Source organism: Oenanthe melanoleuca, chromosome 1A, assembly GCF_029582105.1.
Source record: "Oenanthe melanoleuca isolate GR-GAL-2019-014 chromosome 1A, OMel1.0, whole genome shotgun sequence".
NCBI classification, from domain to species: domain Eukaryota; kingdom Metazoa; phylum Chordata; class Aves; order Passeriformes; family Muscicapidae; genus Oenanthe; species Oenanthe melanoleuca.
In genome coordinates this window covers 45,371,083-45,443,171 of record NC_079334.1, presented here as the reverse complement: position 1 = coordinate 45,443,171, position 72,089 = coordinate 45,371,083, and the positions used below count along the sequence as shown (strand labels likewise).

Genomic DNA, 72,089 nt, shown 5'->3' with positions numbered 1-72,089 from the left:
TAGACTATGAAAGAAGAAATTGTAACAAGTTCTGAAAGATCATGCAGCATTTCCTCTGAGAACATTTTTGAATAGGAGCAAATATGCCCTTCTATGAAGCTTTTTGAAAAAATATGCTTTTCTTGTCCCCAAAAATCCTACAATAATAAATATATTTAAATATATATGCAATATACATTATAAAAAAGCAAAAATACATAACACATATATAATAAATAAATCTGAATTATACTGAATAAGGATTGCAAATTAGAAATAAAGCATCACATATCATATATACAGTATTTTAGTAAGAAGTACAATTAACCTATCCTTTTCAGCCTGCTGAAGGTTTCTTTCTTTTCTCATTACTTAATGCTTTATTTGAGACAAGTTGGAGGGATAATGAATCAGTGATATCTTGAGATTATATACAGTCTCCTTACTTTAAAGATGGGACAGGAAATTCCTATTCAGTATACCTGTAAAATCTGTAATTTTGGACACCACTAGCTCAAATAGCATCTTTGGCTAAAAGAACTGTAAATTTAACATATAGTTTTCAATTAAAATGTATCATATTATAAACTTCTTTGGCTAAGAGGTGAGAAAGGATGTTCTAACCAACAGCTGGGATTCAGGAGTACTAATCTTTGCTCTGACACTGTTGCTTTGCAACCTACTTTGCAGAAAAAGATATCGTTTGAGGAAATTAAATCAGAATTTTTAGAATTGCAAGGATAATTTGTATATGTTCTCATAATACATGTATTATTACACTATCAATGATGGGTTAATGTAGAAAAAGGAAAGAATTCGTCTTTCACATAGAAAATTCTTGAACTGTGGCATTCAATACAAGGATTGACTACCTTTCCTTTGAAAGGTCTTTCTTATCAACAGCAACATGCACATTTATAACTGGTGGAAGTAAGGTGATCACCTTCTATACTTATCTCTGTGGTATTCAGATATGCATCTTGCCAAATTGTTGCTGAAAACTGTATCATTCTTATGGGAATACGTTTTGAAAGAATCTTCTCCATGGACTGAACATTAGGTGATTCACCAGAGCTGGGTTATCAGTGCTCATTTTTGAAAACAAAACAGTGACTGGAGCAATGGTCATTACCAACATCAGGTAATCAAATCCCTTGTAAACAGTACCGAGCTTACTCTGGCAAATATATTTAACTTAACTAAATATCTAAGAACTAGCATTTCAGCCTGTAATTAAGAAAGTCCTGGGAACCAGTACTTCTCAAAAAGAGCTGAGGATCCGAGTTCAAAGTCATCTGCGTATAATTTCCCAATGTGACATGGTGCACAAAATGTCTAATATGAGCTTAATGAATAGGTATCAGAGGAATAATGAATGAAGATAGGTGTCGAAAGTTATTATGTTACTGGTGTATTTAGCACTGATGAAATCATTACTGTAATGTTTTGTCCAGAGTTGGGGTCCATGGTTCAGGAATATTGTTGAAGAAGTTCAGAGAGGAGTCACAAGCCTGACTTGGGGACTGTTAATCATGATTCAGGGTAAAAGATTCAAAGCGCTCAATCTGCTTAGTTTATCAGCTGAGAATGCTAAAGATTGATTTGGACCTAACCTCTAAGCTGTTACCATGGGGAATTATACAGATTTGATTATGGACTCCTAAATCTATCAAAACCATGAAATTAGCAATACAAGGAGATAAAATAGTAGAAAATCTGGACAAAACTATTCTATCAATTAAGCTGCATATTTTTGCAAACTGAAGTGAGCAACTTCCTGTGGTCTATGGCAGATACCTTCTCAATAGCAATCTTTAAATATTTTTCTAAAAGACAATTTGTGGCTCAAACAAGAATTAACACAGGCAGCTCTATCAGCTTGCTTTATACAATAGCACTTCTGTTTTTATCATCTGCAAAATATTGAAAAGATCAGGTTGAAATACTGATCTTTGGGACCTTGCAGCCATCAAAATAGAGGCCTTCAAATGTATCTGTATAAAACCTGTGAATCCAAGGAAGGAAGAGTCCTCACTGATAGCATATTGTCAGAACAAGATTTTTAGGAGATACTACTCTATTAATTTTTTAATTTTTTAATTTTTTTTTAAATCCTAAACAAAAAAAAAAATTCCAAGAAACTCCAGAATTATAGGTATGGCACTGGAAGTTGTTTTACAAACATTAGACTAGTTTGTTAAGTGTATGATACTGTATAAATTATTAATACCTCTGTAAGTAAAACTTACAAAGTCACACCATTCAGAAATTCCGAGAATTAGTCACTTTTATTATTTGTGTTACATAGAGAACAAATTGAGGGAAAAAGAGTGATAAAGATCAAAAATGAATCCTGGAAAGGAACAAAATATTTTTGAGACCTCTTCCCAGGCTTTAACCAATTTTTCTTTTTTGAACCAGGCAACCTGTAAAGATGATGGTAGGTGACATTCCTGTTCATGTGTCAGTATCAACCCAGTGCTGCTGTGCCCAGTGCAAGAAGACAACTGATGCTGAAAGTACCATCTCTTTCCAACAATACATGGAAAGTAAAGTCCTGAACATTTACTCTGTAATTTATCCTCATTGTACTCATGAGGGAGAGGTGATATTGATTTGGTATCTTTTCAAAATGGCAGTTTAGGGTATTAGTTTACTTAAACTCCTTGAATTTCTCTATTGATGACACTTTTCATAAACCTCCTTAGAAAAAAAAACAAAAACTGTACTATTACAATAGAAAAGTTTGTAGTATTATATGAACCAAACTGCAGAGCAGTACAATATACCTTCCACTTTATGCAATTTTTGTAAAGATCCCTGCAGGAAATCAATTAATGGTGCATTACTGATTTGAAAAGGGTAAAAGAAAAATAAATCATTAAATTATATTTTTATGCAACAAAAATTCTGTTCTGTGCCCACAATTCTAAAATACATTTTTATGCCTTTTTAAAGAAAATTTAGGAATTGCCGTCATATTATCAAATGTCCATTCTTACAGTTATGTTATGGTTGGAAGACAAATTAAAAGATAAATTATGAAAATGACACAACAAATTAAGCAACAATCAGCTTCCTGCACTTAAAGCAGTTTTTCTTTACAAGAAACAACCCAAGACCCATCTGTTACAAGCTTTGAACAAAATCAACATAAAATGAACCAACAGTATTTTGGCCTTTGATCTCTTGGATGCTTTATGACAAAGGTCATAAAGCATGTAATTATTATTTGATATCAAGACAGCTCAAACTAACCTCCTATTCCTAAGGCAATGGTCTTCATTGCAAGTCAAAATCTGCTTGCATGGAATAAATAACCTTACTGATGGAAACAAATCCCTTTCCTCTCAGTTTAATCTGGGCTTTTAAAAAGTTCCTAGTAGTTCAGAAATGGAAAATATCATACTGAAATTCACCAGATCATAGGCATTTCCTGTTTGTTTCTGAAAGCTGTAGTTATGATTTGTAAATTACATCATCACTTAGGTTCCGGCTACTTTTAATTGTAGACTTCTTAATTCCTTTTGCTCCTCTTCATCAACGGAGGTCAGCTCAGGATGGCCCTATGTTTCGGCTGCTGAGGCTTAGGAAAATTTGTAAGGCCTTTAAATCTGACATTTCATTCCTGGCATTGATATGAAACAGCCTACATTTGATGAGCTTCAGAAAACACAGAAGAAGAAAAGTACACACTTGGACTTTTTTTTCTCCAATAGGCAGCATTGAATAAGACTCAGCTTTGGTTTTTTACCTTCTTGAACAGAAAATTTCCAGGAATATCAGTGCTTCCTTTTTTTTCTTTTAAACATTTTAAAAGTTTTTACTGTAAATTGCCCAGCAGGAATGATGGGCACATCATGATTAAAACACCTTATTTTTATGTATACAGCAGACAATCACTTGCAGCAGGCACCGTACATATATATTGTGAAAAACAGGCACACAATAGAAGTTCCTTCACAAAAGAAATGTACTTTTCCAAAAGAGCGATGTACCTGAAATACCATGTAACAAAAATATAGCAGTTAGACTAAGAACATCAGAACCAGGTCACACAGAACCATGACCAATAATTCAGCATTTTGAGTACAAGAATAAGAAAAGAAGACAATACATAAGCTTCATAATGAAAAACATAACAGAATAAACAGAGAAGATTCTTTAACTGGAAACTCTTGGAGCTGAAAGGCAGCTTAAAGAGAGATGGGCCCTCTCTCTGTGCATGCCCTCACAGGATTAGGTAGCTCAGAGAATGGTCTGTGTTTGAAAAAGTTATGTGTAACTGCTGCCCAGGCAGATGACAGCTCCTGTTTTCAGGCAGCTCTTGCACTGGTTTCCCCACCACTGAAATGAAAACCTAACAATAAACACAAATTTGAGAATCAGGAGGTGTTTTTCTAGTATCATGACACTTTTACTCTGATCAGTGTCTCCATGTTAGATTTAACCTCTGTTACTATCCAATGTGGCCACACACTTCTTTGCTGAATTCCACTTTTTGCTCTGTTTATCACTATGCCTTAATGGTGCAGCATGATTATTTCTGTGCTTTTTAAATTTTGGACTTAAAATAATAAAGATGAGTATTCAGATTTCTGAGTACTTACCCAGAATTTTATAGACAGATATTATATTAGATACTCCCATGATTAACACAATCAGCTCCATGCCCTTGTGTCCAGCTGGATGCTACAAACTAGACCTGGAGCTCAAGGCTGCATGTAAGCTGTGCAGAGTGAGCTGCCACACAGACCAGAGCCTTGAGCTAACAGGGCAGCAAGGTGTACCCCGCAAGCTGAGGTGCTGTGTATTTGGGGCCACGCTGAAACAACCCTTCTGTTTTCTGCAAATTCTGCATTTGTCACTGCCTTGGCATTTGAAAGAGGTTCTTAGGATCTGAGGAAGGTACCTATTGCCCTTTTGTCCTGCATACAAGCACAAAAGATAGGGACAGACCCAGCTAGTTCACAAAAATCCAGGCTACAAGGCACTGACTGTGAATTATACATCTAATAACTTGTCTAGTGCGTGAGCAATAAAGTCCTACACATGTGAGCAAGCAAAGTTCACCATTTTCATAACTGAGACAGCAAAAAGTTAGGAGATTTTCTGAAATACTGAAAGCTTAGTTCCACTGATTTAGACAGATAATTCCGGCACTGGGGTCATCATCACTGCTTCATGACTCAGTGTTCCTTCTTCATAACAAAGAAAGGGAAAGACAATCTATAGCATGGCAGAGGATCAGGTATCAATCTCATGCAGAGCTATGAAATGACGAAAACATTTACATAATTTGATATGTACACTTCATTATGTAATGAAATTATATAGCCAAGCTATGCAAATTATGTTATATTAAAAAGTTTATTATAACCAGAAGGAATGAAAAAAAAAAAAAAAGACAAGATTTGTGAAAAAATTTAGCATCACTATTACCTAGACAAGACAGCTCTCTTTTAAACAAAGTCCACCTTTGGCACACTAGCATAAATTAGGGTGAAAGCCCCTGAAAATATTAGACATAGTATTAAAATCTGCTGCAAAACACAGTAAAATATGACCTAGAGTCATGGGAGAATGTAGCAATAGAAGTTCTTTCATATATATTATATATTCTGAGCAGGCTAACATTAATTGGTGCAACTTCTTGAGCTCCCACAAATCTTCAGAGAGGTGTTTCAAAGTTCCTTATTCTGCTATGCGAGCTATGATAGAAAAGAAAAATAATAGTAAGAAATGTATGCACAGGCTGTATTTGAGTCTGTGTAATCACAGATCTCAATGTGGAGTGTGTGTGACGCATGAAAAGCACATGGCTTTGTGCCAGATTTATGTTCTCTTGGAATTGGGGTTGACCCGAACATCAAGTTAAAATAACTTGTAATTTATCTAAGTTGCATTTGGTCTAGCTACAAGTCAAAAGGAAAATAAGGGAAGCATTGCTTTCTGAACAAAATATGTTGTACTCATCTTTATCTATCTCCCCAAAAAATAAATTTTTTTGTAATCTAGGTTGCAAATATCTGAGAATGTCAGATGACCTCAGGCTTCTCTAAAGAGCCAAATCCTGGGGTAGGCAGAGTCTCATGATTAGAATAAGTAATCACTTGAAAGACCAATGTAAAGTCCATAGAAATCAAAGGAAATCTATTGACTTCAGGGAATTTTAGATCAAACTCTGGAAGAACTTGGGGGTATAACGCTTCTTGCTCATCACTTCATTCATCTACTCAGCAACTACAACTACCTACACATTTTGTGACAAGTGAGAGTCTGTCAAGTAACTCCCACGGCATTTTCCCCTTTCATCCTGTAAACTCCTTCATTAGTGATAAGCCTCTGTGCCCTGGCATCCATGTACCAGCTAAAGGGAGGAACCTGTTTGTAAACCAGATGCTTTGACATAGCTGGAACTTGGAAGGGAGGCAGCAGTACTTGGCAAACAAACTTGTAATAAGTGCACTTTGCTTGAAATGTTTATAATTTGTTCTTGAAAAATATGCTGAGATGATGGGCACTAGACATCCGGCTCAACTTTGAAGTTCAAGTTTGAAGGTGGGGATCTTGAATACCTCCCAAAGAACATTTGAAAAAAAAAACCAGGCTGGTGATCTATAAAGTAAAGAATGTGCTTAGGGAGAGGGGGCAGAGAATGCTAATAAGTCCCATTGTCATGCCCCCTGCAGAGAAATTACCAAGGTCCAGAGAAAGGCAGTTTAATTTATGAAGCACCAGGTTCATATGAAACCCTCTTAATTTGATGCTGGATCTTTAATAAGAAGCACATAGGTATACCAAACATCCCTTCCAATCCACGTGAATACTTTAAAGTTAGCAACACTCAAAAATTAGACAAATATATAAGCAGAAAAGCAGTCTCATTTTCTGCCTCTTGCTCTCCTAAAATTGTACATAAAAAGGAGTTACTTTGCTCAGCTGAGATGTATGTGATGCCTACTTATGATCCACAAAATGCAATTACCAAGAAAAGATCAGCATCTGGAGATCCTCCAGGACAGTCTGCTCAAGGAGGAAAAAAAACCTCAGGTGCTCAAAATGTGAAGACCTGAAAGTTTCTTCCCTTTGACAGTCCCATTGTTCTGTGGACAGAGAAGATCTGCAACTATGGAGGGTAAGCTGAACAATTATCTGAAATCAGACTCAGCAGACTTACTGGCATTTAGAATTTGGCTAAATAAAAAGGGGGAAATGCATGGCACTTTTATAACGTTTAGCTTTATGAATAAAGGAATTCAGCTCAATGCAGACCTAAAGCTGGCAGGGGATTCTACCACATGAAGGGGAGGGAAGTTCAAAGCCCTCAGGAGTATTACATCCAGTTCACCTCCTATCAGCTCCATTTCTTTTCCCTCTGTACCTACCTTTACTGCTTTGCACTCTTTTAGTGGCAGAAGTCCTGCCTTTCCTGTAAGTCTGTAACAATCAGTGTGAACCAGAAAGGACAGACAGACACAGAGCTTGTATAGCAAGTGGCTATCCAGACAGGAGATACCTCCTCAACAAGAAAGGTGTTTGGTTGTGCAGGGATCTGTCTTTGAAGGTGCTGTGAAGCCCTGAGGGCAGGTGGAAGGCAGGAACCCGGCATGAGCAAGGTGATTTGACTGAGGCTGACTTGATGGGCAAAGCAATGAAGGGGTCCAGAAGGCTTCTCTTGGAAGGTAACTGGCAGGATCCAGGGTAGGGCAAGGTTGGAAGGCTGGACTGAGGCATGTTAGCTGAACCTTGAAATGAAGCTTCATCAAGGAGAAACAGACTCTTGCACTCCAGGCATGATCAGTGTGGCTGAGGGTTGGGGACCTAAAATCCCAGAGAAAAAGTAAAGAGCTGAACTGCAGTGACTGAGGAATCACTGCCTTAGAGTCTAAGTCAAAAGACAGATAAGATGCAAAGAGACAAGGAAAAGGATACCTAGGGATTAACAGTTGCATAAAAAGCAAAATAATAATATCACAAAAAATTCTGTGTTAAATTAAGCATGTGACTAGTTTCAGTGATACCTAGTGGGACTACATGAGTAAAAATAAATGCACGAGATAGAAACCTAAAATAGAAAATGGAACATAAAACTGGGAAAATGAATACAAAATAGAAAGGGTTGAGGAAAACAAAAGTGGAGAGAGAAAAGAGAAGAGCAAACATTATTTTAAAGGAAACAGATGCAGAAAAAGAAGACACTTTATTGATTGTTGTCTGCTGATGGTTTAAATATACAAAAACATACTTGATACTGATAATGTTTTTAAAGGCTCAACCTAAAATATATTAAAGAAAGTATCTTTGGCTTCCCTGGATTAGTAAGCCAACAAGATTTGCATTTAAAATAAGTGTCCAGATCATGCACCCTCTCAGGCAGGGTTAAACCAAACCAGAAAAAACGGCAGGGTCAGGGCCAAGGCAGCTGCCTGCATGCCTGTTATGTCTGTCATTGTTTGCTTTGTCATTCTGGACTTGTAAGCCTTTCAGGCCTGGAGCTCTCCCCATGGGGCCTGGCCAACCTCCACTGCCTTTGGTGGGCACCGAGGAAGGCTTTGTTTGTCCAGTTAGGCACAGGGGAGTCAGGGCCTGGCTGAGGCTTCAAAGTTATAGATGTAATAGCAGCAAAATATCATATACATTCACTAAGATATGGCTGTGCTTGAATGCTTTTTCTGATATTGGGACTCCGTGCAGCCATGAAGTTGCATCCATTAAGAGCAAGTCAGTATTGAGTTCTTTGACACCATTATGATTGGTGTGATTTCACCCAGGATGGGTGAAAAGGCAGTTTAAGATCTGCTTTTTACAGCACGCATGCTTATTTTCTCTCAGTTGTGGTGACAGGAGCTCTGCTGGCACTGGCACCGCCACCACAGAGCAGCACTCAGAAGAGGAGGGTGTCCGGTGACTTTTGGTGATGAATTGCTGTCCTGTTCCCACGTGCCAAGAGAAACTCTGCCCACACCCACACCCACACCCATGCCCTGGTGCTGGAACGTGCTCCATTCACACTTGACCGAAGGCACAGAGATTGCGTCTTGCCCGCGGCACCCTTCAGACAGCTCTTCCCGTAGTTCAGTGACCCGCTGACGGGTTAGGGTCAGGGTGGAGCGGAGCTGCGGCCCGCGACCGCCGGGCCCTCAGGGCTGAGCCGGGCCCTCATGGATGAGCCGGGCACTCAAGGCTCCGCCGGACCCGCAGGGTTCAGCCGGGCTCTGAGCACTGAGCCGGGCCCGCAGGGTTGAGCCGGGCCCGCAGGGTTGACCCGGGCCCTGAGCGCTGAGACGGGCCCGCAGGGTTGAGCCGGGCCCGCAGGGTTGAGCCGGGCTCTGAGCGCTGATCTGGGCCCGCAGGGTTCAGCCGGGCCCGCAGGGTTGAGCCGGGCTCTGAGCGCTGATCTGGGCCCGCAGGGTTCAGCCGGGCCCGCAGGGTTGAGCCGGGCCCTGAGCGCTGAGCTGGGCCCGCAGGGTTGAGCCGGGCTCTGAGCGCTGAGCTGGGCCCGCAGGGTTCAGCCGGGCCCGCAGGGTTGAGCCGGGCTCTGAGCGCTGAGCTGGGCCCGCAGGGTTGAGCCGGGCTCTGAGCGCTGAGCCGGGCCCGCAGGGTTCAGCCGGGCCCGCAGGGTTGAGCCGGGCTCTGAGCGCTGAGCTGGGCCCGCAGGGTTGAGCCGGGCTCTGAGCGCTGAGCTGGGCCCGCAGGGTTGAGCCGGGCTCTGAGCGCTGAGCTGGGCCCGCAGGGTTGAGCCGGGCCCGCGGGCAGCGCGGCGCTCTGGTGCCCCCGCGTGGCCGGCGGCGGAGCAGGGCGGGCGAGAGGGCGAGAGCCGCCCCGGGCCTTGGCCGGGCTCGTTACTCGCGCCGTTAGCGCAGCGGGGCGATGTATCCAGACAGGGCCTGCGGGGCGGGCAGGGAAACGTTCCGGGGTTGAACAGCACTTACCAGAAGGATTGCTATTTGTTTTTATCTTTGGTTTGTGTCAGAGTTGCTGCTGTTGTCTGTTCTGTGCGGACTGGCGCTGAGCCCCGCGGGCGAGGCTCGGCGCGGTGCCGGCGGTCGGTGCGGTGCTGGCGGTCGGTGCTGTGCCGGCGGTCGGTGGCGGTGCTGGCAGTCGGTCGGTGCTGTGCCGGCGGTCGGTGCCGGTGCCGGTGGCGGTGCTGGCGGTCGGTGCTGTGCCGGCGGTCGGTGCCGGTGCCGGCGGTCGGTCGGTGCTGTGCCGGCGGTCGGTGCTGTGCCGGCGGTCGGTGCCGGTGCCGGTGCTGGCGGTCGGTGCTGCGCCGGCGGTCGGTGCCGGTGCCGGTGCTGGCGGTCGGTGCTGTGCCGGCGGTCGGTGCCGGTGCCGGTGGCGGTGCTGGCGGTCGGTGTTGTGCTGGCGGTCGGTGCCGGTGCCGCAGCTGCGGTCCCGGACAGGCACAGTTTGGGCTGCGGGATGTTCGGGGCAGCCCGTGCTGCCTGGAGTGCTGCAGGTTGAGCTCAGGACACGTCTTTTAGAGTCATGGGGAGCAACGTTTCTTTTAACGTTGTGCCAGAGAGAGATCAAGACTTGCTTCGAAACTGTTACCAATCTAGAGAATAAATCTCAATGTAAATTTTTACTTCTGGAATTGGAAGAGTTGATGTGAATCAGGTCTGTGCCTCCTAATTGGGTGTTTCATCTAGAAGCCTTGGACATAATGTGATGTAATTTGGACAGTTTATCTCCATTCGGTTTATTTGAGTAAATAATGTCTGAATAAAGTGTGTCAGAGAAACTAGGAATGAGCACAATGTTTGTTGGAAGTGTGACCCGTTATTTTATGATGCATCTGCAAAAAGAGCAGCAAAATCTTCTCATAGTGCAGCCCAACTTTCCCCCTTCCTTCGTGGCACTTACTATCTGAGTAGCAGTATCAACCTCTTCTTCACAGTTAGGGCATGCAGAAAATCCTGTGGACAGCTGGTTAAAAGGGCCAGAGGGTCCAGAATAGTCTTCATTGCCATCTCTATTCTTGGCCTTTTAGGGCTGAAACTTGAAGTCTGAGTTCCTACTGCTGGAAGTGTGTATTTCAAGTGTGCAAATATGTATCATGTTAAGTGTAATTCAAGGCTGCCTTTACTGGTATTTTTTAGACTTTTTTATTATTTTTATTTATTTTTCTATTTCTAAAGCATACTTTGTGTCTATGCACAAAATTTATGCTCTGAATTTAAGAAAGCACACTGCAATGCTAGAACCAACAGTGCAAAGTACTGCTTGAGAATTTGGACAATGCTCTCAGGCACTAGATGTGATTCTTGAGGTGCCCTGCACGGGGCCAGGAGTTGGACTCAATCCTGATGTATCCCTTCCAACTCAGCATGTTCCATGATTCTATGAAAGTAAAACTTGCTGTGAGTTCAGTGAAAAATTTCCTCTGCACCCAGGAAATTCCAATCTCATTGAAGGCAAAAGTGTAAGAATTTCCTGCTATCTTTTATTTATAAAAAATTGATCAGAGAGAGTGACAAACATTGCAGAGTTTTAGAGCTGTTCTTGGAAATAAATTTTTCAGAAACCCACAGGTATTTTATGTGGTCCTGTGTATTACTTCAACTAATGAATCAGCTTTGGGACTGCAGAAAAAGGCTTTATATGCTTGATCCTAAGGTTAAGTCAATGTATAGTAGTATAAAGACCATATACTATCTAATCCATATATACATCTAGTTTATGAACAAAGCCGCTTTTTCACAGCAATGGAAAAATGCATAAAAAGTTTCATATTGGAAAAAAATTCAAATATTGCAAGTCAAGAGTTAAAGAACCAATACCATGTATTGCCTCCAAGTGGAAGACTAGGACCTGTCATGTTCTGGAATTTAGTGATGACCCATCCTGCATATCTCAACATCTACACACTACTAAGAGCTAGCATTAGCTGAGTCACTTGCTACTTTCAGTTATAACTCCCTCACAGAGAAGGTATATTAGAAAAATCAATAGAGAAATCAATACATTTTACCCAAGTTATCAGATGTGCTCCGGATGCTTAAGTTGCTAAATAGTATTTGATTCAAACAAAACGGATCTCACATCCTTTCTATTAAACTGAGGCTTGGCATATATTTCTCCCTTTGCCATTCCCAGTTGAGAAGCATTTGCACTCTGGCACCAATTTATGTGGAATTTCAATGTGGTTTTGATATAAAATTGATTAACATTTCCTCGTCTGAAAAACTGTCTTAACATCTCAACAATTATGGGAAATTAAATTGCACAAAAATACTTTCAGTTTATTTCCCAAGTAAAGTAATAATGCAGCATAATGAGGAGTTGCGCAAGGGATCTCTAGGAGTACTTGGGAAAAGCAACAGTCAGTGAAGTAGAAAAATGAGGGAACAAAGAATGGATTTCACAGCAAACTGTTTCCATTGGATTTCATCTCTAGATATTACATCGATATTTTACATGCATACAAATTATGTTCCATGGGAATACTATGGGGTGAATTAACAGTGCATTGCACATGGATTCAGGCATGAAAATGACAAAAATAGGAGATAAGTATGAAGAAATTGTGTCCCTAAACCACCATGTACTTAACTGGTTGACAAACAAGAGCATCAGTAAAGAATTTTAGGACATATGTTTTTTGGGAAGACATACAGGTTTTGCTAAAGGTGCTTGTAATGCTCTTATTTTTGGTAATGCCCTTACCCTTGCAAACTAATTCTTATGGCAGTTCTAAGAAAAAAGCTAAATCCAGGGACTGTGTGGTTTTGGGACAAAGTGCCTCTCATGTAGGTTAGTATCATACCCTGGCACTGTATCAGTGAACTTACAGTGAAATGGGAATTGCAGTTATTTCCAAAGCTTCATAACCATGTCACCAAAAAAGCCCACTGCTGCAATTTGCAATGAAGACAGCACTTATTGCCAGTTCTAAGCAAGTGACCAACATTTCAAGGAATTGAAGTACTGACACAATGAAGATCTGGGGAAAGGATGAGGTTATTACACTGCATGTGCAGTTCCCCCATGCAATATGAATTCCATCTGTTTACACAGATTTTCAGGAGAGCTGGAGGACTATTTGCAAGGGCATGTTGTGAAAGGAGAAGGAGTAATAGCTTTAAACTGAAAGAGGGTAGGTTTAGATTTGATATTAGGAAGAAATTCTTTACTATGATGGTGGTACTGGAACTGGAACAGGTTGTGAATTCCCCATCCCTGGAAGCATTCAATGCCAGGTTGGATAGAGCTTTGAGCAACTTGGTCTAGTGTAAGGTATACCCTTCCCTGGCAGGAATGTAGGAGCTAAATGATGTTTAACATTCCTTCCAAATCAGATAGTTCTATGATTCTGTAAGGTACTTGCAGAGTCAGCTCTGAGTTAGACTGTTGTTGACACAGACTGCCAGCATCGCCCAGTATTTTGTTTCAGGCACAGTCAATGCACAAAAGGGTTTCATCTTCCGTCTCAGTCTCTTGTGTCAGTCTTGTGTCGCTTGCCTCTTTGAAGAAGACTGATATAAGGCACCACTTGGGATAGCAGGATGCTACTAATTCACTAGACCCAATCAGAACCTCAAAAAGATTGACCTAGCATCCCCTCTTCAGACCTATTGCCAACCAACCTTCTGCCTCTGAAAATATCTCATTTTGAGCTGAGTGTCACTGCTGAGAGGACTGAAAAGCATGATTGTACATGCTTTAATTAAAGGTCACAGGTCTGACAGGCTGTGACGTTATCTAATATATAGCTTTTCCTTTAGAGTTGCAGATCACCCTTTTGTGAGGCTGTGCTTTTTCTGAGCTCTGAGCACTGTTCCCAGTTCACTGACTCATGCCATTGACGTGACGGATCCAAAGTAGTGCTGAAACTTTGTGAGAATGCAGTAGCTCAGCTGCTGCTTGTGCCAGGTCACTGCCACTCTTCTTTTTTTTCATTTCCTCCTGACTGAACCAGGTTTTTGAGAGGCAGCTGGAGTCTGTGATAAGTCAGAATGAGAAATCTCTCTGATTCAGGAACAAACAGACTTTATGCCAGAGCCTATCCCTCTTCATCCCGTTGTTTGTCTTCTTCTTGTTCAACAAGTGACCCTGTCCCTTTCACATACTCAATGTGGTGACTTCATCTGCATAAAATCTTGTTTTTTGTAAGTCCTATTGATTCCCATAATTTCCCTTACACTGGTGTGAAAACTACATATTAAAAAACAACAAACAGTAGAAGCCTGTGGAGCCTTCCAGATTCAAGTCCAAAGTAAAGAGAATTCTCAGAGATAGCAATTCAAAGGATACAGAAGAAAGGGGAAGGGCTCTTCCCCTTCTCAGGGCCTCTTTGGGCAGGTAGCTGCCAGAGAAAGGAGGCAGGACTGGAGTCCTGCCATGGCACAGGAAGATGTCACAAAAAGCCAGAAAGATTCTAAGTCAGATGACGAAATAAAATAGAGGGAAACTTTAGTGAGGAACATGTACCCAGATACTGCAGTTGTCTCCTCTGTCTCTTCACTTCAGCATCCCTGGAAAGTCACATTAACCTTGACCCTCACTGGTTCCCATTCTACAAATTTGGAAGAATTTCTTTTGTTATCAGTCTTCAATATACATGCTGTTCTTACTTCTCTTTCCGTCGTAATGTGTCCTTTTGACTCCTCCAGTCAATCAGTGTCATTTGATGCTATTAAAATATTTTGACCTGATCTGAAATACCTCTAAGAGGCTAGGATAATAAACAGCTGTTGGATGATCTTCACTTAACCAGGGCTAACACATTTTGAATTCTTCTTTTATTCAAAAATATGGTATTGGCACTTTTAGGAACATGGACATGGTTTGTTTCACTTGGCAAATGAAGTATTTGTCAAAAAGTCAGGTATTTTGAATGTGTTGGATAAATTTCTGCCACTTAGTTAAGAAAATAGGCAGTTCAACATAGCAGATACAGGAAACCCTGCATTTAGTCTGTTTCTCTTGTAAGTCACAGAACATAAAAATTCATAAAAGTATATTTGAGGCTGTTGTCTTCATTCATATAGGCACAGAGGGCCATATTTTTTGTCCATACTGGCTTGCACTCTTCAGTAAATTCTGGACGCCAGGATTTATGCAATAGGTGTGCATAGGTACTTTGCCTGGAAGAGTCAATCATTAATGTGGAAAAGTCTTAGGTATTTTGTTAAGATACTGCAGAGAAGTTTTCCATTCTGCAGACAAAAGGATAGTTTTGTTTTCAGAGTAGCTGCTGTAATAGTTTTCTGGGAAAAAAGTTACTTTTAAAAAATTATACTTTCCAGTAGATATAAAATTTTGTTTCTTCTTTCAATATTTGTATCTTCTAGGGTACTATTTAAATCACAGCATAAATTCACAGTAACACCCACTGGCTGTATTAGGCCATATTTCTTCCTTGGTCTTTCAAGTCACAGTATTCTGTTGAAGTGCAGTTAGAAAAATTAGCCGTTCCCATTGCTTTTCACGTGCATACATCAAACTGCCATTCTAGGAAACAATTCTCTGCTGTGCTGGATGCTGGAAACTTGCCTTTGCTTTTGTTTGCTAATAGATTACTTTATGAATTCCAAAGGTTTAGCGAGCACCTTGGGTTTTTTTCCAGCAGTTTAATTCATCTATTCTCATTCTATGTGATAGATGTCCTCTGGTCACTGAAACATAGGACTGTGCTTTTACAGTCATTGTCCATACTAATTATTTGAAATGTTTGATACCCCAAATGTACAAACTGTCATTGGTCTCTGTGAAGTTTGTCAGATTGTACATTGATAGTGGATTTTAAAAAAGCATTTGAGCATGTTCTGAGTTTGTAAAGCAATGTATTTATTCCTGTTACACATTGAGCCTGTTTTCTACTGCCTTTCACAGTCATTCACATTGGCACAAAAGTTAAGAATTGTTGAACAGAAAAGTTAAGAATTTGCCATAAGTTAAGTATCATGCTATTAAGGAAAAAATAAACCAAAATATGAATTTGACAAATGAAATTCCAGTTTGTATTCTCAGAGTTATGGTCAAAGTGGGGGTTTTCTTTCCTTTCTTTTTTTAATTTCCATTTTTTAGATTCTTTTCTTAACAAGCTGCAGTGCTACTAACACTCAAACATTCAGAAATCAGTTGTCTAGAGGACCAAAATATTGTCCTGAATTTGATTATATTCTGAAACAAAATTGGAGAAAGGAGGAGTGAGAGTCTGTGAGTGTGTTTATGAAACCCATTTGAGAGGCAGAGGAAGATCTCTGACATACCTGGCATACCATGTATTTGGAGTGAATAGAGAAGGATGTGCTGCAGCAGGGACTGCATTTTCAAACATCCTTCCTTGCAGGAAACTGCCATGTGCTACTGGGCTGTAGGAATATACAACTCACAGTCAGTAAAAGTTTAGCTTTTATTGACTGTGAGTTCCAAAGCTTTTCAGAGGGAACAGCTTCTGCAGGAAGATCAGCATGCCTGGGAAATATCCCATGACCTGCTGGATAGTGCATCTTCCTTAAACTGAAGTTTAAATCTTTTGGATGTAAAAGGAATACAATTAATTGCTTTGAAATTGGTGGAAAACAAATTTTGAATTTTAGTTTAAATATATACACACCAAAAAATTGCACTGTTTTTTCATCTTACCTTAAGGTACAACAGGTTTACCAAAGTCTTAATGCTTGTGGTGCACAGTACTCATCAAGCTGGCTGCTGAATTGTTTCCTTATAAGATCATTTAACTTCAAAACTTCATATTATACAGGTCACGTGCTCTGGTGATATTCAGAAGGGAATTGTCACTTTCAGACAACTAATATCAGTCATTCTTCTATCTATATTTGGATTGCAGGCTCAGGAAAGTGTGATGGCAGTTATTAACTGCTCTCAAGAAATCCACTTGCAAGATGGATTTATTTCTTGATTAATGATGGAGATTATTCAAGTATTAATTCCAGTTTTTTATATCGCAAACTTGATATCATCCTTGTTCTCTCCACCCTTAAAATTACTATGATTACTCTAATTGTTAGAAAGCTATTATTTGATTCAGATTTGCAAAGTAATTACCAGCTAGTAGCACATCTGCCATTTCTCACTAAATTTTGGTATGTATTGTTGTATCTCAATTAACAAAAGATCTACTAACTGAAGCATTGCTGTATGAATTCTAGTAAGGCTTTCAAGCATGACATAAATTTTGTCCTGATTGATTCTGACTCTTACTGTGTGCTCTTTAATTTGTTGCTTTGCGTTTCAGAATTGTCTGTGAACCTTGTGCCTGATGTTTTAAACAAGGATTTCTTCATCTGCAGCAATCAGATGTACATCTAGAGGTTTTAACTGATGGAGTATCCTTTATGACATTATTTCTACTTCTGCTTCATGAGTTGTATTCTCATTACCTTTCTTTGATTGTGTCACAGGCTACATGGATTAAACAGAATTAGTTTTTAATCTCATCTTTGAGTTAGTACTACTCAGATAATGGGATAATTATCTGTACATACCTAGATTTTCTGCCATAAATATGAGGAGCAGTGAAGGCAGCCAACATACCAGCTATTAATACTGGATCATCATTGATGTGCTTTTTGCACCTGCTGTACTTCCTATATAGATTTTTCAAGTTGTTGCAAAGCTATGCCATTTAAAGATGAGATTCTGAGCACTCATAAATATGCACAAGTGCTTGTGTGCACACCCAAACACACACACACACACACATGCACACATACTTCAAATGTCTGAAAATGTTTCTGTATAACAGAATCTGATAAACAATCTCAACAGCCTACTACTGAGCTGATTAAAATGTGTCTTGTACTGAAAATATACTTAGTTCAGTTCATGTGCAACATTGCTTGGTTAACACTGTAAACTCTTCTGGATTTCCAAATTTGACATGTTTTCTCTAAAAACACTCTTGTAACTTTTTTTAGAAACTATTATTGAGTCAAATTTACTATAGGCTGAGCTAAGAAATCTGTCAGGCATGCAGAAAAATTAGTGCAGTATGGTCTTATGACAGAAATAAAGTCTGCAAGCCTCAGTCTTACTTATTATATGGTCTGTTGCTTCCAATGAAATTAGTTCTTTTTTCATGGTTGTTGATAGAATCAGTAGATATAGCTTCTATTTAAATTTCTTTCAGGAGTTAAAGTCTTATTCCAGTATGTTGACATAAGCATCATTTTTTCTGTGATGACCTGGGAATACTGGGATTCAGTGTTCTTCTCTGACAGTGTTGTCTGAGCCTTACATAAGAAGGTTACACAGTAGAGGAACAGGAGAACTTAAAGTGAGAAATTCAGATTGGAACTGAAAGGCAATAAAGGAACACAGATCAGAAAGACAGAGTAAATGCTGAAGGAGCACGAGCAGAATGAAAGGCTGACATACCTAATGCCAATGACCAGATCCTCAGTTGTACTGGGAACAGATAAGACACAGAAAAGGAGTAATTCAGGGACATCATACCTAATGTCTATTAAACATAGTGTAAATACAGACTAAAATAATTTTAAATGTCTCAGGAGAGTCTGAGATCCAGCTTTTATCAGTCACATCATCTATGTCAACGTGTCACAGGAGCAAGGTGGTCTATGGCTTCTCTGGCAGTTTTCAACCATTTCAGTAGTTTCTTCCAGGACATTTCTCACATGCTGGGATGCACCTGGTCAGCAGTTGGTATTGGCAAAAAGGTTTAAAATTTGGTCTATGGTACAAAATTTCTGTAGTTTGACTCATCTGCATGATCCATTTGGCATGACACTACCCTTTACACAGAAAGAATTAAATTTGTAAGTGGTTATTGCTATTTCATAATATAATATAGATCAGGTACATTTTTTACTTTACTTTTTTTTTCATATTTCTAACATATTACATCAGATTATTACAATCTAGGAAGATCCTAATTAAAATTACACTTCAAAGAAATTAAAAGAATTAGCTACAGGAGGGCACTCTTAAATCAATCATCCACATCTGTGTCTTTTATTGATCCCGAATAGTTTCTATATGATTGGGACATTTTCGTTTTCATAATCTCATTTCCAATTACACCATCTCTCAAAGAAGCTTTGAGTGTTTCCCTTTTTTTCTTTTTTTCCCTCATGGTGTCACTACAGGCCAAACCTGACAAATTCTTTTTGCATCCATGTACCTGAGCCTCGGCACACTGGATGAGGCATTTCTGTTCTGCTGCCTCCAAATAACCTGTTCAGGGGGTACAATAAATGGATAACTGTTGGATGAGCATGAGTCAGTGTGCATAGGTGAGTGTAGGCTTCCCTTTCAGCAAAGCTTTCATTTGTGCCATTTGTGCCCCTGACAATGGCTATTTTCAGTATGAAAGAGGGCAAGTCTCAGAGTCAGAAGTCTTGCTGGGCAGCAAACGCATCAGAAATTAAACTGTGTACTAAATTTCTGTGCTTATCAGGCAGAGCTATCTTAAAACTTTAATTTTAGAATAAATATTTGTATAATCTGGTGAAGGCCAACTGCATAGTTAGCTCTGGCTTAAAATTGTTACCTGTGTATTGTTGCCTGAATAAAAAGTTCTCATGTACTGCTCCTCATTAAGGCATAGATTATTTAAAGTGTTAGCAAATGTTCAAAATTATATTTAGTGGAAAAAGAAGATGAAAGCAATTGACAGTTTTTATTTGTGAAAGCATATGTGACCTCCATCCCAGGTATTTATGTCATACACTGACATTGCATCTGTGGACTCCTAAAGTAGATCTGCCATAAAAAGATGACCTCTGTCTTATTTATGGGTATAACAGAGGATTATAATCAAAATGGTAAAATTCTGGTTTCCTGACATTTTTATCAACCCAGTAATACAATTCAGCTGGAAAATGCTAAAGTTGTCAACATACAATTTTTAGATATTGTTTTCTTGTTGGATTTTCTGTAATTCAGCATCTGTAACTGATGGTTTTGATTCTTAGGGAGTCTCTTACACTCTAAGTACTGCCCCATAAATTCCTGTACAAGCATGTAATTAATCTGTTTAATTTTCAAGAACATTTCTGTCTTCTCATTAAATTATAATTTCCTGTATCAGAAATTTAATGTCCTCTCTAATTGGAGGATTATATTTCAAGATTAGAAAATTATTTATATGTGTATTTGTGAGTTTAGAATTCAGGTAAAAATACATAACTTGATTTTTTTTTTCTTATGTCTTTGAAATTTTTACTTCCAGTTGTTTTCAAATTAGTACTTTGACATTTTCATCACAAAATGCTAACCCTACTCCTTCATCTAAAAGATAAAAAACATTATTAAGATTGCAATATTGAGCTTTCAGGCACTAGGGCAGGGGAAAAATTGCATATTTTCTCAGTATTGTGTTCATAACTTGGCCCTTATCTCAGCTGAAGGCATTAAAATATTGCCACTAGTTGTATGAAAAAATCTGGTATTTTGCGATATTTCATATCAAAGGTGGGCCTTTTTTCTATATTAATTAAAATCATGCAATGAGGAAATGATGGGTATTGATTGTTAAATATCTTCACATTCTGTTGGGGTTTTCAGGAAGAAATAGTGTTTTCTATATGGCAGTTGCAGCTTGCCTTGGAGATCCGAATTTTCCTCTTTCAACTGCTGCAGGACAAGTTATCGAAATTGAACTTATCAAGATGGTGACATGTTTCCATGCTGCCTTGTGTCTTGGAAGATTCTGAACATTCAGAGCTGAAAGCCAGGGCCAGGGCAATGGAAGCTCAGCTGCTGGCCTTTGAGAACAAAAATTGCTACACAGTGATGTCACAAACCTGATGTCCAAAGTGAACTGTAAAGTTGACCTCAGACTTTTAGGTCTGTGCTTCAAGATGGTCCTCATCTCTCAGATTATTTTGAAAGTAAATTATATTATGGCTTTGAAGGATAATAATATAATATTGATTGGGTAATTTTGTTTTCAGAGCAGTGTTCGAACACAGTTAGAAAGCAGTGGATACCCACTGAATAATGGGGACAAAATAAATAGTTGCATATTACTTTAAAAGAATCCTCCTCCAATGTGGCATGCAGTTGCTGAACAAACAAACAAAACGTTAAAGCACATTGAATAAAACAAAAAATGTAAGAAAGCATATCGACAGCTACATAATCATAGTGGAAATATCTAAGATGGGAGTTCTCATTCTATGGTATGTGTATCACTAGTGGCATGAAAACTATTTCAAAGTGGTCTTCAAATAAAATCTGAGCATCTGAGCAGAAGAATGTCTCCTCCATATTAGTTACTGTTATTGCATTCCCACAGGAAACTGGAACAAACTGGAAGAACACATTGGGACTGGTGCCTGCCACATTTCCACCATCACCACTAGTCTGGTAAAATACAATCCTTTTTCCTGAGCAAACTAAAATGGTTACTTCAGGCATTAAGGATAACCTGGTAAGTGATAGGTCACAATAGCTCAAGCAGAGTGTCATGATATGCACTTCAATACCTTTCTCCAACTCTTATATAGCAGGGAAGATGAAGTTAAATGATGTTGTGTCATTCTGGGAACATCCTCAGGTGTACTTCACAAGCTTTTGCCAAGTAAGCACAGTGAGAACAAACAGGAGTAACTTGTTCCCCTGTATAATTTTAAAGTAATTTGCTGACAGCTAAAGAACTATGAATATTAGATTTTATCAAATACATAAATTATAGCAGGCAGAGACTTTTCCCACCTACTACTCATCAAACCTGCCCTGACTCTTATCCCTAGCTTTCATTCTCATCTGTTTATAATTGCCAGGCATTCACCATTTGTGTTCCTTCGGCTTCTCACAGCTCCTTGATCAATGTGTCTGAGCTTCTTGTCCCAACTCCAGTTCTCTCTGTTTCCTTAGACAGTCTCCTCATCCCATCTTCATCCCACTTTTCCCACCTTTGTCCAGTGCTCAGGTTTTGTCCACACACAAGGGTATTTCATGACTGAGGCACTGCAGTGCCTTCCTCTGCATTTTCTGTGATCAAGTGTTTGAAAGGAAGTTCTAGTTTTATAATTTAGCATAACTGGTTTTTTGTTTTTTTTGTTTTTTTTTTTTTTTTTTTTTTTTTTTTCACAAAAATGCTTGTTACACTTCCCCATGTGAAACTTCAAAAGTTTCTGCTACCATGAGGTTGCTGGATAATACATATATTTTAAAAAATTGTTTAAGTGAGCACTTTATAACATCATATACTCTGTAGCTATGTACATGACTATGTAAACTAAAAACATAGATATAAGCCTAAGCAATAGGTGAAAATATCAAAAAAATGAAAATTTCTTGAATGGATTATACCCAGCTAATGGGTAAACTGGTGATTAGCCATGTTGTCTTTAAGTAATTATTTAAATAGGTTAATTAATATGTATCCATGCATTTAAAAAGCAGATTTGAACTTAAAAACATATTTTAGATAATATTGCAAACCTACTTCATTTGGAATATTTTTAATCTGAACAATTATGCAGACAAGAACAAGTATACAACTTAACAGTCAAAGATATATAAATGTACAGAGATTTTTTTTATCAATACAATGTATCAGAGCTAATAGTGGCAAGTGAGTACAAATTAATGTGTAGTATTAAATGAGTAGAAGAGTAATTCAGTATTGCCAGCAGTATAGTTTCAAAGACATTCTCAAATAAAAAAGGAAAAATATATTAATCCTTCCAATTCAATATAATATAAAAGTAAATATATGGTTGTACATATTTGAATATATGGTTATAAATACACATACATGTGTATTAATTTGAATCCAATAGAGCAGTAGTATACAGTAATATGATTAATACATAACAATTAAAAAATAATTTCATTGGGCAGTCAGTGTGAATGGATTGGTTTTATACTGAGGTAATCTATGCATGGGCATTGATTAGTAGAATTATTAGAAATTCATTATGATTCCAAAGCTAATACACTTAGGTAATAATCATGGATAATCAGTGGCTTATATAAGTAAGCAAGCTCTTCTGCTGTCATACACGTATACAAAAGTTCAAAATTGTGCAACATATATATTGTATCTTAACAGAGTCCCAAGCTGCCTGTGAAGTTATTCAAGCACTTCTAATCTCTCTAGTACTTACACATGTGTCTGAATGCTTCACCTTGGTCCTGTTTTTGAGAAAAGGCTAAGAGGGAGTTAGGGAAACCTGGTTGAATATTTAGGAAAATATTCTGCTGCATAACTGAAGTGGCAGGAGATCCATAAAACCAGTCCCCAGAAGTGCCTTGGGGTTTATCAGTCTGTACTTGAGGTGAAAACTTCCCCATTATTAAATCACTGCTTACATTTTGGTATTCATGCACAAACTGCAGTCTGTCAGCACACAGAAGTTTCCACAGTGGATCCAGAAAATAATGTGTGTGGTAAAGCCAACCTGGTGCTGGGCAGGAAGGATGGTGTCCCCATGGCATGAAATAATTCACAGCAAGGCAGTGCTCTGCCTCCTTTTGGCGCCCTCGCTTTCGTGACCTCCGATGCTGCCTGAAGTCCCCGTGAACAAAGTCATTCAAGTTTGATGGGTGAATACTCCAGTAGTTTCCTTTGCCATCCTCGCACCTTCCCACCTTGATGAAACAGTCATTTAGTGAGAGGTTGTGCCTTACACTGTTCCTCCAACCTCGACCTTTGTTCCTGTAAAAAGGAAAATTATCTTCAATGTATTTGTAGATAGCAGCTAAGTTCAGTTTATTTGTGGGAGAAGAAAGTATTGCCTTTGCAATCAAAGCTATGTATGACAGAGGTGGCTTATCCAGAAATTTTCTTTCATCCACAGTCACAGGAAGATGCTTTTTGTCATGGATGTGAGAGCTGGGAATTCGGGGTGCAATCCTTTGAGCCAGTTTTGCTTCTTCTTCTTCTTCTCCTGCTGTACAGATGTCTAGACTTCCTTCACTGTTTTCAGAAGAGTCTTCACTCATTATAGCAGCCTGAAACCCAGCATTTATTTTAAGCGTTCTGATATTTTACTGCAAGTAGCCAGTTGAATATTTGGTCCACTGAATATAACCAGCAGGAAAAACGAAAGTTGGACTTCAAAAGTGCTGCTCTCACATACCCAGATTTCTATTTTATACTCTGTTAAGTCAACATCCTTAACAACGAAAACCGAACTGCCTATGTTTGCAAAAGTCAAGGTGCAAGTCCTAGCTGAATGAAAAAAAAACCAAACAAAATAATTATACTATGTTAAGTATGAAGATAAACAGACCATGACGTTAGCCTCTCACTTCATTACAATCTGAGAAAACACCCTTCAGTGTTCCCCATTGAAACATAATGATTAGTGAGAAATTTATGGTGCCTAGATAGAGTTGCGAAAGTATCGGACTCTCCAGTGATATGCAGAACAAACTGAAACCAACATGTTGGTTCCTGTGTTCTACACTTAGTCAAACATGTTGTATTTAGTACAATAAACATTTGTTTTACCTGCTAATAGCAAGTACTGTGTGAAAGGAAACTACCTATCAAATTTTATAGCTGCAGTGTAGCTATTCTTGGTGAAATTGAATTAAAGCAAAAAAAAATAAAAAACAAAAAACAAAACAAAACAAAAAACAAACACAAATTGCTCCCCTTTTTTTCTTATTAATTCTCTCTCAGCATGGCAGCAACTAGCTTTCATGCTGAGTTTGCAAGTGACCAGTTCTGCCAACCCAAGAAACTGGTTGAGAGAGCAATTACCATCGGAGTCAGAGTGTTCTGTGCTCTGTCACCCCCAAAGCACAAACTGTCACTTGAACTTTGACATGGCCCTCAGTCCTCTGAGGTCTGACACTGCCAAGGAAAAGAGAGTCACCTCATTTTGGAAAATGTTGCCCTGAGAAGCTGTGGATAGTCCCTCATCTTAAGTATTCAAGGCCAGGTTGGACTGGGTTCTGAGCACCCTGGTCTAGTGGAAGATGTCCCTGCCCATGACAGTGGGGCTGGAACCCAAACCTTTCCATGACTCAATGATTCTGTAATTACCAAGATTAGTCTAGGAAGGTTATTAAATATGTTGAAATACGTTCTAAAACAAAACAAAACAAAACAAAACAAAACAAAACAAAACAAAACAAAACAACATGGTGGAAGCTTTGAAAAAGGATGTATCTTCTTTTGGCTTTATCAGCCATACTAGTTAAATAGTTTATCATGTAAATTTGTCTATAAATTATGTATTCTTGAAAAAATAAATGGGGATAAAAGAGCATTTGGAAATTCTGTTCCAGTAATGTAATCTGTTCTGAATTTTCATTGTACAAGGATTGTTTTTTTCCTCTGCCCTTAATTTATGTTAAAGAGAGTTTTTCAGCGACTTAGTTTTGATTGTATGAATCCAGGCTATAACCTTGCAGTAATTCTAATGCTTCTTTTTCTATACATTTACATAGATTTACAAAGCCTGCAGTTTTTTTGCTTGGTACTGTAAAAACAAGCACATGTTTTAGGGAGTGGTCTGATTTCTACTTTTGGTCACAAAGTAGACCACTTGCAGTTATAGCACAAAATTTTGTTAAAAAGTCTGACAGTGCATACAATCTGTAACAAAGAGCAGAAAACAATTGAGGGCAGCCTTTGTCCTCATTCAGCCTTTATTACTAAATTTAACTACAGTCATTTAAAATTTAGAAGAAAAATATTGCTTAGGTGTAATGCTGTCTTTTCTTCCTTAGGTCTATATACTTTCAGAATTAATTGCTGTTTCAAAATACCTCTCAAAATATGCCACCAGTGTTTCTTTTTAAAGTATATAACCTTTAAAATATTTCTTCTACCTCTGGTTCAGCACTTTTGACCATTCAGCAGTCAGCTAGAACAGTGTTCTCTGCAAGGAGAAAATGTATTTATGCCTTATCCTAATAGATTTATATCATAGCAGTGCAGAAAGTAATACATCTCATACTATTTGCTAAGGAAGTGCTGTTTTCTAGGGCACTGGGGAATAGACTGTTAGGAAGCCAAGTGGAACCAGATTTTATACTGCTCATCTCTAGTTCATTCTTAAGACATAATTGTTTTCCACTTGTTGCAAAGATATAGCCTCTGTTCTACCAGTTAAGGCAAAGAAAGATCAACTGGTCAGTGCTAATAATAAATATGACAAAAACATTTGACTGTAGTTTTTGTTGCTCTGTTGTGTGTTTAGTTAGGTCCAAAGCCTGCTAATTCTGTAATGTTTTTCCCTCTAATGTTTACTATGCTGTTCAATAGAGAGGCTAACCCATATAGAGCTGTCTTATTTTTTATATATTTTTAATTCTATCTGTTGTTTCCACTGTTACTTAAACAGTGCTTAAGAACACCTGGAAACTATTTGTTTTGATTCAACATTTGGTTCAAAGGAATGAGACTTCAGTAAAGAAGTCATTAAAGAAGTTGTCCCATTAAAATGTTCTAAAATGACCTGCTGCTATTATATTTTGGAAGGAAATAGCTACTCTGTCAGCTGATTTAGGTATTTTAGGACACCATTTTAAAAGATTCAGAGAAAAATGATATAATTTTCATTATATTATATTATTATTATTTTCACGGTGTTAATGCAATCCTTTATCAGCACATGTGTGCTTGATTTGGTGTAACTGTATTTTTTTGATCAAAATATGTGGACTTCTATGAAAAGTTTAACTTAGTGCAAACTGTCCTGATGAACTAAGTTAAATGGACAACTGACATAAACCTCTTCCCCTCTGCACTGAAAAAGATGAAGCTTGTAGAAAGGACATTCATTTCAACAAGAGTGTTGTCCCCCTCTGTTCCCAGTTGTGCTTGTTGGTCTCCCTCCTTATAACCATTGTAATTTATTTCTTGTACAAAGGCAGAATCTTTGCCCTCTTTTCATGTTATTTCTTATACAACATTTTCTGTTTCCTGTTTTAACTGCCCTTACTAAGTACACGCTCTCTCTCTAACTAGATGATGATATGTGACTGAAGACTTTGAAGATCAGTGGTAGCACTTAGACTAAACTAATAACACTTTTTTTCACCTTTTCTTCTCATCTCCCCTGTTTATTTACATCCAGAACAGAAGTAAAGGATTTTAACTGAGTGGATGGCAAGATAGATAGAGAGGTACAGAATAATATCCATTAATTAATGTCTCTGACAGTAATTGATTTAAACAAAAATATGTCTTTGTTTTCAGAACATTTTGCAACCTACCCTTCTTTCCTAAATAGTCCTTGTCACAGCATGATGGAATGCTGTGATTTGTTTGTTATCTTGGGCATAATATCTAGTCTAATAGCTGCTGAAGCCTATGGAAATGTTCTGCCCAGCTGAACTAGTGCTGGACTGGGCCAAGACAAATCACTGTCTGATTTCAGCAAGCATTATAAAAAGAAAAATTGCAACAATATTAATCAATAAATCAAAGCTCTTTTAAACCAGTTTTTAACCTATTTTCATGCAGTCTAGAGGCAAAACAAGTTTCCACGAGTTTTCTTTTTCTGTTTTTCTCCTTCCATTTTCCTAGAAGTGAATCTATCCTCAAAGCTTGCCTTGGTCCAAGACACACCCAAGCACCCTTGATAAAAAATGCATCATTGTAAAGCACTAGCTTTAAGTCAGTAACTTCCCTGGAGTGTAGGAGTTATGTAGCTTATGGTAAAAAGCTATTTTTAAAATCTCTCCTGATATTCTATTGTCTCAAAGTATGATTAGGGTATCAGGAATGTTTTTTGCAATAGCAGGTGGGATAGCAATTGAAAGGTTTTTATGGAGAGTTGGTAAGACCTGGAGATGTTCTAATGATGCGGGGGGGGGGGGATGCTTCATCAGAAAAGATGATTTGTGGTAAGATGCCACTTACCTTATTTAGACATACCCAGAAAAGCTTTAAAGTTACCAGTGGAACTATAACAGGAGGAAGGATTTAAAGTGTCCTGCTTGAAAAATTAGGTTTCTAACCTGTACTGAAAGCTGTGATGATGCTACTAATGCTGTCAATCTTTGGCATGGTTAACTTCAAGATAGTCTTGCTATACATCTTGACTGTGCTATTAGATACAGTGTAGGCTTACCCTTTGATCCAGGGGAGGGAAATAGGAAACATTAAATGATGTGAAGGAAAAAGGTGACATTTTGAGTTCAAGGTCCTTGCTCTATAAAGATTGACTCTTTCCAAGCATGGAGTGCCATAACAGTGAAAGTCAAATGCTATCTGAATAAGCTGATTAAGAAGTCACTGTTTCATTTCAAATCATGGGCAGCTGTCCTGCACAAGGTTGAACGCCCTTTAAGAAGTTTAGTGTCTTTCTTCCTCCTGTTTGTAGCTGTGTAAAACAGGTTTTTTTTGTTTCAGAGTTGGCTGCTAAAGTTAATTCTTTCAGTTGCTTTTCTCTCCATTTGGCTGGATAATGCTAAATGCAATTTAATACAAGATGATTTCATAATCTAATCAACGGTGAGCTCAGCCATATTTACAGTGGTACATTACAAGTTCATTTCCAGTGTACTCACCTCAATGTTTTATTGTATTCCTGGTTCATTGAAGGGCTGATGTCACGTCCTAAGCTAGAAGAAGCTGGTATAGTCTTAGCATCTGGCTCACTGAGTCTGCATGATTAAAAGTCAGGGTAGAATGTGACATTGCATTTTATATCTGGAAATATTCCAAAAATAGCCTTGAAAATATATATAGGAATATTTTATCAATATAGAAACTATTTATATGATAAAGTTCACATCCCAATCAGAGATTAATAATTCCTTATTAGTGTAGTATGATGAATTTTTTGTGCAACAGAAGTTGATCATCTTAAAATACATAGAGCATTTAATTTAACTATGCAAAGACGACATTTAAAAACTGTCTTCTTTGCATAGTTAGCAAATAGATCCACATAAAAATAGGGAATACCATATTTGAAATGTATCACCGAAATTGTAACATGTAATACTGTCAGATGGAGAAAGGCCAACATAACTCGCACACCATAACATCTATTAATAGACCTGACTCCCTTTTGCAATGTCAACTGTAACATTAATCCTTGTTTTAAATCATAGTATCTCAAATAGCAGCTGGTACTAGTTGTACAGTTCTCTTTCAGTTTACATCAGAGAGCCCAATGGAGTCTTTTGAAGGACCCAGTCAGGTTAACAGGGCTAACTTATTACAAGTCCCCACTGGAAATGATTTCACTTCAGAGGATGAAGATGTTAACACTGACATTAAACTTCGTTACTCCCCACGTCCCCGAAGACGGAATTCTTCAGCTTCAGAGGAAGAGGAGGCAGATACTCCCACCAACATCTCAAGAAAAGTTTCATTTGCTGATGCCTTTGGGTTTGATCTTGTGTCTGTTAAGGAGTTCAACATCTGGGAATTTCCTAATACAGGAGAAGAAAATTATACAGAAGATGAAGTTTTCCCTCAGGATGAATATTTTTTCTCCCCACAGTTTACATTGCCTGCTTCTCAAGAAGAACTTTTACAAAAAGTGCGAGAGCAAAAAGTAATGTTGGAGTCAGCCCTGCTCCTGCCTGGGGTTACCTGTATGAGCGGCATCGTGCGAGTCCTCAATGTATCCTTTGAAAAACAGGTCTATGTTCGAATGACACTGGATAACTGGCTCAGTTATTATGACATCCTGGCAGAGTTCATGCCCAATTCTTGTGGTGGTGAAACGGATCAGTTTTGCTTTAAGATTTCTTTGGCGCCTCCTTTCCAGAAAGATGGAATTAAGGTGGAATTCTGTATACGCTACGAGACATCGGTTGGTACCTTCTGGGCAAACAATGATGACAAAAATTACACACTAATCTGTCACAAGAAAGAAACTGTGCCCAAGGTGGATAATAAACCCCAGAAAGAGGTTACAGATAGGTGTCTTAAAGGCTGCTTAAAGACAACACAAAGCAGGTGAGGTTACACCTTAATTTTTGGTAATTTAGAATATAGCTGGATAATTCTGACTTTCTATGTGTGCTTACTCAAGTCAAGACTGCCTATGTTATTTTCTTCCATTTTACTTTTTGCTCTAAACAAAAAATTAGACCAAGATTTGTTTTCAGTAAAGTGTTTATATATATCAACCAGTGGTTTTCTGCAGACAGATAAGTTTGGATCATAACTTTCTGCATGCCATTAATTTGAAAAGTAGTGTGAGGGTCAATAAACCCTCTGTGCACTGTGTACCGATTCTTATCTCTGTAGGATATACACTGAGCTGACGTCAATGGGATCTTTGTTCCAGACTAAGGTAGCTGTACAGTTAAAATAATTTGCATCCACTTCCTTTGTAAGTTAACAAAAAAATTGAAAAGCAAAACAAAAGCTAGGTTTTCACACAATTTATTTCATGGTTCTTTTTCTACACACAATTATTAAATCAGAAATAGCACTGCTGGTTCATGAAGCATAAGTGGATAACTTAGGGAAGAATCCAGCAATTAAAATAGCTGGTGCAAACTTTTCTGCAAGTGGTTGGGCTATTCTGCAAGTTGTATAATAGGGCTATAATTCTTTTTCCCTGCCACTGGTTCATAATTCTGTTTCACAAATGGTGAAACTAAGTATGTTTTATTAGGCAGAATTGGCAATATATTAAAGAAAAAATATATAGAATTTATCTTCTGTATACTGTTCTGTTACATATAGGCAAGTAATATGTTAATTATAAAGTAGCAGTTGTTAACTTATACTTTAATCACGTATAAGAGAGACATTTATTATAAGTAACTTCTGGTTTCCTACTGTTTTTAATCTTTTTATTAGCAAAAAAATGTTGCATGCAAAAATCTAATTCTCAATTATTTTCCTCCCAAAATTTACTAAAAATCAGTTGGACTTCTGCAGAATTAAATCCGTATTTTACCTGTAATGTCCTTTGCAATACTTGGATGCCAGAGCTAAGTTAATGTTGGGTTTTTGAATTTATATTGGGGCTTTAGTTTCTATACTCTTTCCAAATAAGATGGTGCCGTTTGATTTCACTGGTGCTGTTCCACTGGACTGAAGTGGAAGGGAAGGGGGAACAGAACTGGAGCAGTGGTGGGAGCTCAAGGAAGTGGGAGGCAGCCAGGGCTTCCTCTGTGCAGAGCCTTCCTTCCAAAACCACACTGGCTGTGCTGGGAACCTCTGCCAGCCTTAATCACACATTAGCCCTGTGAGGAGAGGTGCACAATATGGCTTAGTGCTTGTATCAACACCCCAAGGCTAGCCCAAGACCTGGTTCATAGCCAGTCCACAAAGCTCTCCTGACGAGTGTCCCTTGGGCCAGCTCTGGAGCCCTCATGATGATACTTCCATGAGGGAACATCCCAGTATGTCAGAGTAGAGGAAACAATGCTTTTACATGTCCTGTGGTAAGCTCCTGGCATTTGTGTCTGGTTTTATACATCATTTCTGTGTTTTCAGGAGTGCCACATGAGCCATTCTGGATAGGTATGATACCTGAGATGCCCTGCAGAAGGGCTGTGATATCAAACACCACAGGCATGTGCAGGCAGTGTGACTCCAGCCTGAGCAGCCCACAAGGAACAGATGATGGACATGGAGAGCTGAGTCTCAGTTTAGTGAGCTTCCAGATGGTTTCAGGAATAACCTGAAAATATCATTGGCATCTAAAGTCGAAGGACTCCTGTGTTTTATTCCTAAAGTTTCTCATGACATGCACAGTGGTAGCAAAAGTAGAAACCTCTTCTACATGGATATACTAAATGATTTACGTGTCAGTCAGACAGAGAGCTGTTTTACAAAATGGGAAAGCAGATAATCAGTATAAAATTACCTTGTCTCTAATCAGACTATAAAGTTGTCTCCCTCCATGTCAGACTGAAGAGGAATGTGCACATGTTTATACATACATGTATATGTATGTATACATTAATGTGTGTATTTGTTTTTATAGACACATATGCACATGTATGTTTAAAATATTTAAACCAAAGTGGTCAAATTCTTGTCTGCATTAGGATCTACTACACATTTCTGTCACAGTTAACAAGCGTGCGCTTTCAAGACTCTCTTTAGTGGCAGAAAAACATACAGAGACCTTATAGAAAATGCAAAAATGACCTGAAAGTATCTTTGGAATATTGTTTGAGTGGTCACCAAGGCCTCTGAAAGACAGTTCTGGCAGTATGTAATCCAGGACTAATTTTCTGCTACAGAGACTTCTTTGACTTCACAGGAGTCACAGCTTTTGCCAGTGTAAATGAGGTCAGCGTCGGGGCCTTTTGTTTCAAAAGAGCTAAGATGCCAACTTCCATTGCTCCCTTGTTTTTCAAAGTGTCTTTGTACATGTTGCCCCTTTGAGTGAGGAGGAACACCCTGCAGACATCTGCAAAAGTACCTCATTATTCTCCTTCAGAGCCTCATTAAAACTCCTTTGCTTTGATATCTCGAAAAAAGCGCGAGGAAAACAAACCCCCCGAAACTGGCAGAGGGAGGCTGCTGATGTGCTGGTGCTCCTCCATCTCATGTTGAGCAGTGCTGCCCATTTACCAGCTCTCCTGCACCAGCCCATCCCTCTCTTCTCTTACTTTAGTTCAGATGATAAACTCTGCAGCATTTATATGTGCTGTGCCAGATGTTTATAGAACATTTAGCAAAGTGTGGGGGGGTCCTCAAACATAGCTAGCTTGTCCTTGTAGCATTGCAAATAGATAGTAAAAGCAACTTTATCTGTGATTCTCACAATAAAGTGACAGGTAGGGAATACCCATACCCATGAGCTGGACATCTTAAATTAAACATTTCTTTATAGCAATCTGAATAGAAGAATAATTTTAAAGGACACTCATTTAGGCCTCTGTTTCAAATTTAGGAACTTGCAATAATATATTTTTTTTCACTCTTAGCTCTGAGATATTTATACTTTCACTTAAAATGTGTAATTTACCTTTGCAGTTAAAAAATAAGACATGAAAGGATCATGTGTTTTAAGCAGAGAGTCTGATCCACTCTAGGGCATACTTGTGTGGCTCATTAAATGTCATTAGCAAGGATTAGTTGTGTTAAGTGAAAGGAATAATATTCACTTTCAGAGGAAGTTACTGGGCAAACACAATAGTATGACTATTTCGAGTTTCACTCAAGAACATGATCCAGGACTAAGATGAGTGAATGAGGTAAATATGCTGATTTCTGACACCATTATTAAGAAATAAATTTTAAAAGTGAGCTTAACCCTCAAAAGGTGCAAAAAAAAAATATAGTAAAAAGCAAAACTACACCAAATAATTAAGGCAGAAAACTGTCTATATCGGATATTCGGAATCACATCACTTAAAATCTGCCTCTTCATTTTATGTTTCTTTTGCTTTTGCTTCCCTGTCTAGGTATGTCCAAATAGTCTCCCCTTAAAATTTCATAAAGTATTTGTTGCTAGCTGTATTTTAACAGCCTAAAATTATTTCCTCATAAACTTTAACAATTTTTGTGGCTTTCAAAATCTTCAAAGGATGGATAGGGACAAAATACAATTGGGAAGAATAATGTTCATATTAATTAATTTATGCTTGGGTCTATATGAAAGTGTTTGCTTAACTTGTATATAGTCATAAATATACTTCAGAAGAAAAATTTGCCCCTAAAATTTTGAGATTCCCTGGAAATGGAAAAGCTTCTACCAATAAACAGGCCTAATTTCCATCCTATTTATATAAATATTTACACATAAAAATTTTTATTTATGTATATCTAATAGTCAGAAAATGTAAATTAATTGCATCAGCTCCGCTCTTTTCTCTTTTTTTGACTCTCATGCTTTTGGGATATGGATAATGATTCTGAATGTGAATTCTTCCCAGCCCTCAGACTGAGAGCACAGGATTGTGTTGTGGACACCAGGCTCCTGCACTGGTCTCATCAGACAGGAACTGGTTGGGTGTTGCATGAGGCAGATTCTTGCAGATTATGCTGAAAGGTGAATGAATTATGGAGCCAAGTCCCCTGTCACTGGGGATGCTACATCCCATTTCTCTGCTTGGCCTTGTTTTGCCATCTGTCCAGAGCAAAAGTGACAGCACCAGGAAAAATGGCTGATAAGCATGAGAGTTGTTTTACAGAAGGGTATCTATCATGTGTTTGGACTCCTGTCCTCTGACAAGGAAGAGGAAGGCAAGTACAGGTGTCTGAGCCCATACCTACATCACCCTCAACTGATGCACAAGTGTACCACTGTGATCCAGATGATATTGATCCTGTGCTTTTATTGAGCAATGGTGCATCAATTCCCCTCCCTCCTTGATGCCACTCTAAAACACAGCACAGAACAGGGCAATGGCTCTTACAAGAGCTGCCCCATGTACAATACACAATGAGAAAGAAGAGATTAAAACCCATGTCTGTGGGTTGCCAATGCCAGACTTGACAGCACATAAACTGAATGGTCTCTAAACAACTGTCAGTGAGAAAATTTCTTCTCTGCATGAGTAGCTCTCCTTCTTCAGCTGCTGATCATCTCCTTTCTGATGGGAGGCAGAGGAAGTAAAAGTTGCTGAAGATGCAGCTTGACAGGAGTGCACTGTGCTCAGTCAGTCTTCCCAGGCAGATGGCAGAGCAGTGCCTAGGTTGTGCTGAGAAATGCAGTTTTGCTTCAGCTCCTCTTGGCCTTTCCCACAAGCTCATGATGTGATTAAAAAAAGAAATGAAAGGCTTATGACAAAGAACTTTGGAAATAGTCTCTCATGCACTTTGCTATGAGGAACAACTGGATCATTCCCATCTGGTTAATTTAAAATATGGCATTTCAATTCTATTCCCTTTTAATCCTTGTTCTTTTGATTGTGTGTCACCACAATCAGGAAGGGAAAAGAAGAGCAAAAAAGGTGTTAAAACACACATCTTCTCTGTGTGTACCTCTATTTAATCACAAGGTTGTTTCTGGCATTTTAAGTCATGGGTTACATCTTGATCAGCATATAGATATGGGATTTGACTAAAGTTTATTGCTATTAATAGGAAGTGACTGCAGCCACTCTTTTTACCAGGAGAGCAGCTGCTAGAGAAACTATCCATTCACAGAGAGCCAGCTAAGAGGAACACTCCTCTCTCTGTGTTTAATGTGACAATATCCCCAGACCTCCTCTTGCCTCCTGGTCAGTGCTAGTCTTTCTCAGTTTTAGAATCAAATAGGACTGGCATCAAAATAAGACTTTTCCACATACTTGAGTACCATGATTATCAGGGACATTGGATAATTATTTAAGGCGCTCTAAAATATATTATTCAGACAAGCAGGATAAAAGCAAGCCACAGAACTGAGTTTGTCTCAGCATTAGGAATGCTTCTTAACAGCAACTCTAGGGTTATGTTTTGAGGAAATTGCTGCAGCCTTACTCTCCAAAGTAATTTAAAATAAACTTAGATAAATCACTTGAAAACTTTTCTATAGACAACAATCCTACTTGGCCAGAAACTACACTCAGTGTTTTTTTTTCTGTCTGTTTAATCATAGCATTTCAAAATCTGAGCAGGAGTACTATTTGAAATATGAAACCTATTAAAGACCCTAAAGATAGATATTTAGGTTTAAGGCTTAAGTCTTTGAATACTATCACATAAGTGTTAAAGAAAGAGATGGAAGATGTGGATGAGAATGGAATGCACAGACAAATCGACACATTCTTCCTGTCCTTGTGGTCTCCTAACTGGAGAGTACCTGAAAGCTGAAAACCTGTCATATTTTTGCTTTTGGAACTATTCCACCCATCGGTCATCCATTTATTGCACTAGAAATATTAAAAGAAGCTTCTAAAATTTAAGAGAACAACACATGGAAATAACATGTTGCTGTACTAGCAATCCTAGCATAGTATTTACACTGGAATTTGTTAGTGTCAGTGGTTTCTCATTTATTTCCATGATCTGCTTTAGAAACTGCTCTCACCAATGCTACAGAACAGAAATTTGTGTTCTATTGTGAGGGAAATATTGGTTGCTACAAAGCCTTTTCAGTTGTTTGCATGAAATCATATAAAACCAGTGCTCTGTAATCTGAGTGTATTTTCTCAGCCATGATAAGTACTTGTATTATACATGCATTGCTTGGCTTTACACTTGTAAGACTTTTTTCAGTTACTACAATTTCATCAGCTTATTTAAATATGCCAATCTGTAGCACTGCTATGACTGACTCTTAGAACTTTTTAATTCAACAACTGGCTTGATCCTACAATAGGCACAATAAATAATTTAATGGACATCAGGAGTGTTCACTGAACTTTGTAGACTTCTTCACGTGTAAAACTATCCTTGAGTGTTAATATTTACAGGACCAGATGCTCTTTCAGATTGCTGGTTAAGGGCCTTTGGAAAAATAGAAGTACATTGCTAAATGAACTCCTGTATGTTCAATGATTCTTTTGTTTAGGAAGACATCTATTTTGCAAATTGAACCAGGCTGTAAATAACCATTTCAATACTCTCTCCTGTCCACCATTCAGGTACTACAGTTCATAAATGTTCAGCTGGAAAACAGCATTGTTCCATTACATTAACCTTGACTTTGCTAAATGTTAGTCTTGAAAAGATGTTTAAAGTTAGTGCAACATTAGCTGAGAGCACTGGAGTCATATTTAATCATTGCAATGACTACCAGTGTCATTCGAGCTGTTTATTCTGATTATGAACTTTAAGCTGAGATCCAGTCCCACCACCACAACTCTGAAACTGAAGCAATGGATTCAGCTGCAGTGTAGGTCCAGAAAACCAATTGCCAGTGGTATTTTTAATATTAAATGTGGATTATCTTCTCATCTACAAAAGGTGGAAAAAAGGTCCAAACAAATACTTTGAAAGTTAAATGAAGTCCCTGCCTTAGGGCAAAGGAGAGGGTAAGACCTTTTAAACACCGTGGGAGAATGTTAGAAGTGGCTATTTGATCCCTAGACCTTCAGTGACACGAACTAGAAGTATTAGTTGACATGCCAAAGCATAATAGGGGGCTTGGTTTTCTCAGTGTCTTTCCACTCTCCTGATTCGTGAAGCCAGCTGATACTCTAGCACTAAACCTGAGGATTTATTACTGCTGGTTACCAGCTGTAGTCCTAAAGGGCACTGGGCTACACAGCTGAATGTGAACTGGGCAAGGCTGGCAGGTTTTTCTTACCTTGCACTGAGGTGCACCAAGTGGATTGGCATTTACATTCTGTTTTGATGCAAAATTGTTGTCCCCGCAATAAATTTATTGATGGTGGGTGACAAACACAAGATATGCTAGGCTGAAACTTGTTATGGTTCATATTATGATAGAGAGCTGGGGAGTTTGCCAGTCTCTGCAGCTACCCTACTAGTAAATCTGAACCAGTGTCTCCTAGGTTTTTTTCAAGTCTTCTTGATAGAAATATTGATTCACGTAGCTGCCTTCTTGCTATGTGGTAGTAAGCATGTGAAAAATGGAAAAAAGGATATAAAAGTCTCTTGTCATGATAACACCTGGAATTTCCATCCTATTGAGACACTTATTGAATTTACAATAGCTTTCCAAGATTTAGATCTTAATTGCCTTCCCTTAAGAACAATTGTCTAAGGTTTCTTCATGTGGTCACCCTTTCTGTTCTCCTCTCCAGGAGTGGTATCCTAGTCTCACCTGACTGCCATCTATCTCTCTACACTCTATCTGAGACACTTACTACCTTCTTGTACACATGCCTCAGCACACTGCAGGCAGCATCTCACAAAACACTCTCTTTTGACCTGCCTGGAAGAGACTGCTCCTTCTGTATTTTTCCCATGTGAGATTCAGAAAAAGGCAAGAGGCAACATAGGGCAATGTTTTTCTCCTCTCAGATTTATGCAAAATAGACAAAACTTGAAAGTTTCTCTCCTGCAATATTTTAAAGCAGTGGGAAAAACAAGCAGGAGAAGAACAAAGCGACACTATCCCCAGCTCATTTCTACAAAACATTCTGATATTTGATCATGCCTTTTTCAGACAAAATAGTGACCTATGAAGCATATCCTCTTACATTAGGCCAAGCTTAACTCTCAGAAAACTTGACTGCTCACTCAGCTTTTCCTCTTTTTCAACAGCTTGGCCCTGGAGATAGATATCCAAATAGAAAAGTCCTGCATTACTTATTTCACAAAGTCTCAAGAGACTTTCTAACATTGCCCTGGATAATCTTTTTGAAAGAAGTTCTCTGTTTATGAAACTTAGCCTATTCTGTCAAAGGACTCAATGAACTTTCTGACCAATCTGCATATAAAACAGCTGTGCAACACTTTCTGGCAGGTACTGCTTCAACATTGCTACATGGATGCCACAGTAAGGTACAACAATAATGATGGAGCTAGGAAAGTATCTGAAAAAAATTGCAGTGTTCCTGTTTATAATTTCTATAGCTTCATTTGAGGTTTAACTGACTTATTATGCAATGGGCTCTTCTGCAGTCTTCATACCTATAGTCATGAGATTTGGGGATAGATAGTGCTATATTAAAGGTTTGAGCCTGGCACCAAACAGGTGTTGGGCTCCTGGTTTAGACTGGATGGCACTTAAATCTTCAAATGGACAGATATACATCTATATTAAAAAAAGAAAAAAAAAGTATGAATGTTTTGCTATTAAAACTCAAGGTCTTTTTTAATGAGCTAGAAAATAAAGACTAATTTCTTGGGACTTTGTTTGCTTTGAGGCAATGATTATTCTCATCCCAAGTCAGGCCAATGCATTTTGTTCTGTGCCACCCATGTCCCTGCTTCAATCATAAACTAAGACTGAAAAATGAAAATATTAGTAATTGGAAAATATAATCCCCTGGATAACACCAATCCAATAATCTTAATAAAAATAGATTTATTACAAACATTGTCAGAATCCTACTGGGAATTATCTTTGCAGAAAAAAATGCTTAAATTCCCTTACAGCTACTCTCTTGATCAATTGTCCCCCTTGATACTATTAATCATAATACCATATATTGCCTATTCTGAGCATGTTTTTCAACTTCACTTTCCAAACTTCTTTTCTAATTACTCCATGTGCAGAAGTTACTGACAGTCCTTTATCAGCCTTTTTCAGGCCCACCTTTTCTCTTCTTCTGGTACCAGCCCCTTTTCTTAGAAGACAAAATCTAAGGGGTATTTCCCCAAGGTGGAGAAATACCACAGGTTAATATTGTCATCCTCAAATATCAAACATTTAAGTAGAGGTTTTTTGTGTCTCTGTTTTCTTTCAAAATGCTTGTGAAGTTTGCTTGACTGACTCTCCTGGAAGTGAAGTCTTCTATTCCCAGGGTAGTTTCCCAGCCACAGTGCCAGCCCTCTTTGCCATGCCAGCCTCCTTTACCATGCCAGCCTCTTTGCCATGCCAGCCTCCCTTGCCATGCCAGCCTCCTTTACTATGCCAGCCTCTTTGCCATGTCAGCCTCCTTTACCATGCCAGCCTCCTTTACTATGCCAGCCTCTTTGCCATGTCAGCCTCCTTTACCATGCCAGCCTCTTTGCCATGCCAGCCTTCTTTGCCATGCCAGCCTTCTTTGCCAAGCCAGCCTCCCTTGCCATGCCAGCCTCTTTGCCATGCCAGACTCCTTTGCCAAGCCAGCCTCCTTTGCCATGCCAGCCTCCTTTGCCAAGCCAGCCTTCTTTGCCAAGCCAGCCTCCCTTGCCATGCCAGCCTCTTTGCCATGCCAGACTCCTTTGCCAAGCCAGCCTCCCTTGCCATGCCAGCCTCCTTTGCCATGCCAGCCTTCTTTGCCAAGCCAGCCTCTTTGCCAAGCCAGCCTCCTTTGCCATGCCAGCCTCCTTTGCCAAGCCAGCCTCCTTTACCATGCCAGCCTCCCTTGCCAAGCCAGCCTCTTTGCCATGCCAGCCTCCTTTGCCAAGCCAGGCAACAAATGCCCTCACCTATTGCTCTAACAATGAGTGCACCACGCCATCTCCTGCCTCTGTCCTCTTTCCTAACTATCAACAAGGCAGCTAATTAGTGTCAGTCCCATTTGTTGGGTGACACCTATTTACTAAGAACTAGGTTACTTCTCTAACACTGCTGCTAGTTGAAGGTCATACAGGAAAATCAGTTTTGCCTAGATTCATAATCGGGGCTCTTATTTTACATACAGCTTCCTTTTAATAGGATCAGTTGTAATGGCAATATTTAAAAATATTATTCAGTTATTTCTGCTTAGTGTTCACACAGCTCTTCATTTAGAGATGATGATTTTTGTCTATAGTTTTTGCTTTTGAATCTTTTCCTTTGTGGTCTCAATCAGTTTTTAATCTAATATAATTTTAATTTATGATTTCCTGCATTGTTTATATTAAATTATTTCTCTGTTGTGCTTCTATTTTTTAAATACCTTCTGAAATAAAGTAATAGTATAAACAGAAGGCCATGATACTGCCAGACATGACATATAATAACAGTGTTATGGCTCAGACATGTATAACATGACATCTCCACAAGGAGGGATCATTTGAAGCCAAAACACTTTTAGGTGGGAATTGGCCATATTTCCAGTAAAGCCACCTGAGAAGTCAAAATTCAGGAGTGTGCACTGGGAGCCCAGAAGTGAGGAATGGTGCTGGCTGAGCTCCAGCTGTGCTCTGTTTTGCTGTCAGCACGGACAGCAGCTGCTGTCTGCTCTTTGCACCGCGCTCACACTGCTCTGTGCAGGCTTGGTCTGCCTCTGACCACTGTGGCTGTTGGATTCTGCTGGACCTAGGGTCTGGCTCCCAGGAGCCTTGGGTTTTGGAAAGAGGCAGTAATTTCAGCTTGAGGGTGCAGCTACTGCCCAGGCCCACAGCTCTGCCACCTCCCCAGCTCTGCTGCCCAGCACCTCCCTGAACTTCAGTGCAGCTCCATCAAATTCCAACACAGCTCCGACACCCCTACCTCTTACTAAGATCGTCCTTTTTTAACAGTATGTAAAAGCCTGAAAATGATCTAGAGCATTTCCCTGAAAGGTGTTTTAGATGAGTACTTAGTTTCCTTGCAACTTGCTTTCAGAGCCACTTTAGAGCTTTTTCCAGCTTCTCCTGACTAATGGGTTTGGTAGTTTAGAGCTCACACAGGCTGCTCACACAGACTGCCCTTTGCTGGTTGTTGCTTTTGCTCTGCTGCTCACTTTATCCTCTCCTTTAACCCCTGGGAAGACCCTTCTTTGTTCTGGTTTTATGTGCCCAGTACCTCTGCCTTCTTGGGAAGCTGTAATTCTGTGTCCAGTTGTTTAGTGCTCTCCCTAAGGTCTAATATTAGAATTTTATTTATATATTTATTCATATATTTATTTATCTTTATATATTGTCTTTAAAAAGAAAACCAGAGGACTGTTCAATATGCTGAGGCAGTAATGTCTACTTGTATTTTCTTTAAATATACCACAGTTTATTGCAACATATCCTCTTGAAGGTGCACATATTTTTTTTTTAATGCACTCTAATCTTCATACATTCCAAATCTGGTTTGAATTATTGAAATTCTTTAGCAATCATAGCAATAACCTTTTTCTGTATTTAGATGATTTCTAAGAAAAAATATATTCCCTTAATTTCTGGCAAATTCTTATCAATACCTTTATACACAAGTTGCTATAAAGATTAGCTATTCTTATCTAATTGTTTCTTGGAGTTTAAGACTGTCTCAGCAGGAGTTGCTGAGGGATGAAACTTCTAATGATGATTTAAAGCAGTGAAGTGTGTAGGCTGAAACTGAAATAATTATTGCTGTAACCCTCTAAGCACTCCACGTTCCTCAAGAGAAAATACTTTGTTCAGAACAGACCCTGAACAACAAAATGCGAAGAAAGTAAAATAATAAAAAAAACCTCCAACCCTTGAAGCAGGATGATAATTTAGAAATAGAATCAGTATAATGTGAAGATGTTCTCAACAACTGCTCACAAATGCATCAGACATCACAATTAAAAGGAAATAATAATTATGGCCCCATTCTAAAGTATGGAATATTCTATTCCATTCAATAAGTCATGAACACTTTAAAACCATCAGTGTAATCTACAAACCTATATTTACAACATTAAACTGGATGTTCTGCCTTTTCAATAACTGTCATCTCATCTCTATTATTTTCACCTCAGTCTCTAATTGTTTCTTTTATAGGAGCTAACCTACCAGTGTCCTTGGCAGTACAGTTTATGGCTCATGCATTTACAGTAATTGTTTGGGCAATTTGCCACACAGTATAACAATCTTCACATCACAATCAGTTTTTATAATAAACAGCATTAGTTGTGAAAAATACAAGTGATGCGTGATTCTTGTGGTAGATAAAGGGCACTGAAGATGCCCTTTAGAAAAAGAAAGGAAAACGCTCAAGCCTTGAACTACTTGAGAAAAATACTGATGTCACAATAGAGCTAATTAATTTGATGGTACAAACATGAGGGGGAAAGGGCCTTGCATTCATTAGTGTCAATTCCAAATGAGAGCATACCGTTCATAAAAATAATATTCTGCCTTCTTTTAGATGAAATATGCAGGTAAACAAATAAGAAGCACCAGGTCTAGCAATAACAATGATTTTGCTCCTTAGCTTTATCAAGGCTCTTTCTTTTCTATGGACACAGGGAGTTCAAAGCCTGGGCAGACACAACTTAGAGGCAGAACTCTGGAGGAGCCCAGATCCTGCTGCCCAGCAGCTGGCTTGCCCCAGTGAGGCAGCACTGCCAGGCACCCCTGGGCACTGGAGCCCTGTGCAGGGTCCTGTGTGCCCTGGGAAGCTGGACATGTGCTTTATGGCTTCTCTCCATCACTCACAGGTGGTGGCACACAAACGTGCCTCACTGCATGTCTCTGCTGCAGAGATTCTGTGGCCTCTCAGTTTTCAAGAGTCCTGAAACAGGAGGTCAGGTGGTGAGGCAATTGGACACACCTCCAGCAGGCAGTTTTCCATGTTAGAAAATCTCCAGAGGAGAAATAATATATTTGCCCTCTTAAGCCAGTGCATAGGCAGGTAATTCTCAGCCTCCTTGTCCTCCCCACACCATGGACCCTGCCTGGGTGCTGCTGGGCACAGCAAGGCAAGGTCCCAGGAGACACAGAGGGGGCTTCAAGCCAGGGCTCAGCTGTGAATTCCCTGGCAGCACCAGGGCTTGAGACTAAGAACTGCATGGGACAATAAATTGTGTTTGTGGTTGTATTCTTAAACTATAACTTCAAATTCTGAGAGCACGGACATCAATTTAAGTCACTAGGGAGACTTGTCCCTGTAGTGAGCAATATGGAGGCAAGGAATAGGTTTGTCTTTACTCATTAAATATTTAGTTCATATGTTCTGTCAGTGAGATAGAATAAAATTAACTATGAAGACACCATTACAGAAGAAGTCAAAGTCCACACCTTGAAGGTGCACATCAGGATCCTTGGTGGCTCCTGAACCAGAATGAAGCTCATGTTTTGACTTCCTATTTTTTAAAAATTTTTATTTATTTATTTACTTACTTATTTACTTATTTATTTATTTTAGTACCAAGGTTGTAGTTTGTTTTTGTTTTTGTTTTTGTTTTTTTTCCCTTTCTCACTTTCCTCTCATTGTGGATCAGTTTCAGAAATATTTTCTCCCCTGCCCAACTGGTATTTTAGGACCAATCAGATTAAAATAGATTAATATTCAAATTGCTTGATCAAAATAGAGCAATATTTTAAAGCAAACCAACTGTTAGGGGGGGTTATGTTAGTAAAAAATATCTTGAATTCTTATTCTTCTGGGCCTTACAGACAATTGAATAGACCTTTAAAGCTCTGCTTAGAACTTTACACATAAAAAAATCTTTCTTAATCCTTTCCAAAATTCCTTCTTCCTATGAAATTCATTATTGTTGCATGTTTGTGGATTTTGACTTATACTGCATACAGTAATACTGAATTTTAGAATTACATGTGGAAAACCCTTTCTCTAGTTTCTCACTCAGGTCTTCAAGACATTTTGCAGGCTTTCTGCTTTTGATGTGTACATAAAAATTTTAAAATCCTTTGTTGTTGCTTGTTTAAATGCAGATATTTTCTTCTCTACTTCCTTCTAAAATTACTGCTGCTAATGATACAAAAATAGCCAAAGTAAGCTGCCTGCCCTTCCCTCCCCACATTCCCCTTCCCAGCTCTGTGGGGTTGCAGTTCTGTGCAGGATTGCCTGTTTGGCTCCAGTGACAGCTCAAACAGGAGTATTAACTGCACTAATTTACTTTTTCCTCCTCTGCTCCTCAGCAGTTACACTGCTGACATATGTAACTACTTCATTTCAGGGCTCTCACATGTTGTTTACATCCCAGTAGCATCATTCTTCAGCAGGGATGGCTATTTTTGGCACTAGATCCAAAAGCACTAGTTATATTGAAGGCTTCTGCTGTATGAGGTTACTCTTAGGCTTAGGAATCTGTCCTGAAATTTAAATATAACTATGGTTTGGTTAGCAACTTCAGTCTTGCCAGCCCTTTTCATGAGGACATTTTAGTTTCACCTCAATTTCAACTTCAACACATTCAAATCTACCTTCAGGGTAGAATTTTGATTTGTTTTGATTTTGAATCTACAGTAAAATTCAGAAGCATGAAAGAATCCACAAAACCTAAGATTATTTTTAAATAAAATAGTGTTAGAAACTTTTTTCCCTTTCACATATTTTAACTAAATATCTGAGAAATACATTCTTTGAATACTTTAACAACCTCTTACCTCTCTGAATTTCAGACTAAATAATATTATCCCATGTTTTTCTTTTAAATATCGGATGGGTAAAATTGATCAGGTTGCATTAATTTCTGAGTTTTTCAGGTGCATTTTTATCTCTCCATACTCTGTAATACAACAATTTTAGCCCTCTTCCACATTTTTAAAAATAAGTATAATATGATTTAGATAGTAAGTGGATCTAGCACAGAATAAAGTGAGTGGTACTGTGAGTTATACAAACATACAGACACAACTTTAGCCAAATTTTGGTGTGTGAATTAAAATAACGACAAGCTGTGATAAACCCCACCCATTATGAAGAAGTTTGTTACTCCTGGCTATATCCCAAACCTATTTCAGGCCTTAAAACACCCCCATAGTGAAAACTCCAGCAAGCACAGCTCTCAGGGCATATAGCTGCACAGGAGTATTTGAAACAGGGCTGGATTGCAGCTATGGAGTCATGAAGTCTCATTCCCCTGGGAAATGCATGCATAACCTTGTTCACAGAAATATATTCATCTTTCCATACTGAGACCTTCTCAGTTTCTTGTGTCTAATACTTGCAGTGATAAACTCTAGGATATACTTTTCTAATGCTTACAGATCTTCTTTTAGGTTTTCACAACAAATGTCCTTGTGAATTTTTAATATTAATGCATTAACAGTCTTGCTGCTTTTTGATTATTTACCCCTTTGCTATATCAGTGACAGGGATCCTCCCAGACTTTATTTTGCTATGCTGAAAATAGAACTGCTCCATCTGTCTCCTTAGTTAATATAGACTTTTCCTCCTGCCAGTCTTCCTCTAGTCCTCTTCTGAACATGCTTCAGTTTGAATCAATCTTTCTTGGACATTGTAGACAAATGTTCTAGCTCTTATTCATGCCTGCTGCCACAACATGAACATTTCCTGGAAGTCTTTCATAACTGGAACTACTTTCCCTGAGACATTACTGCTGAACTTTGTTTGCCTTTATGCCACAGTACCCATCTCATCTCACACCAGTGGCTTGGAAGTGATTTCTGGCAAAAATCCCCTCCAATCTTTCTTGTTCACCTGTTTCTTCCAAGTTCTGAGGTCTAGTTTTGTGGCAGAAACTCTTTCTAGTCCCTAAATGTATAACCTGACACTTTATAATTTTGAATTCCATCCCTTATCTATTATTCTGATCCTCCAGGCCACCGATTTCTTTCAATCCTCCTCTGTGTTGGTGATGTCTCCCAACTTCCTCTCTGCCACGGATTTAATTTAACTTTGACTTCTTGTGCTCTGGTCTGTAATAACATGACTGAGTAAGTCTGATTACATGACTTGTCCTCTCTGATTCCCCAGCTGTGCCTGCTAGCTCCCCAGCCCAGCTCCTGGGACCCTGCTTGGCTCTGAGCCCCTCTCCCACCGCCCAGCTCTCACGCTCAACTCCCTCTTCTCCCGTTTAATTAACAAATTTCCCATGTGGCTGCACAACAAATGCTTTAATGAAGTCCAGATAACTGATTTTTAGACAAGGGAAATATAGTAATCTTATCAAAGACAGATATTATCAGGTGAGTCTGGTATTTTTATACAATTTTCCATTTATCTGTATTTCTTCTCTCATTTTTGTTTTAAGTCTATTGTGAAAACTGTTTGAAGACACCTGGGCCTGTAGTTGCCTTGACACAATTTCTCTTTTCTTTTCCTAAATATAGCTCCTACTTTTTCTACTCTTCTGACATTGTTACAGTATAGCACTACTTGAATAGATCTGAATAGCAAAGGTTTTAAACCAATATGTATTTTCCTCTGCTGGTTCTCTCATATTTGGTTGGAGATCTGCTTCTCTTAATAGCATGTTTATTTAAACAACTAGTTCTGCTCCCAGACTGTATGAAATAATATAATTTTCAAAATTGGTGTTCCTATCAGTTATGCCCTGCAACATTTCTCTTCATATAAGAATCTGCCCTACCACTAGCACTATGGTAGAAGAGTTTATGAGAAGTCTGTTGTTTGTGGGGTTATATATAATCTGAAATTCTTATTTAACATAAAAGGGCTAGTTCAAAAGCCTTGACATGTCTGAGTTTATTCCAACACTTCATGAAGTCAAACAAATACTGTTTATTGGCTAATTTTTTTCTTGTCACTTAGACATTTGCTGTCTACTCTTCACATCTTTAGAGTTCAAGTTTAACATTTCCTCTCTGGGATGCCTATTCCACATAACTTTGGGACTTCTCAACTCCTTCACATAATGCCAATCACATTTTCAGTCCTCTCAGTCCTACTGACTTCATATTTGTTCTTTCTAATGCAAAATTACAATGATAACTTGCTTTCAGTCCTGACTTATTTTTATAACTCAATACAAGTGAATGATAATTTCATCAAGAATTAATCATATGAGCATAGGTTTTGGGGTTTTTAAGCTGGTAGAAGTTATTAAGATCCTAGTGTACTCTATGAAGATGTGCCCCATTGAGCTGAATGAGAAAAAGCAAAAGAGCTTCTGCAGGTTTATGGCTACTTATGCTGGAATGGAATTGCACAATCTGACAATGGATTTTTTCTAGTTTGCACTGTAGTCAGAATACCTGGATCACTTAAAAATAAAAGTAAACCCTTTTTAACGGATACAAATGTTGTGTCTCTCATCATATAGGCAAATTTAGACCATGCTTTACAAAGTGCAATTATTAATTTCTGAAACAAAAGTTTAATTAATATTCTAATTTTAAAATCTGCTCATGTAATTTTGATACTGTACTAGAACTTTTTGAGAGAAATACCGAGAAAAACTTAAGAACTAGACAAACACCTTCTGACTGCCCCTGTTTGATGAAGGAGCTAATTTTTACTGGCTTTTGGGAAGTATTTCAGCCCTTAGGATATGCAGATAACTCTGAAATTGTTCTGTAGTTATATGCACCCATAGCTTCAAAATATAATTTCTTAAATTGAAGCAGTTGTATAAATTACTTTTGTTTTATGCTCCTTGATCCTTATGATCCTCAAACACTGCAGTATCAATATCCTCAATTTAAGCCAATTTTAAATTTCCCCTGAGAATAATTATATGAGGACAGATATTTCTGATCTAAAATTAAATTAAGTAAAATAACTTTTACATTGACGTTCCCTGTGCTCAGGTATTTGCAGGGCAGGAGTACACAAATAATGGGCTATAAACCAGAAATCTTTATAAAACTAAGTGCAATAGGCAAGAAATTATGCTACAAGCCCTGAAGTGTTGCTGTGAGGCTGTTTTATCATTGCAATTTTTTACCTGTGTTGCTGTTGCGAAAAGAAACCTGTGGATCAGGACTCCAGAACAAAACTTAATGAAAAATTCAGCTCTAATCACAGCAAAACGGAGGGATTCAGATCACACATACATTGAGTGTTAGAGTCCCAGCCACTAAAACTCCATAGCTACATTCCAGTTTGAATTTAGAGTTACAAGGTGAGAGTCATGCAGCTCTAGGTAATGGCCAGAGATGTGGGTTCTCTTTGTGGTCAGTCTCTTCCAGAGATAAAGAAGCACCTTCGAGGGATATGTCACTCCATCTTCCTCATGATTCCCCTGTTAGAGGGAATGAATCTCCTTTTGGAAGTGATAATCTGTCATCACTGATAATAGGGATGATATACAGGACTGCCTGAACACAGATGCTTAGAACAATAAGGCTAGATAAGGTAACACTATCCTGGCACACACCCATAATTATCCACCTTGAAGCATCTTTATACCTGTACATTTAAAGGTTTATAAAATAGGTACTCATGCTTAAAATCCTTATTCAAACACTGTGTCTATATTTTTACACTGAAAATTTCTTAATAGGAACAAAAAATATTCACTGCATAGGTAACACAGGAAATGGGGCAGAATTTCTTTTCCCCTTTCTCCAAGGTATGAAAATTAAGCTAAAGAGTAAGGATCCTGCTTGTACACCCAACTCCATTAGGAGAAGGAAAATCTGCCATCCAGTTTTCCCCAAATGTTCTGTATTCTGGTAATCTGGGTTTTTTTTTTGCATGAAGGATGTGCAGTGGGGTTTTTTATCACATGAGGGTGTGATAGAAGCTGAAAATGGCACTGCTACTTGGATGCCACAGTAGTTGCTGTGAACTCTAGCTAGCAGTAGAATATTAGACTAGATATAGGCATTGACAGCTCCCCTTCTTCTGGGAATGCTTCTTGAATGGAAAAATTAACAAACTTTTGCTCCTTTAAGAAGTAGACAGGAGTCCCTTCTAGCAGCAAATGGTGCCATCCTGCTCTCCAAGAGTTGTGGCATCCATATGGCTGAATACTCTAGGTAGGCAATTACATTCAAAGAAATGTAGACATTTTAGGATACTCTTTTTTCCCCTGCTGGGAAGCAGTGGAAGATTTCCTGCTGGGCCCATGCTGTTTTGGGATCATTGTTTTTTGGGGTTGTGATTCAGTAAACGTGTTATACATGTCTTGGCTCCTAATCTGGGGCTTTTGCAGGCACCCTAATAGCAGCTGGATGTTTTGATGTATCTGTATCATGGTTAAACCCCCAACATACACAGTGTCTAGATTTATGGAAGCATGTGAGTGAAAAAGATGCAAAAGGGCAGAAGAAAACTGGGAACTAGATGTAACACTAAGCCAAGCCTTTGAACTGTAAAAAAATCCCAACCAACCAACAAACAAAAACCAACCACCCTCCCTAAATCCCTATGTATAAATAATAAGCACTAATTATTTACCTTAAAACCTCCACAGATCAACTGAAAAAAGGTGGATCTGCCACCTTTTTTCAGAATGAAATGCAGATTATAGCAACTACAAGCAGGGGAAAGTACAACTCAGTGTGAGTGGAATAGTCAAAAACACATGGAAGTTATGCACATACCAGAATTCATGAGTGACATGACATTCGTACAGATTTGAAAAAATATTTAGCATTATTGCAATTAATGGTGAAAAGGAATTGCTGAGAGACCATAAATCTTGTGTTTCAAGCACAGCTTCTGACAAAAAATGGCTAAGAGGAAATATAAAAGGGCAGTGCAAATTCCTCCAGGTATTTTCCTACAACAGCTCTACATCTTCCCCTAAAGTGTCTGATAGTGGCCAGTGTCAGAGATCAGATGCTAGACTGGCAAGAGCTTCTGTCTGCTTAGGCTGGCAAACCCTATAAAGACTGGTTTTTAAAAAGTTGCTGACAGTAGATGTCTACATTCTTTTAATAGAGTATAAATTTAGCATCCTCCTTCTGAATTAAGCATTTAGGTGGCAGAGTTAATGTTATATCAATTCAAATGAAAGACAGTAGGAGAAAATAGAAGTGGAAAGGATTAATATTTGAAAATTAGAAAGTAATTTTCAGTAACAGAGGTGGACGGCTGGTTGAAAATCACATAAATTAAGACCTACAAAAAAAAAAAATTATTCCTCATAGAGGAGTTATTAGGAGTGATATAATAATTTATATTTTACATAAGTGACATTCTCTTAACATTTTTTTTTCCTTTTTCACTAAAGGTTAGATCCCTATAAGCACACAATTCGAACTGCTAGGACTTGGCACTTCAATTGATATCAATTGATATTGATGAGGATTGCAGGCACTCAGCATCTCTCTGTAGGTGGTTTTTTTTTTTTTTGTTGAACCTGGCCTTTGTTTTCACAGCCAGCAAAGCAGCAGAAAAAATTGCACTGGCTGAGGGAAGCAGAATTTGTTCCTGCTGGCCAGGCATAGTTTAGCAACAGGATTTATGCTGTACACATGCAGGGAGAATATTTTGATTTATTTCAGGTAACAAAGATGCATTTTCCCAGCCATCTCTGTAAACATACAAATATTTGAAAAACACAAGCAAGAGAGAGCCCTGGCCTCTTGACACATATATCCTTCCAGACCCTTTCCTGACCCCAAAATTATGCTCTCCTGTCACTGACCCATCTAATCACCTTTGTGCTGCTTTCTCAAAAAGGCCTGGGAAAACCCATCAGATTTGCAATGTTATCTGAAGGTCAACATATTCTCATTTTCTTGGCCAATTCTTTCTTATGACCAAGCCTTAATATCAGGTCATTCAAAAAGCTCTACATTTTATGTAGCTGTGATTTTTAGAATTTCAAGCAGCATTCCAAATGTTGTGTAATTAACTAGTAGTCTTTATATTTGAGTCTAAGGGGAATTAGAACAGTAATTTTTGCAGAATAACACAAGAAGTTTCTTTTTGTTTAACAGAAAAGAAGAAATATTGGCAACGTCTGATGATGGCACATGGAATAACTCAAGGACTTCAGGTACAACACCCGGTTTAATTAGTTCTTCCTTACTTTACTGCACGTGTTAATTAAAAATAGTGTAACAACCAACCTCATGGAAATTATTCAACTGTTTTTTTAACTCTTCAGACACAAACATCCCAGAGATTGTTTATTCACAAGCAGAAGACAAAGACACCAAGCTAGCTAATGAAAATATAAAAGAGAAAAATGCAGAATACAACCAGGGTGATCACAAAGATGATGAAAAAGAATTAGAGTTGCTGGTAAGTGTTATACAATTATATCTACAGTATTAAATGATTTGAATCCATTTACGCTTCAAAGCTGGTGAAATGCCCCCTTTTAGCAGAGCTGACTGATGTACTAATTTACAAATGTAAAGCCTTGGTCTGTACTTACACTGAATCTCTAACTGATTCAACAATAGAAGGTGCTTTGATTTCGGTATAGTGCGTCAACTTTTTCTGGTCTTAAATTAATGACTTCTCCCTTTTACTTCTTCACCAGAGGCTCTAAAAGACAGTTCTAAGGAAGGGTAAAATTAAAAAAAAACCCCTCCCCTTCTCGTCTCTAGGATGCGAATATTTTTAAATACATTCTTTCTATTTGCAAAATTTTTATTTTTGTAGTACTGTTATGAAATTTTTGAAATGATAGCTATATAAGATAGTAAGTATATATATATTTATGTTAGCAGTATTTTACATTATATTTTTTACAATGAATTTCACACTCAGTGAACATTCAATCTATTTGGATTTGCTTGCATGTGTGTGTGTGGTTTGCCTTGCATTTTTCAGTATGAAATAAAAAATGGCAATAAATGAGACACATACAGCAATCTATTATTCCCAGTGTCTGTTTTCAGCTCATATCATTTGGGTGCACAGATTCATAATCATAGATTATAATAGCTATCACCTGTGAAAATGTGAATGCTGAATCAGACAAGAGAGGAAGATGGGAAACCATTCCTTTTTTCTTGTTGATAGACAGAAAAAAATCCTCTCATTTGAATATAAATGAATATAAATTTTCTTTTCTTTTACTTTAAAAAGTTGAAAATTGTTGCCTTTTTTTGGGACCTTTCCCTGCCTGAAAGTCAACGTTTTCGTTCTTTTTCTTTATGGTGAAATGTGCAAAGGAGGACCTCTAAAATCTCTTGTTGTTCTCAGTCCACCCTTTTACAAAAAAGAGGATCAAATATAACCATTTGTTTATCAATTGCCAGACTTGTCCGTACAATAAATGAAGGGGGAGCTATAATTTAGATGTTAATTTGCACTCTGCGCTCTTTAATGAATTAAACAATGAAGGCTTATAATACATGGAAATACAACCAAATCTTTGAAACACACAGGCATTGGCTCACAAGACAGCTGTGCAGTTGACAAGTAACATGAGCCTTATGTGAGAAGAAGGGGAAATCGTAAGATTTGCATATAATTATTGAGATCATGCAAATGTCAGTTATGAGGAAGGGAAAAAAACACAGGCATCTCACTGTTAAATCCTGACAGTTGGCATCACCGAAGAACTCAAATACACTTGAGCACTGGTTGGCAGAGGGTCATTAAAACAGAATTTGCAGAGACATTAGCTCCCTCACTTTTCTTTGAGTGACGTTTTACTATTAATAGTTTGCAGAGGCTTTGCAGAAAACATATTAATAAGAGAAACTGTAATGGGGGTATCTACAGCAAGTGCAAATGTATAAAGGGGTGCCCAAGAAGCTAGCCTCTAATTGATCAGCTAGTGCTATCAGTGTGACTGCTAAAGTGAGAAGAGAGTGCAATGACAAGCAGGCACAGCTGAATAATACAATATGATATTTGGAAGCTGGGAGGGAGAATGATTAGTTTCTGGCCTTTTACTTTGCTAATCTCATTTCCAACTCATGTCTTACCAGATTGTCTAAAAACAGTTCTGGTTTGAAGCCTGTAAAATGGTCGCTGAGAGAAATATAGCACAGATAATCCGTACAGTGTCAGTGTGAAATATCTCTTTGTTTTACTGGACAATACTGTACATTACTGGACACTGATGTACTGTATCAATGCCCTCATTTAAGCACCAATCCCCCTCCCCTCGCTCCACAGCTTCCTCTCTCCAAATCTAGAATCAAATGTATAGAGAACAAATTAGCCTGCCTTTAAGGGAATATTCTCTTCAGATTTAATTTGTATAAAATCCTCTAGCAGCTTACTGAACTCATGAATAAAGAGAGAGGGTTCTGAGCACTATTTTATTTCCTGCTCCTTTCAGCACCACCATAAAGCTCATTACCCATGTTAAAAAATACATGCAATGCAAATTTTGCAAATGGTTTCGAACATGTTTCCATAAAAGCTTTGTTACTGAAAACAAAACTTTCCATAATGCAATCCTGCCTCCTTCATTTGGCATATTTTTGCAAAGCACTTTTTGATCATTCTTTTCTATTCTATTGTTTCAGTTAAATCAGCACTTCACAGGAGCTAGAGGTACCTCTTCCAGAGATGAAAGGAATTTATATACAACAGAACCAATTAATTTTCCAAGTGAAACTGAAGGATTGGTGAAAAAGCTAACGTGTATAGAAAGAAGCAGTGACTTGCACCCTGTGTCTATCAGTTCCTCATCTGAAAACACTTCACATGCAATAGGAGAAGAATTAAAAGATAAAGCTAAGTATTCCGTAAAAGATTATAATAATCAGCTACCAGGGAAGGAAGTCACTGCTGGCTCAGTAAACAGCTATGAGTGGTCTTTGGAACATACTGGCACCAGTGAAAGCCTTTTATCAGCAAAACACTTTCCTCTGACAAAGCAGGATGAGGCTTTCAATACTATGGCCACGGGCTCAAGCCGACAAGGAGAGAGGCACACAGATATTTCAAAAGGTGAAATAGATAGTGCCTCGGGAAGTAAGATGATGGAGAGGCTATTCACCAGTGAGCATGCTGCTGGTACCTCAAAAGGGGCCTGTGAAACAAGACCAGAAACCATTTTACCAGAGCATGATGAATCCATGCAATTAAAGGCATGCACAGCAAGGACGCTGGATGGCAATGCTAATCCAGCTCTGGAGCACCAGGCACCACAAATGTCTCTCCAAACTTTGGATTCATTGTTGTCAGATGCTGACAAAAATGAAGGAAAAATCAAGATGATTGAAAGCAAAGTTCAGGTACATTTAAGAGGAGATTTATGTGCCGGCACTTTTGCACATGCTGGTGTCTCAACAGATTCAACACAGAGAAAAGGAGTTGGTGAAATGTCAGAAAAGAACACTGATTTAGGGAAGCAGATGAAAGTCATTGAAGTAGCAGACTTGGCATCAATTGGTGAGGAGGAAGCTTCCAAGCTTTTCAAGTCCCACAGGAAACACAGTGCCAAAGCCCTGAACCCAGCTGAGAGCAGCAAGCAGGCACCCAGGGCCACCGGGGTGGGTGAAAGGCAGCCTGAGGACACCCAGGAACACAGCGGATTCAGAAGGGTGAAAGGCAGACAGAAGACAGACAACACAGCCTTTGCAGAGCAGAGGTGGCAAGAAACAGGGAGTGAGGTTCAGTGGAGAGTGAGCGGGAGCATGGAACCTCAGACTGGGACCTCCACAAAGGAGTTGTTTACCTGCCAGGAGGCAGAGAGTTGTGAAAAGACTTCTGTCTCTGAGCAGGGTATTACAGAGAAAGCAGAGGAAGGTACAGCTTATATAATTAAAACAACATCAGAAAGTGCTCCAGAAAAAATGCCTGGCAGTGAAAAAGCAGTAATTGCTAAGCTACCTCGAGAGACTGCACTAAGTGACAGGCCCACAGAGGAAAAGGAAACAGCGTTTGATACACATGAAGGGAGAAATGATGGTTCACATTATGCTCTTTGTCAACTCAACACAGTGGGTGTATTATGTGACACTGGATTTGAAAAGGAATCAGTTTTAGGTATTTATAATGCATGCGTACATGAAACACTGCAAGGGGAAACGAAGTCTGTGTGCAGTAGCAGAGAAAAATGTGCCAAAGCACAAGCAGACAATATTCTACCTGCAGGAGAAGCAGTAAAGACTTCTGCTACGGGAAATTTGCAGGAGGGTCTATGTTCAGAAGTACCTAAAAGTCCCCTGGGCACTCAGAAGCATCTATACCATGAGCAAGCAGAAAAGCTCTACAGGGAAGAAAGCCACGGTGATACACTTTCCTGTTTATGTTCTAAAGCTGAAACAAAAATGCCACCTTCTGGTACAAATACTGTGCCTAGCTACCATTATAAAAGCTCTTCAGTGGCATCTTCAGAAGGGCCCACTGTGGAACGAGGCACGGAGCACCTGTACAGATACCTGGAATCCAAAGTCATTGACAAGGCTGCTGCTGAGTCAGGGTACAGTTTAAATCTAAAACATGACATTTCTGGAGAAGAAAGAGGAAGGAATGTAGGTCAACTTTTCCATCAAGCAGAGCTCCAAAAAGAGAAGTCGTGGAGGCCAGAGGTTTTAATTAGTAAGTCTACCAAAGAAAATGGAGGAACAGACTCTCAAGCTGAACATTTAATAACTGAGGAGAAAACAAGAAACTGGCTTGAGGACTCGCAGAAAGAAAGCCAACATGCTTCTGATTCTGCAGATATTTCTAACCAGAAGAGTGAAGCACTTAAGTTACCCAGTGAGTCTCTAGGTTTGAAACATACTGCTTTCAAAATATTTTATTTCTTCTTGTTTCTTCTATTTGCTGCAACACTCTATCATTATGATTTGATGGTCTGCCTTGCACTCTACCTGTTCTCCTTGTATTGGCTATACCATGAAGGAAGAAGAAACAAGGAGTCTATCAAGAAGGAATAACATTGACTGTCAACTGTGCTCAGGATCCATGGTCAATAATCTTCAATTCCACCAAAGCATTTTCACTGTTAAAGTGTTTATTCTTTGTTAGAACCAAAGCAAGATTTTCACAGCAGAATCTTTTATTAAGAGATTGCATATGAAGTTGAGCCTTCATATAAGTAATTAAACTATGCAGGACCATTATATTTGGATCATTAAATACCTATATGAGTTCTGAACCACGTCAAGTTAAAATGAAGTACAGCTGTTGCTTCTTGGCAGGATGTGAAAAGCAATGCTTCATGTCTCTGTAGTACTTAAACCCACCCATTTACTTACTTTAATTTCTTTTACATTAAAGCTTCATATTTTTCTGGGAATTTTTTTCCTAAGATTCCGTGTGGTACATAACAACACAAGGTACAGTATAAAACCTAAGTCAGTATTTTGGTGCTGACATTGCAGTAGATAATCTGCTAGTGTAATTAGCCAATGCTCTAAGCAATGCATTTGGTTGATAGTTTAATACATTTTTCCAAACTTTTATTTCATTATTTTGACTTAGAGCTTCAGCAGTATCCCTGCTTGAAAAATGTAAGGCTTTGACTTCAGTAGCATTATGTAACTTCCAGGATGTAACTGCATAGCAGTTCACAGATGTGCTGTTTCCACCCTGTAGATTGAAGGTCACAGCCACAGGCCTCTTACTGATCACTCAATGCTCAAAAGGTTTTGGGTTTCACCAATGAGGACTGAGTAACATGACTGAGAATTTCACTGAGTAACGTGACTGAGAATTTCATGTATTCTGGGCAAAACTCTTGAGTGACATTTTTTGCCAGAATTGCTTGAGCATATCTACAAAGCATTAAATAAATTTTACAAAGGAATACTACAACTGTGTGGAGCATGTCTGAATTAGATTTACTGCTTTTTTTTCTTGTGGCTTGCGACCTAGAGCTAATCCAACACCTAGAGAAAACCCTGGGCACGACCCTGCTGTTCAGCAAGGCTGCTTTGTCTGATTTGGGTGAGGCAGAAAAAAACAGTATCTGCCCTAAGGAGAGCCCAAAGTGACCCTATGCAGCAATTTTGTGGGCAGACACACGGGTAACTTTGCTGCTCCAACACTGCTGGTGTCTCCCACACACGATCAAGAACAAATTTTGTCCAGAAGGAAAAGAATGGACAGGTTATGATGCTCTTCAGCTATTTCCCAGAGGATGGTCACAGATGCTATCACAGGTAGGATATTAAAAGAAGAACTAAGGCTGCATAATATGGCTAAGGCCATAGAAATTAAGAAGCAAAAGGAGTTGTTTTAAAAATCTGTTTGTTTCACTTTCCTTACTGCCACTTTGCAATACCATAACTATGAAAGTCTTGGTTGCAATTTATGGTTGAAGCTATGTAATAGCAAAATTATTTAGTTGTTAGCTTAGCTCTGAAAAAAAAGTTTTAAAGTCCATGTAAAATTTATTCACATGTTTCAGGATGACAGGACACTCTGCTACAGGAGGCACCTTGGCGTTCCTGTTCTGCAGGGGGGTAAAACTTTGAGACATTTTCATTCAGTGAGGTGAGCAAGTATGTGTGTGATCTACTGTTATTTGTTTTGATGGCTGGGTACCTTGACAGCTTTTGACAGCAATCCATGAATGAGTTATAGCAATGGACTTAGGCATTAAGGGGCTACACTGAAGGCTGTGTCCAGATGTTCAAAGGTATATATGAGGAAAATATCCATTGAGATAAAAAAATTAATTCCTTATGCATTAGGAGATGAATCCAATAAAAAGCTTAGGCTTAGATTAAAGCAGGATTGAAGTTAAATCAGTGTAAGTCCAAAGTAATGATTGCAGACCTTCCTTTATCTGGAGACAAGAAGTGCTGAAAGAACCTCTCCTTTTCATGATGTTTATACAAACTTCTCCAAAAGGCACAACACTGCCTTACTTCTGGTAGTTCACTTCATGCAGTGTGACAGGTCCCTGGTCTAAGTGGATCAGATTTCCAGCTTCACTGGGATAGAGACATCAGGTGTTGCTTTCCTTCCCTGTACAGTGGAAGCTCTGAAATAACATCTAATACATTCTGACAGAATCAAGTTCCTCAGATAGAGGGATAAGAAGTGAAGAAAGCATCCTGCACCTGTCCTGCTCACAATGCAGTCAAGTGCCAGATTCCTCAAGTGAGAGAAATCAAAGACATTGGACACATTTCAATCTTACAGTTAAAACAACCATGGCAGAAATTATAATCTTTGGATTCAGTTAGCTGTTGAAAGCCCCTACAATCTAATTTACCATACAGCTCTTTAAAGCAAAATTCATAAACTTCAGAGCAAGGACCAAAGTCCAGGTTCCTGACCAGTCAGGTTAAAGCTTCACACAATAAGTCACAGGATTCAAACTCATGTTTGAATATATTCAGCTTTACCTAAACCTGGGCCTCTCATCCAGCAGAATGTACTTTACCCATTGGAGGAGTATTATTGTGAGGAGGACTGTGGTCACCAGGGTTTGGCAGTACCACTGTACATAGATGGGTTCCTGCTTTCTCAGCTGACTTAAACTGAAAATGGTTCTCTGCATGAAACAATAGATACTTTTTTTTTTTTTTTTCATTAAAGTCTATAGACTTATTTGATACTCCCATCACAGAAGAGTTTTCCCAGAACTTGTAATGTCCATTTTTAAGAGAGGCCTTAATCTGGCACAGCCTAAATCCCTAAGCACCTGAGATAGCTAAAGAACTTTACATGTCTTGGACACATGCCTTATTTTAAGCATAGCTGAACAGTTCAGTCACCATGGAAGTAGAAAAGCGTAGTTGTGTATTTTTATTGAATCTTTGGGATTGTAAGCAGTGTGCATTTTAAGGATCCTTTTGCTCCTTCACATTGAAGTATAGACAGCCTTGAACCATAGTAGAACCATACATTTGTGTGGTAGCTGTCTGTATGTAATCTGCAAAGTGAAAACCTTGTTTCTCATGCATTTCAGCCCAAAATATTTGGTTCATTGTCAAGGGCTCAGCTCAGCTGACTGGAGAGCAAGAAAAGGAGTAAGGGATGATTGATGGGCCCAGGACTATGGGTGGAGGAAAGTCAATGAACTGAATCAGTCTCTGGACAATGGCAGAAAAATGTTACAGAGAGCTCAGGAGAGTCAATATGACCTGAAAAAAACAAAGAAACAAAGAAACAAACAAATAAAAAAATCAAATCAAATCAAAACAAAACAAAACAAAACAAAAAAACCAACAAAAAACCAAACACCAAAAAACCCTCCCCCCCAAAAAAGCAAACAATCAAAAAAACCAACCAAACCCCACCCCCCCCCCCCCCAAAAAAAAAGAAAAAGAAAAAACAAAAACAAAAACAAAAAGCCAACCAAACAAGGGATAAACAGAGAGGATCTATTAATACAGACGTTCATTAAAAATTACTGGGCTTTTAATATGTGTCAAAATAAATCTTTAAAAATTCCTAAATATCAGCTAACATTTAGCTCAATTACTTCAATTTCTACAGAAAGTGTGCCTGGAATAGCTGTATTCCTTTATCCAACAGGTTAAACACCTGGGTTTTCCATTTTAACATGTACAGTCATTCAGAGTTGGAATTTAGGGTAAATATTTGAGTGTTAGAATAAGCATATTTCACCTACACACAAGTGGAATACTGTTAGCATTTCTCAGATTTGGACTGGGATTTTATGTTTTATATTTAAAATATTTAATCAGCATATCATACCTTATGATTGCAAAACAGGACTCTAGACTGATCTGTGAGCACAGGTGCCCGAACTTTAAAGTATGTATGTGCTTAAAACAACAAAGCAAGTAATTTTATCTTTTTTTTATTTATCATTTGATAAGCTATCTTTTACAAATCCTCTTACTTTTGTTTCTAGTATGGAAGAAACACCTTTATAACATTGGCAAAATACTGGGTTTTACTTACTTCAGGGAATAAGGGGTGTGTTGTGCTCTTGCAATGATTCATATTTAGCTTGCCTACAAGGCAGCAGTAACATATTTCTAGTTTATGCTTTAATTTCTAGATTCCAGTTATTTCTTCAAGCTATAGCAGAAAGAAGGTGCAATCCTAGATGGTAGGGTAATCCTGTGGTCACATAGGGTTGGACTCTGATGCAATATAGTGATCAAAAATAATATAATCAAAAAATACTTGCACTAATGCAAGGTAGATGAGGTGTATCTACATTCCATATCATGGGAGGTATGTCCCATGACCATTATCCAAATTGTATATATAACAAATAAATTAATTTTCATATTGTGACATGTCTAATCTGTTGAATTGGCTTAAATATAAATTCAGGGCAGAAGAGAGAGGAGTGAGAAGAATTTTTGCATTCAGATATCTTGCTAGGAGGTAGTCAGAACAAGCTACATCATTAATGACCTAAGTACTTGTTGTTGCTAATTGCTTGCTGGTTCTCATCCATCAGTGACTCTTGGCTCAACAGAGGATAGGCTCTAAAACAAGCTACAGCCTTTAAAGGCCTAGTTAATATTGGAAATGAAAAAATAAAGAGGACAGAGTATGAACTAGATCCCTAAAGGAAGGTTAATATGATAATGTTCTGAGCCACTATACTAAATTTTATATGCCCAGTGGTATCTACACCCCTGAATAAAACACTTAAACTCTCTAGTCATTGAGCACATGAATGAGAATCAAAACAGACAATGTGTTCAATATGGAACTGCCAAAACTTTCTAATAAAAATCCCTGATGACAGTGAGGTCTTACACCCTTGCCCTGCCAGTGGGATTTAGTTACTGCTGGGTGGCAGGAACATGCTTATTTCAGTTCCATATTCTGCAGCCCTCTTGTGCACTGAGGTACCTAAACAGCTGCCTTCAGAAACAGGACACTTTGCAGAAAACAAACCCAGAGTTTTGGGACTGGATAAAGTTTAACTCCTTAAGCCTAAGATTGGAGGGATATTTGGATATAAACTGTTCCAAGGATAACTCGTGCATTTCATGTGAAATTCTATTTAGATAAAATACAAAACCAATACCAAGACCTTTACATCTCCTCAGTAACATCTACTTCTTCCTTAGACTATAAATTTACTTTTCCAGGCCTACTACAGTGCCTCATGAACCAGGACTGGAGAATTGTTCTGGCCATGAACTGAACTTCTCTCTTAGATCTACAAAGGTGCTAAAACCCCAGCACAGTTCCACTTCAGGCAGTCATGTCCTTTTGTGACTCCCAGCTGAGCTTTCTAAGACTTGCAGCTCTTCTGAGAGCACTGTCTGCAAAGGAGACCCTAGAGCTATATGGATAATGGCAGCACTCAGGATGTTTTTCTGATCTAGGAGGTCTTGATGCTGCTGAGGGTTCAGAATTTTGGTAGGTGTCAGGGGAGAATTTTTTGACCAAAACTACACATGCCTGAGTGAGAAGAGTATTTGTCAAAAACATGGGGAGATTGAAGGGAACAGATAATTTCTGCACTCAGAGTAGGCATGAACTAGGTGAGCTGAGATATTTAACAAGTGTGATATGTGTGATTTGGTGGTACATATGAGATATGTGTCTATGGGTGGCTCTGGGAAAGGAATGAAAAGGTGAGAACTAGATTTCATAGAAGAATGGAAAAGAAATAGTAAACAGAATCTCTAATTGGAAAGTTTCTGAGCAGCTTTCTCCAGAGACGTGAAAGTTTAATAAGTTCTGAGTAGGTTGGACAGATAACACAAATACGGCATTAGCTATATAAAGTATAAAAATTGAAATACATGCTAACTTCTTTTTGTAACTTATCAACTGCTGCTTAATGGAATTATAGTGGAGAATATCTTGCCCTTGACCTTACTATTCAATGATTCCAGATTAGAGCATTGCTCTGAGGAAACACAGCCTCCTTCTCAGGATGTTACAGCCCTCCGGGGGGCACAGCCTCAGGCTGGAGCCACAGACCTGCCTCTTGGCTCTTAATGCAGGTCAGTCCCCAAGGACATGAAGCTGTGTGTGTCAGGAGAAAACAAGAGTGTCAGCCTGTGCTTATTAGTGCAGAAAACAAAACTGCCTGTAAATAGTTAAGCTCCCACAACCCCTGTGTTGTCTGGTATGGCTCAGAGCCCTGTAGGAGCTTCTTTGATTTTCCAGCAGTACGCACGGCTGCAGGAGGACATTTAGATTCCTAAGGACCACAGGGCATGAGCATGTCTTGTATACATGTGATGACAGGGAGATCACAGAGCACACAGGCTCATTTAAGCCACTACACTGCAGTATCTATGTGGAAATTTCTGAACCTCTCTACCAGTGATCTTTCTGGGGCTGCCAGCTGCTTGTGCTCCTGGCACTACCTTCTCCAGTGGAGGACAGAAGGCAGCTCCATACTGCAAATTTCCCAGTGTCTCTAAAGGGACAATGAGAACTGCTGAGGAAAAGGCAAAAAGCTACCTTATTAAGTCCACTTTATTAGTGAGGAATCCCTTCTACTTTTAGGGCAACCACGGACAATTAGGAGTGGCCTGAACTCTAAAGACAAAAAACAATGACTGGCTTGGGGGAAAGTCTGGATAAAGCTCCTCAGAAACTCCTTATTTATTCATACAAACTACTTGCCTGTCTGTGCCTCTGTGCTATGAATGAGCCAAGATACATGACTGATAAAGGACAAGAGCAGGAAGCCTCTTGTGTAGGTTTCATACCTCCTTGGATGGTCTAGGCTGTTGAATGGCTTGGGACAGCCAGACACACTAAGCAAAGCCTATGGGAAATGCCTCAGCAGTCACAAGGGTTCTTGGCTTGTACCCATCTTAATTTCATGTTTTGGGTGGCAGAAGTCAGGCTTTTATAAGAGTTTTATAATTGTAGGTGTGAAAGAGAAATACTGCTTGATAAGCTACTGGTTTATCAAGCAATTTTATAGAACTGAATTTTGTGATGTAGAGTTAGTGTCCAATCCCTCTATATAACACAGCATTTTTGTAGAATTACAGCAGAATTACTAATAAAACTTATAGGATAAAAGAAAGAATGGAAGATAAAAATAGCTGGAAAAGAGAGGGAGAAAGCAAGAAAGCAAGTAAGCAGGCATGTGCCTGCACTGTTCCATTGTAGTCAAGAGATTTATAAATGGGAAAATTATCTTTTTCTAAGTTCAGGTTGAGTTTTTGATCACCACTCTTCTTCAAGCCATGCTGCACTCCAGTAAGGGGCACAAACAGAGATAAGTATTTTTATTTGCCCTCTTTGGATATTAGTAACAAAAAGGCCAGGGAGCAGAGGCAATGCCTCTGTTAACCTTGCAGGTGAGGTGGGCAGGCTGCTGTAAAGGCAGTGTTTGGATGGTGTGGCTGGGATGTGCTCTCAGTCTGCTTTGCTGGGATTTGGCTCTGTGCATTTAAAATACACCCACTTGTGGCCATTAGCAACCACTTAAGCTGCCTGTGTCCTTGCCTTCAATCTTTTGCTAGTCTGCATGGGGAACTGCATGTACAGAATTCACTGTGTTATTCATCACATGGTATATCATTTGGTATAAGGAAATGTTTAAATAAGCTTTTATGATCCTGAAATTTATCAAACATTGGAAGACATACAGTGCAAGAAATTCAACACTATCAACTGCAGTTGTGACCTTTTAGATAAACTGATCTGAACAGACTGACACCTGTAACTGTACATCATCCTTTAAAGTAGACATATCATGTGAGAAGCAAACACAGTGTTTTTATAAAGTCTGATACTGCATAAGGCAACAGCATGGCTTGCCATGTACTTTCCCTTTAATTCTGCAAAAGCCAAGAATTTATACATTCAATAAACATTGATTATAAATTAGATTAATGACAACTGTAATCTCATTAATTATGTTTTTAATAAACCAATGCTGAACTGTGTTCAATTGTGTGGATACAAAGCTACATTTTCTACTACACACTAGTAATCACAATTTTCATGTTTGTTTGTTCCATTAGATATTTAAGCCAGTCACATTGTTGTGGACAAGTTTTCTTCACAGTCCACAGGGCTTGAAGCAACTCAGCTGGAAGTGCAACCCAGAGCCCTGGATAACATTTCTGTGCTCACTACCCAATGCAGTGGGAAATGAGTTGTTTTAGTAACATCTCAGAAACCCACTGGATGTGGACTCATCCCACTTTTTAACAAAAGAGTATTTGGTGATTTTAAATAAATTCAGAATTGGGTAGAAGCTGCAGTCAAGTGTACACAGTGTGGCTGCTGTGCCAATATACTGGTGAGTCAGCCCTAGAGAGCTTCCTGCTCCAAACTCCAGGTTGGGGATGACTGCTCTGCCCCACCACTCCTCTGCACATCTGCATTTCCTTCTCTGGGGTCACTGAGAGGAAATGAGACCAGAATATGCCAGGTCTCCTGATTAGGGTGACCAGGAGACCATAACTTGGGGCTCTCTGTGGACTCTGCCTTGCATGATTCACTGGATTATGACTTTGGCCTTACATTACTCAGATCCATCCACTTGTTTGTTGTTTTAAGAACTTGAGACCTTTATTATACTTTGGCTAACATTATTTGGCCTTAGTGCATGAGACGAGACAGTATTTTGGAAGAAAATTTAATGGTAATCTAAATCAAATTAGTAACAAAAGCTTGCATTTACCTTTCAACACCTATCTTGTCTCTTTCTTGACTTTATTTGCCTCTTATCTAGCATTACAGCTGTAATTAAGACAACTTCCTTTTCAGATGCCCAGCTGGTGAAAGATGGCTGGGGATATAATTAGAGGAAACCAAGAAATTTTATTCACATCCTAATGTAAATAATAATGCTATAGAAATTATAACATACAGCTGCTGGTCCCTGGATGGAATGAAGTTGCCATACTCAAAACCTATTCCATGATGATTCCCCACACCACAGTCTGCAGCCATAGCACCTGCTAAAGGGGATGGAGCAGAATGGAGAGACTGTGGCCAGACTCTGTTGGAGTCCTTGCAGGGAGGTACTTTGCAGCTGAGAAGTTGCATAACACCTGTCAGCCAGGGGAGATAGGAGATGTCTTGCTGTTCAGCCAACAACTGTGGCAAAATCACTCTTCTCAGATTATACCCTAATACCCTTCTTCTCAGATTATACCCTTAATACACCCCTTCATCCCAAAGTTACCCACCTCCAGGGTATGACCACCCTCACTGGGCATACACTCTGTATTCTTTTTGACTGTATATTCAAAAGTGAAGAGAGTGAATTTTAAACCCATCAGTAAACAAAGAATTTATTAATAAAGTCATTCAAGCTCAACCTACACATAAAGAAATAGTAAAGATGTAAGTTGAGAGTAGGGGGAAGAGTTAGGGAAGGCTCCATTGCAACTGCTGAGATCAATGAATGGGCTGAACTTGTCTTCTTCCTCATAGGGATCCCTACTGGCATCCCTATCCATGCTAAATAACTTTATTGCTTTGAAAGCGTTTCTGCAGTCAGCTACTACCACCAACAATCCTCAAACCTTAACCTGTCAAAATTTTGTATTAATAAAGAGTGTTACTCTGTTAGTGTGAGTCCTTCACAAGCACTGACAGCTGCTGGCAGTGGGTTATACTCAAACTGAGGGCTCATAAAGTGGAAAGATGTGCTGAGGGATCTCCCTTATGCATTTCCCTAAGTCAGTCAAACCAGCCTGTGATCCAGCAGAGCTGCTCAGTGAAGGGTCCCCCTAACAGAATGGATGGGCACAAGGGTCTTGCCTTTCCTGGCAGACAAATTAAATACTAAGGGTGAAGTAAACCTCCCCAGACTAAGGGCCCTGGGAATCTGCCCATTTTGCATGTTCCCATTCTTTAATACCTATGTATTTTCAAATGTTTTTATTCCACAAGAACTCCCATTTGACAATTTGACATTATGAAGGCCGCATTTGAGGGTTTTTTAGTTCAGCTTAGTATAAAGACATATTAATGCAAATATATGGCAAATAATTTACTTATATAAAAATAACACCATACCACAGCACAAATTACCATTACATTAGTGGTAGGCAAATCATGGTTGAAAGTGGAAAGCTGCAAGATAACCTGGTGCTGCAGTCAGGCAGATAGAGCTCTGCTACAGTGAGTCTAGATAGAAGTGACTACAAAAAGCAGACAATTCAAACTCCGGACCCTGGAACACCTATGGAATGTTTTATCTTCTAAAGATACAGTTGCTGAAGTTTTTAGAGAGAATGTCCCCAACTGCAACATTTAAAATTGCAATTTCCCCTTCAAAAACCTTACTGTGTTCACAACACTTTTTCCCATGCCTGGCATCGCAGACAAAGCTGTTTATTAATCACTCTGTAATTGCCCCTCCTGGCATGAGGTCTCCTGCAGCTGTGCAGAGATGCAGGTGTGCCTAATCAGTGCAGTGCACCAAGTGCAGGCTGGGTCTGCCCACGCTGGGTCAGCACAGGGATGCTCTCCTGATGGGCAGAGCTGGCTGCACACACTGCCAGGTTTGACCAGTGAGCCCTCCCTGCATGACCTGCTCTGAGATGGGAAAGCAGTCTTTGGTTTGTACAAGGGATGGCACAATGAGCCCACAACTGCTTGGAGGAAACAAAGAAATAGCTTGTACATAAACCAGGTCATGCTGGAGGTGCTGAAGAACTGAATGTGGATGGATAAAGTTAAGCCAAGCAAATTACTCAACAAATCCAAGCCTGAAATACATGAACTTTTGACAAATTCTTCACACAGATTTGTTCATAAGATCTTAATGATTTCATTTAAATATAAAAAAATGCGCAAATTTTAAGTTTCGTCATGTCATTTTGCAATGCCACAAATGCAGTTTCAAGAAATTGGTGAAAATTTCATAATCATGCTTAGAATTGATTCACCCAAATTCAAGTGGAAAATCTTTCCAGTAAAAATCTTGGGATTGGACAGCAGTGATAAAAAAAAAAAAAATCTTATTTAATACCACATGTCTAGGACACAACCTGTGGAGCCCATTTATGTCACCTGAGAGTGACTTGAAGGTCTAACAAATTGCACTGTAGGAGAGTTTTGATAAGTTTGGCTACAGTTTTTGTGATATGCTACAGTGATAAACTATTTTGTCATGCTTTATTAACAGCCTCACCTTGCTATTATTACTTCTGCTCTGTATTATGAAGACTGGATGTTTTGGGCTGAATATTTTCCCATATCAAAATGCTTCTGGCTGCAGCCACACATTCATCTCTTGTGAATGAGTGGAAATTAAAAACACTGAATAAAATGACAGACACAACAAGGACATTTTATGAGGTGCCTGTCTGCTGCCTAGGTGCAGCAGAAACCTCCACTGAGCTATGATTTCACAGAATAAGTTAAGTGAGAAGGGACCCACAAGGACCATCGAGTCCAACTCTCAGCTCTGCACAGGACATGTCCAAGTGTCACACCATGTGCCTGAGAATGTTGTCCAAATGTATCTTGAACTCTGACCACTTCCCTGGTGAATCTGTTGCCCAAACACCCTTTTTCTAATATCCAACCTAAACCTTCCCTGACACAACTTCAGGCCATTCCCTTGTGTCCTGTCACTGTCACCACAGAGCAGAGATCAGTGCCTGCCCTTCCTCTTCCCCCCATGAGGAAGCTGTAACTGCAGTGAGGTCTCTCCTCAGTCTCCTCCAGGCTGAACAGACCAAGTGACCTCAGCCACTCCTCACACAGCTTCCCCTCAAGGCCCTTCACCATCTTCATTGCCCTCCTTTGGACATTTTCTCATAGCTTTGCATCTTTCTTTTATTGTGGCACCCAGAACTGCCCCCAGCACTGAGGTGAGGCTGCCCCAGCTCAGAGCAGAGCAGGACAATCCCTCCCTTGCCCAGCTGTGATGCTGTGCCTGATGCCCCCAGGACAGAGCTGCCCCTCCTGGCTGCCAGGGCACTGCTGGCTCACATTCAACTGGCCATAGACCAGGACCCCAGATCCCTTTCCCAGCACTGCTTCCCATCTAGTACCTCATTCCTCAGTCCATCCATACATCCAGGGCTGCCCCATCCCAGGTGCAGGATCCAGCATTTCCCTTTGTGGAACTTCCCGTGGTTGGTTTTTATCCTGTTCTCTCATTTGTTGAGGTCTCTCTGCAGAGTCTCCCCCTCCTCAAAGGAGTCAACAGCTCCTCCCAGTTTTGTATCATCTGAAAACTTGCTCAGTATCCCTTCCTGTACAATGTCCAAGTCATTTATGAGGATGATGAAGGGCCCAGGGCTGAGGATGGAGCCCTGTGGAACCCCACTAGTGACAGGTCCCCATTCTGATGTCACCTCATTCCCTTTGTGCCCATTCCATGAGCCAGCTGCTCACCCATCACATAAAGTGTTTATCCAGCTGTGGGATGGACACTCTGCCCAGAATGATCCAGTAACAGCATCAAAAGCTGTGCTGAAATCCAAAGGGATCACATCACCTGGTTTCCCTTGGTCAGCTGGGTGGGTTTCCTTGTCATGAAATGAAATCAGGTTGGATAGGCAGGAATTTCCTCTCATGAAGCCATGCTGGCTGTAAGCAATGACTGTGTTATTTTGCTTCTTTTTCTCCTGTCACCAGTTTTTAAACTCAGTCACTTTGTGATCACTGTGGTCCAGATGGCTGTGAATCACTGCTTCCCTCAGGAGATCCATTCTGTTTACAAGCAGATCAAAGAATTGAGAGGAAAGCAAAAGCCAGAACAGAGAAATAGCAGAAAGGAACCATAATCCCACTGTACCTGAGTGGATTTCCTAGCAGAAATCCCTACCTGGCTTATAAGTACTACTTAGGCCAGCAACAGCTTTCCTGGATCTGTTGAGGATGTGTCCTTCTGCAGAGCCTGGAGGATACAGCAGGTAGGCTGGATTTGGGTGAGGAGTCCCGAGGTGACTGGCTCTGTCCTTTACTGAGTGCAGGCACATCCCCTAGTTATGGAAGAGATAAGCAGGTATAGTCTACACCCCCAGCCAGACCAGCACAAATGAGAAATATTTAGGGTATAAATGCAGTAAACTGGAGTGGAATTGGTTCATTGCTTCACAGCATATCTGTGAGCTGCTCATGCTACAACCACATTTAATTCAGAGCCTGAAAACGGCACACCAAAATCCAAATATTCAAGTCTAAGAAGTAACAGCTGTGTTTTTAAAGGTAGGGATAGTGAAATTAATGAAAAATGCTTAAAACACATCTGAATTGGGCTGTTAGATTTTAATTAAATAGATGCAATTTTTTTTTCCTTTTGCAAAATACTTTCAGAGCAACTACTACCCAATTTTCTTTCTAAAAAGTAAAGAGGCTTCAAGGTGGAAGGTTTTACTAGGAGCTGTGTGAAAGCTTCAGACCAAATAGTGATAAATAGCTCTAAAATTTGCTGACTGTTTCATCTGCAGGAAAGAGGGATTGCAGGCTGATGGCAGCTGACAGGAGCCAGAGCTCAGGGATGTGCTATGTGACTGTCCCAAGAGCCAAAATATTCTCTGACATCTCTAGCAAAAAATTACCATCATTATTGCAATCTCTTGCATAGCACAGATCAGGGAATTTCAAATAAACGATCCCAGAATAAGAGACAGTGTCTTTTAAAAACAGACCTGCTCTTGATTTAAGGAGAGTGAATGAGAGTGCTTTGTATCCTTTGATAGTCTGTTCCAGTGGCTAATTATTCTCATTGTCGAAAATGCATGTCTTTGTTCCTTATTTGGATGTATGCTAATTTCAAACAGGTGTTTTCTTTTGATTGTGCAATTAAAACACTGTAAAGAAATCTACAAGGCACTTCAGACAAACGGAAATTCTTAAAAACTTCTTTATTGTAAAACTTCACAATTGTATAATTATGATAAAACTGTTTTCCACTCTCCCTTTAGCTGGCTTGTAATGATTTTTCAAAGAATTTGGCACTTTAAAACTGTAATTAGGATGTAATGTTGTAAGACATTTTTATTTGTATAAAAAAAATATAGATTTTACTTTTAATTAAGAAAAACATTTTAAGGTAGCAGTTTCTTACCAGCTTAACTGCTATGAGGCTACATTTTTTCCAATCCAAATGGGACTGCACCGTGTGAGATAAACCATTCTGAACCAACCTCAAATATAAAGCTAGTTTAAGAGTCTCACTTCTCAAAGAATAGCAATGAAAAATTAAGGTATAATGATAAAGACCCATGTGCTGTTGAACACAGCCAGAGTAGGTGCACCTCTCCATGGCCCATGATGCTCTGTCCCCACATCCATGGTCTTACAGCACTTCTTTGTCCATGTGGGAGTGTGCTCTGTGAGCTGCTGGCAGTGCTGCTGCTGCCTGCTGGTGCACATCACACACAGCCCCTGGCACCAGCTCCAGGGAGAGGAAAAGGTCAGTGCTGGAGGGCCAGAAGGAGGCATGAAAATCAGCCAGGGGTGGCTGGGATGGTGGTGGTAGTTCAGACAGCACAACCACCTTCACACAACTAGAGTAGCACTGGCCTGTAGATATTATGGAGAGCTAGGGAAAAAGGAGCTTGAGCCTTTCTCAAGCTGTTCAAAGGAAAACAGAAGGGAAAGAATTAATAACAAAGCTAGCCCCTGCTGTTGTGCACAGAAGAGTACGTGGGAAATGTGATGTTTTGGTAAAAGTATGTTTACAGGAGGTGCTACCTTTCTTGCACCAGTGAAACTACTTCTATCCTCAACTCTACAATCTAGTCTATAAAAGAGTTATTGCTTCTTTAATAAAGGGCTTTTCTGCAGATTCTGAAGGAAGTCATGTTGCTATATTCTTTTCACTGCATCCTAGCCCATGTGATGGGAAACAATTCTGGTGGCAGGGGAGGAGAACTCTATGGCCACAGCCTCTGCCTTCCACAGGTGCAGCTGGGGAGATGAGGAAGTTTCGTGTGCTGTTTGATGTCTTTATTATTATGGCTTCTCTCACCAAAGCCCAGCCTTATATCCCCAAGTGTATATCCTAGAATATCTCACTCTGTATTTCCTTTGTTTTTCACATGTATCATTAGCAATGAGAGCTTGGAGCATCTCAGAAGACAGCAGAACTCTGAATGTAGCAGAATCTGCCTCTCAGGGTTAAAAAAAGTTCTGGACATATAGGACAGTTTGGACTAAATGTAATTTAGTACATACTGCTCACCCCTTTTCTTACCATTGCACAAGAGGTAGCAGAGAAAAAACCAGCAGAATAGGAAGCCAAAATCTACTTGGTTAGAAGTATTTCTTTAGTTTCTTAAACTTCTGTGACAGCTTAGATCTGTTGCAGCACAAGGTCTTGCAGCAAGCTGTCAAGATGTGACTTTAAGCTGCCCAGTGGGAAGAAGTGATAGGGCAGCTCACAAGTGAAATGTCAGGAAAGACGCATAATATTTGGCACATTTGTGAGTGTGCCTTGTGATTTGGGGTGCTCAACTGAAACAGAATATGGGCCAAATATCTTTGATGGACACAGGAGCTGCTTTGGAAATAGTAGCTGCAATGTCTCATATGTGCTGGTCATGTTATAGTCAGCAGGGCACTGTGGGCCATGATGTAGCTCAGAATTTGCACCTGTGGTGTCTGCACAGAATGATCCACAGATGTGCTGCTCTCACACCTGTGTATATCAATAGCTTTCCCAAGATTTACAGATGTTGACTTGTATAAAATTAGAAATAAATAAGTTCATATAGTGAAATGTAATTGCAAAATTCTTGACTTATTACAGTTTTCATTGACATGACAGCATAAATTGAAGTTTTAAAAGCAGTTTGATATTATTTATCACATTTGCTGTTAAGTCCAAAGTGAGTCAAGCTAAATGAGAATGAGATTTACAGATAGGTTTTTAAATGCTAATTTTAAATTTATTGTTATTTTTATTTCACTAATTATTGTCCCATGGTGCTGTGCTCATAAAGCTTATTTTATAAAAGTATTACCTTGTTATGATGAGAGGTTTTTGTCAGTCACACTACAGTGAGAAAAACAGTGCTCTATTTGTCAGTCCAGGGGCACTGATGTAGCTATAGAATAGAGCTGTGTCCCAGGCACTGCATGAATCTTTAACAAGGCTATCAGTGCTCCACTTAGATGCTATAGTTATGGTCACATTAGGAATAACAGCTAAACCAGCTAAATGTGGCTTCCAAATCATTATTGCTAATGCTTATGTACTAGATTTGGCAGAAATAACACAAATTGAATTTTAAATGTCCAATACAGTCAGGCTGAGTTGTCAGTGGAAAAAAAAAAAAAAATGCTTTTGACCTTGTAAAGTGAGCACATAATTTTCTTTTGTGAATTTATTCAAATTCTGAATTTAAGATAACATATGTGCACCTAAAGCTGCCAACAATAAAAGTAAGAATGTAAGAGGAAACTAAGAATTGGTGTATGGTAAATGATGCAGGTTTCTGAGGTCTCATATATTCCTTTCACAATCTCACAACCAGAACCTCCAGTTCTTTTTAGTTCACCACTCCAGAGAAGAGAGTTAGACAAAGTGAGCACAAGTGAATTCTCCATCATTCTCTTCTTTTTGTTATAGTG

The 72,089-nt window shown here is 39.1% G+C and overlaps 3 protein-coding genes across 3 annotated transcripts in view; 1 reads left to right on the top strand and 2 right to left on the bottom strand.

The window, feature by feature from the left end:
- The window catches only part of LOC130248348 (transcription initiation factor TFIID subunit 1-like), a 20,332-nt gene extending 8,260 nt beyond the window's left edge, over window positions 1–12,072 (bottom strand). Inside the window, exons 1-2 of the mRNA XM_056482058.1 lie at window positions 12,025–12,072; window positions 9,915–10,456 (exon numbers count right to left, since the gene is read on the bottom strand). Of these exons, the coding sequence (XP_056338033.1) occupies window positions 9,926–10,456; window positions 12,025–12,072 (579 nt within the window). The 3' untranslated portion in view covers window positions 9,915–9,925. The remainder of the gene's footprint in view (window positions 1–9,914; window positions 10,457–12,024) is intronic.
- Window positions 12,073–22,012: 9,940 nt separating this feature from the next.
- LOC130248410 (forkhead box protein E3-like) lies at window positions 22,013–23,987 on the bottom strand. Its single transcript, XM_056482159.1, has one exon. It carries the CDS (start codon window positions 23,866–23,868, stop codon window positions 23,020–23,022), a length of 849 nt encoding a protein of 282 aa, XP_056338134.1. The 5' UTR covers window positions 23,869–23,987; the 3' UTR covers window positions 22,013–23,019.
- A 4,919-nt stretch (window positions 23,988–28,906) lies between these two features.
- PPP1R3A (protein phosphatase 1 regulatory subunit 3A) lies at window positions 28,907–63,467 on the top strand. The gene is made up of 4 exons (XM_056482158.1): window positions 28,907–29,803; window positions 50,735–50,793; window positions 50,905–51,041; window positions 53,234–63,467. The coding sequence occupies exons 1-4, from the start codon at window positions 29,010–29,012 to the stop codon at window positions 55,595–55,597; spliced, it is 3,354 nt and encodes a 1,117-aa protein (XP_056338133.1). The 5' UTR covers window positions 28,907–29,009; the 3' UTR covers window positions 55,598–63,467.
- The last annotated feature ends 8,622 nt before the right edge of the window (window positions 63,468–72,089 follow it).

What these genes read in the sequence shown, in the direction of transcription:
- LOC130248410 (XM_056482159.1), bottom strand. Translation starts at nt 23,868, where the DNA reads ATGAGTGAAGACTCTTCTGAAAACAGTGAAGGAAGTCTAGACATCTGT.
- PPP1R3A (XM_056482158.1), top strand. Translation starts at nt 29,010, where the DNA reads ATGGAGTCTTTTGAAGGACCCAGTCAGGTTAACAGGGCTAACTTATTA. An exon ending in TTAAAGACAACACAAAGCAG is followed by an intron (nt 29,804 to 50,734) that starts GTGAGGTTACAC and finishes TTTGTTTAACAG; the next exon opens with AAAAGAAGAAATATTGGCAA. An exon ending in AAAAAGAATTAGAGTTGCTG is followed by an intron (nt 51,042 to 53,233) that starts GTAAGTGTTATA and finishes CTATTGTTTCAG; the next exon opens with TTAAATCAGCACTTCACAGG.